General features: G+C 30.0%; 3 protein-coding genes and 1 non-coding gene across 6 annotated transcripts; 1 reads left to right on the top strand and 3 right to left on the bottom strand.

The window, feature by feature from the left end:
* Nucleotides 1–6,471: 6,471 nt before the first annotated feature.
* On the top strand, nt 6,472–12,768 carry LOC114182182 (tRNA (guanine(26)-N(2))-dimethyltransferase 2-like). Of its 3 annotated transcripts, none has more exons than XM_028068982.2 (13): nt 6,472–6,666; nt 6,749–6,852; nt 7,243–7,590; nt 7,759–7,846; nt 8,053–8,174; nt 8,262–8,401; nt 8,491–8,563; nt 9,795–9,883; nt 10,008–10,113; nt 10,931–11,143; nt 11,247–11,441; nt 11,674–11,751; nt 12,237–12,768. In XM_028068982.2, the coding sequence occupies exons 2-13, from the start codon at nt 6,757–6,759 to the stop codon at nt 12,468–12,470; spliced, it is 1,782 nt and encodes a 593-aa protein (XP_027924783.2). In that variant the 5' UTR covers nt 6,472–6,666; nt 6,749–6,756; the 3' UTR covers nt 12,471–12,768. The 3 variants fall into 3 exon arrangements, with proteins under 3 accessions (XP_027924783.2, XP_027924782.2, XP_027924781.2); XM_028068981.2 differs by having other exon boundaries at nt 6,483–6,852; nt 12,237–12,432; nt 12,570–12,768; XM_028068980.2 differs by lacking the exon at nt 6,472–6,666 and having other exon boundaries at nt 6,679–6,852.
* A 2,210-nt stretch (nt 12,769–14,978) lies between these two features.
* Nucleotides 14,979–17,814, bottom strand: LOC114180989 (UDP-arabinopyranose mutase 1-like). Its single transcript, XM_028067297.2, has 4 exons — nt 17,285–17,814; nt 16,397–16,647; nt 16,109–16,277; nt 14,979–15,663 (listed from the first exon to the last, which is right to left on the bottom strand). The coding sequence occupies exons 1-4, from the start codon at nt 17,612–17,614 to the stop codon at nt 15,334–15,336; spliced, it is 1,080 nt and encodes a 359-aa protein (XP_027923098.1). The 5' UTR covers nt 17,615–17,814; the 3' UTR covers nt 14,979–15,333.
* A 12,187-nt stretch (nt 17,815–30,001) lies between these two features.
* LOC114181354 (cytochrome P450 85A-like) lies at nt 30,002–37,180 on the bottom strand. The gene is made up of 10 exons (XM_028067780.2): nt 36,806–37,180; nt 33,556–33,817; nt 32,651–32,972; nt 32,412–32,561; nt 32,053–32,298; nt 31,715–31,801; nt 31,473–31,551; nt 30,901–31,007; nt 30,604–30,728; nt 30,002–30,210 (listed from the first exon to the last, which is right to left on the bottom strand). Exons 2-10 carry the CDS (start codon nt 33,741–33,743, stop codon nt 30,123–30,125), a joined length of 1,392 nt encoding a protein of 463 aa, XP_027923581.1. The 5' UTR covers nt 33,744–33,817; nt 36,806–37,180; the 3' UTR covers nt 30,002–30,122.
* An 8,567-nt stretch (nt 37,181–45,747) lies between these two features.
* On the bottom strand, nt 45,748–45,820 carry TRNAK-UUU (transfer RNA lysine (anticodon UUU)). Its single transcript has one exon. It is a non-coding gene; the product is annotated as a tRNA-Lys (tRNA).
* Nucleotides 45,821–72,089: the final 26,269 nt, after the last annotated feature.

Below are 72,089 nucleotides of genomic sequence, written 5' to 3' on the forward strand. Positions count from 1 at the left end.
AAAAGTGCAAGTAATTGAGATATGATCCCGTAGGAAATAAATGTAAAATGTATGTTTAACTATAATAAAATAATAATAATAATAATAATAATAATAACAATAATAATAATAATAATAATAACACTAAAATAATATCTCGTAGTGATAAAAAAAATACTACTACTAATAATAATAATAATAATAATAATAATACAACTACATATATAAAGAGATAAACAACTTTGGTCTCCTCTTTTGTTTTTTCAATTTTATCCTCTTAATTGTTATATTTTAAACTTAAATAATTATTTAAAATAAAAAAATTATTTTTCAGTTTTATTATTTCACTAATTTTAGTAACTATTTTTTTGAATTGAAATAATTATTCAAATGTAAAGATGAATAAACAACAAAACAAATAAAAGGATAAAGTAATTGAAACATGATTCATAGATAGTAAGTAAAAGTAAAATGTGTATGTAACCATAATAATAAAAACAATAATAATAACTATTATAATAATGATAGTTCTAATTAATAATAATAGTAGTAATAATAACAATAATAGTAATATAATAATAGAAATAATTATAGTTAATAATGATAATAATAATATTTATAGTTGGTAGTAATATTGGTCATAATAATTATAGTTAATAACAACATTTATAGTTAACAATAATAATAATTATTATTATTATAATTAGAGCTAATAATAATAATAATAATAATAATAATAATAATAATAATAATAATAACAATAATAACAATAATAATAATAATAACAATAATAACAATAATAATAATAATAATAATAATAATAATAATAATAATAAACAAATGATAATAATAATAATTTTTATGCAATGTCAATGCAAATACCAAGGCTAATGTTGACATACTAATAATCTATAATTATATATAAAAATATACATAAGCAACAAAACAATTAAGGTGGACAACTAATTATAATATGATCTCATAGTAAATAAAATTAAGATGTGTGTGTAATTATAATAATAATAATAATATCTCGTAGTGATAATAATACCATTATAATAATATCCCATAGTGATAATAATAATAATAGTAATAATAATAATAATTCACTAACTAAATATATAGAGTTACACATTTTTTATATCCTTTTTTTGTTTTTACAATTTTATCCTCTTAATTATTATTTATTAAATTTAAATAATTATTCATAATAAAAAATTATTTTTCACTTTTATCATTCTACTAATTTTAGTAACTATTTTTTTCAATTCAAGAAATACCAAGATATAGAGATAAAATGAATAACAAAACAAATACAAAAAATAAGTAATTAAAATATGATCCCGTAGTAAATAAAAGTAAAATATGTGTCTAGTTATAATAATAATAATAATATCGTGTAGTGATAAAAAAAATAATACTAATACTACTACTACTAATAATAATATTAATATTAATACAATTAATATATAAAGAGATAAACATCTTTGATGTCTTTTTTATTTTATCAATTTTATCCTCTTAATTATTAAATTTTAAATTTAAATAATTATTTATAATAAAAGAATTATTTTTCAATTTTATTATTTTACTAATTTTAGTATCAATTTTTTTTTAAATTGAAATAATTGTTCAAATTGAAAGATAAAGGAACAACAAAACAAATAAAAATGACAAGTAAACGAAACATGATTCCTACATAATAAGTAAAAGTAAGATGTGTATCTAACAATAATAATAAAAACAACAATAATAATAATAATAACTATTATAATAATTATAGTTCTTATTAATAATAATAATAATAGTAATATAATAATAAAAATAATTATAATTAATAATAATGATAATAATATTTATAGTTGATAGTAATAATGATTATTAATTATAGTTAATAATAATAACCCGTGACGGATCTTGACCAATAATTTTGGAGGAGCCAAAATAATTTATAGTAAAAAATTTTGAACTCATCAATAATTTTTTCAGAATAAAATTCTCCATTTATTCCTTTTTGAATGTAAATAACCATATTGTGTTCAAGAAATTCATCTTTCATCTTATTCCAAATTTTGTTTTGATAATCTTCGTTGTAGAAAATGAAACATTAAGAGTTAAATAAAATGAATTAGACAATCAATCAAGTAAAATATCTTTAATTTGTTTGTTTTTATCAAAGATTGACATAATTCAATAATGGTGGACAAATCCTTCAAATTTGAATGGGTATGAACATCAACAATGACATTAAACTAATCATATATTTATCAATATACCTTTTTTTTTTAAGTTTAAGACAAAAAAATAATTTATCATAACCTAATAAAAATTGAGACGTAATTACTAACAAAAATATATAATAATAATAATATTATATATTACAAATAAGAGTAATAACTTTACCACTAATAATGTTAATAATACTAATAGTAATAATATATAATAGTGAAATATAATAATAATAACAATTATTATTATAATAATAATATTAATATTTGTTATAATTTACTACTATCACTATAAATAATATTTATAATAATAATATTATTAATAATTAGAAATACTAATACTTATAAAAATATTACAAATAATAATATTATTTATAATTAATATTATAGCTGAAATCATAAATAAATGAAAAAATAAAAACAAATTAACTTTTGTAGGATTTGAACCCGGTCCTTTTGTACCAGAGTTTTAAAATGACGAAAAAACTGATTTTTTTGACACGTGTCAATAAAAGAAAATGAGTAATGTAGTAATTTTTGTGGTATCTTCTTTTCTTAATATGTAATAGATTTGTTATAATTTACTACTATCACTATAAATAATATTTATAGTAATAATATTATTAATAATTAGAAATACTAATACTTATAAAAATATTACAAATAATAATATTATTTATAATTTGTTATGAATTAATGATTGTCCATTGATTTGATACACTTACTCATATGATTTCATATGATTGATACTCATATGATTCATTACTCTTTATGTAAATATTTGTATTAACTTGGTTGATTTGTTTCCTTTATGGATTACATGTTGTATCTATAAATATGACTCTTCCTATCAATAATAATACACACATGAGTTGCTCTCTATTCTATCATTCTCTATTCTCTCTTGTTTCTTCTCTTCTCTATTATTTGTCGTCATTCTCTATGTTATTCGCTTTATTTCATAACATAATTAATATTATAGCTGAAATCATAAATAAATGAAAAAATAAAAACAAATTGACTTTTGTAGGATTTGAACCCGGGTCCTTTTGTACCAGAGTTTTAAAATGACGAAAAAACTAATTTTTTTGACATGTGTCAATAAAAACAAATGAGTAATGTAGTAATTTTTGTGGTATCTTCTTTTCTTAATATGTAATAGATGTAATAGACTATTACATGCACACACGTATGTTCACCTTTTTGTAACAAAAAATAATAAAATTCTAATTATAAAAACATATAACTAACTTTTACAATTTAACTATAAATATTTTTATTTGTTTTACAATTGATTTTTATTTATTTAGTAAATGAATTTTTATTTTTATTTATTTAATTTTAAAAAGTAGTTAAATTTAAAAAAAAAATACTTAAATTTAAAAAATTAGTTAAATTTAAATAAAACAGTAATTTAAAAAGTAAAAGTGAAAAAAATGACACCAAATTTTCTTTTATATATATATATATATATTACTATTTTATTATCTATAATCTATAATTATATATCTATAATCTATAATCATATATAAAGATGATTGTCTTTTTTTTGTTCACATTTCATAATTTCAATTTTACCCTTTTTATATAATTATTTATTAAATTTTAAAAATTGACAGTTATTTTTATATGTCTTCTATACAACTGTATTTTTACATGTCTTCTATACAACTGTCTATCTTCTTTCTCTTTTTTTTCCTATTCAACAATTATTTTTTTCATCTTTTTTTCATTCATTTCACTTTATTTTTAATAAATATAAATTTATTTTGTTGATAACTTACTAATATAATATGATTCATATTTAAAAATTGTGTACACTCGCACGTGTGTTTACGCTAGTAATTTATAAACATGATTCCATCTTTTGTATATATATTTCATAATTTCAATTTTATCCTTTACAACATAATTATTTTGTTAAATTTTTAAACATTAACCCATTACTCTTACATGTTCTTTATCAAATTGTCTATCTTATATCTTCTTTTTTTCTTATTCATCGACAATTATTTTTTCATCTTTTTTTCACTTTGTTTTAATAAATATAAATTTGGTTTATATATTAACTTAATATCATTAGAATATCATCATCTACTAATATAATATCATATATATTTAAAAAAAATGCATACACACCGATACGATAGCTCTTGTGCTTAGACTAGTTATATATAAAGAAGATTTTCTCTTTTTTGTACACATCTACTTATTCCTAATTTACAATAATTATTTATTTAAAGAAGAATAATTATTTTTACATGTTTTTTTTATAAAACTAGTTTAACCGTTATTTTCGTTCTCCTTCAATCATTAATAGTTATTTTATCTATTTTTACTCGTTTATTCCACTTGATTTTTAAGGGTTAAATATGTTTTTGGTTCCTCAAGTTTTAGTGAAATTTGGAATTAGTCTCTTTTCAAAATGTTTGATCAATTTAGTCCTTTAACTTTAAAAATGCGTGAATTTAATTCTTTTAATCAAATTTTGTTAAGTTTATATGACATTTCAACGCATTTAATGATAGTATTTGAATTTTTTACACCATGACACATTTTAGCTTCAATGTTAACTCAAATATTATCATAAAATGTGTTTAAAATGTCAAATAAACTTAACAAAATTTTGTAAGAATGACTAAATTCACGCATTTCTAAAGATGAAGGACTAAATTAATATAAAATTTTGAAGAAGAACTAATTCAAAAATTTACTTAAACTTAAGAGACCAAAAACATATTTAACCCTATTTTTAATACATATAAATTTACTTTATATATATATATATATATATATATATATATATTAATTTATTAATATTATAATATCATCACTTAATATATCATATATACTTAAAAAGTGACTACACACATATGCGGTAGTGATTAGGGATGTCAACGAGGTGGGTAAGGTACAGGTAGTAACTCTCCCGTACCCTACCAGCTAGATAAATATATGCCCCGTACCCGTATCCATATCCGTCGGGTATCCATTATGCGGGTATCTGCCTATTTTTTTCATATCCGCAGGCATCCACGGGTACCCGCGGGTATTTACAAAATTATTTAAAAAACAAATATTTAATCATAAATTCAAATAAAATAAAATAAAATAAAATATATCAATGTCATAAATTTTAAATAAAGTTCAAATAAACTCAAGTTCACACAAGTACAAATAATTATAAAAGTAAATATAAAATGACATTCAACACAATTAAAATTCTTTAATTAGTGTCTTGATCAAAAAGTCCATCAAAATAAACAAATAATAAACCTCAATTGCCACGTGTCAAGTATTCTTATTTTGATTTCATCATCTGACAACAAGCATACCATAAACGTCATTATTTATCTAGGATTTGATGTATATGCCCAATTTCAAATATCAAATAAAGGAAAGAGAAGAATGTCAATGCGTGTACTTGGAAGAAGATAAAGTACCAATACTTGAAATTTGAAGAATAAAGACAGAAGATAAGATGTGCAACTTAGAAAAAATTTGACTAAAATGTTTTTTACTAATATATATATATATATATATATATATATATGAGGGTACTTTTTGTGAATTAAAGTTTAGCGGGTACGAGGATCCACGGGTACGGATACTATGATATCCGTACCCACCCGTTAACATACGGGTATCAAAAATACCTATACCCACGGATAACGGGTATCCATTTTTAATATCCATGTCCTACTCGTTACGGGTTTTATCCGCGGATACCCGCGGGTACAGACTTTTTTGACATTCCTAGTAGTGATCGTGATTATGCTAATATAAATAAAAAAGATATTCCTTTTGAGTATCTTTTTTCTACTTTTTAATTTTATCATTTTAAATTCAAATAAAAGAAATATATTTTTTTATCTTTTTTACTTTTCCAATCTTATCATTTTAATAACTACTTTTTTAAATTTAAATAATTACATAATAAATCACTTTTATTATTTTGGTAATTATTTTTCAAATTTAGATAATTACTCATAATATTATTTACAATATTTTTTATTTTGATTAGTAAATTTTGTTTTATTTATAATTATATCTATATTATATATAACTATATATCCTTTATGCTTTTTTAATATTACTCTTTTAATTATTATTTTTAAATATTTAAAATATGCGTATAATAAAGATGTTACCGATAATTTATATTAGAATGTTATAATATTGACTCGCTTCTGTAATTTACGACTTTGGTAATTTTTTTGACTTTGACCCCACGAGGCATTTATTGGGATGCAGTTAGGGTTTAAGAAGAAAAAAAAAAACTGTTTCGCCTTTGGCTAAGAAAAATTGAAAATCTCGCAATAGGGTTTTCAGTTATTCCAATTGAAAGCCATGTATATAAACCCTTGCTATGTTGGTTACCCAGTCCCACGTTCTAAAACTGCAATTGAAGCTTGTTACAGCAACTAGAATCGGAACAAACCCACTTTCTCTTTTCAAGGTTTGGTCTTTTTTCTGCTCCAAAACCGTAGAACGAGCAGAGGAGAAAGAACACACCCTGAATTTGTTTTTGCATGATATAGGAACGACAATGTCTTCAGATCTCAATGATTACAAAATCATCAAGGAGGGAGAAGCTGAGATTCTCATGCACGCAAAAAATGAAGTCTTCTATAACAAAACTCAGGTGATGAAGCGTGCCTTTTTATTTATATAAATTTTTTTTTTTTTTGGGGTTTGGCTTTGAAATATTGCTTGTGCTGAAAACCCCACTTCAAATTTGTAGTTTCCCCTCTGTCATCAGATACATCTTTTGTATGTTTCATGATAGGCAAATGTTGAAAGTTGAAGAATTGGATGATGTTAGAACCTCTCCAATTTATTTGAGATGACGGTTATTGGTTAGGTTATTAAGATGGTTACTAGTATGATTTTATGAGCAAGTCATTATTCATTCTCTTTTGTTATGTTTACATGTGATTCCTCTGCTTATTAACCTTTTCTTCTAGGGGTGAACTGATGAATTCAATATTAGTTCAGTATAGACTGACCTTTCTTCCTTCTTTATAATTATTAGGTTAATAACAGGGATATATCAGTAGCTGTTTTGAGAACATTTATATCGAAAAGGAAGCAAGAGCACGAGGCACATTTGTACAAGAAAACAAAAGGGGCTCCAAAAGTACCTGAAAATAGTGAACCTTCTGAATTGGTTAAGGAGGAGGAACCTGACACAACTCCACCAGAAGATCATAAATCTAATGGGGAATGCAAAATAGAGGAAGAGATATCTCCAGAAGAACCTTGCAGCACTATGGAAGAAGATTCGGTGAAGGTCACTGAAGAATGTAGCACTACAGAAGGGCAAATCAATCCTTCAGAAGGAAAAGGACGGAGGGAACTGAAGCCCCCGAGAGTTCTTGAGGTTTTGTGTAGTTGCTAGATTTCATTTATATAGGAACTCTTTGACGTCATTTTGACACCATGATTATTGTCTATTCAATATTGATTTAATTTAAATATTTTTCACTGAAATTCAAATCCAGACCAAGTATCATGTGTATAATATAACTGTTCTCTTGCCGGCATACAGGCTTTGTCTGCATCTGGGCTAAGGTCTCTCAGATATGCCTGCGAAGTGGATGGAATTGGTCAGGTTGTTGCTGTGGACAACGATCAAGGTGCTTCATGATTTTTTAAGCTTATATTGTCCTTGAATTTTATTATATGGTTTTAGACATTGAAAGTTCTGCCTTTTTATGGTTTGTCTGCTCATTGGGTATTTACAATTGATATTATCTTTTTTGAGATTAGTGTGCACTTTGATTTTTCAGCTTAAGCAATGCTTACTAGAAGTTTTTTTTTTTTTTTCTTTTGCATTTGGCAGCTTCTGTTGATGCTTGTAGAAGAAACATCAAATTCAATGGTTCAGTTGCAGTTTCAAAAGTTGAGTCTCATCTTGCAGATGCTCGTGTATATATGCTAACCCACCCTAAAGAATTTGATGTTGTAAGTGGATGCTACGGTTATGTACTTGTGTTAACCTTTCTGAGGAAGTGTGCTTTTCATGACCTTTATGTGTGCTGTTTTTTTCAGGTTGATCTTGATCCTTATGGTTCACCTTCTGTGTTTCTGGATTCAGCAGTCCAATCTGTTGTTGATGGAGGTATGCTGATGTGTACTGCAACAGACATGGCTGTGCTCTGTGGGGGGAATGGGGAGGTCTGCTATTCAAAGTAATGTTATTACTCTTATTGGCTCTAAACTTTCTTTGGCATTTGTTTGATTGGTGGACTGAACATCTAACAATTGCTATTCACACTAGATATGGATCATACCCATTGAGAGGAAAATATTGCCATGAAATGGCTTTGAGGATTGTGCTGGCTTGCATTGAGGTATATATACTTTCAAGGACAATAGATATATGATTGTCTCATCAATATAAAATCGTACTATTATTTGGGGATTGTTTGGGTTAACTGTTTTTTAGTAGCTAGCTACTTGTACAGTCATCGAAAGGAAGTCATCTGGTAGCATTTGAGAAAATGTCAGAAATGGCGAGCATAGAAGCTCCTTTTCTATTTGTAATAAATGATGCTGTAACTGTTGTATTTTCTTTTTGGTTCTGATTTTCTGTTCTGGTACTTCATCTTACGAACCTTAGAAAAAAATTCCAGAAAATTACAACTAGCCTTTTTGTTAATATATTTATGACATTTTATCGACAAACCAAAACAAATGTCCCCAATAATCATTGTGTATGAATAGTAATATTTCGAGAAGATGTCATGATAAAATACAATTCAAACGGTTCATGTCTATAGTATGCTTTCTAATATGTAGTAACATATAGGAGAAATTTTTATGTTCTATACACTTTGCAGCTTTCTAGTTGTATAATTGTACCCCAAGATAGGTACGCATACAAAATGTGATACAGGTTTGGCATGACACTAGTACAGGGAATTGAAAATTCCTTAAAGAAACAGGTACAGTATGGGTAGGATACTTTAATAGGTAGAATAAAACCTATATATTGAATTGGTGCATCATATTTGAAAATTATTGTTTGCATGCATTAAAATTATTATATCCATTTGATTGAATCATAAACTATCTTATTCCTGAGGCCTATGTTAGATATGGGAATTATTAACTACGAATTTGCTTGATTGAGAGTATTTGTGCAGTCCCTTAGTCATGTTGGTGATGGAACTATGGATTTGCTCCACCAATAAGGCCAAGTAAATTAATCCAATAGAGGAATAACAACAGGGGATAAGGCTATATTCTTTAGCAATTTGATGGCCCGATGAAATGTAAATAAGAAAACTGGAAGCAATATTAATTTAAATCAGACAAACAATTATGCGAGTAGTTGGCTAAATATTTCTATGCAATGTAAAAGCAAGAGTCATTGACTTCCTGAATACATAATGATATACCCTAACATCTTGAGGGTTTGTTAATACTTAAATTTGTATCCTCCTGTTATTTGGATGCCTAGATTGATGTTAAATAGCCAATCAGTCATGAAAGACGAAAATATTGTGCTAAAGTTTGAATCAGTTTAGTAACTATCTATATTTTGAAAGTTTACGTGTGATGCTTTCTTACCAATTGCAGAGTCATGCTAATCGGTACAAGAGGTATATCGTTCCTGTGCTATCCGTGCAGATGGACTTTTATCTACGTGTTTTTGTTCGCATATATACGTAAGTTCTCTCCTTTTAATATCATGTCCTTCAGTAAATATTGTTAGTGTCTGCAAATTAATGATTGTGACATAAAATATAATTTTCTTTTACCATGACTGAAAGAGGAAATACTTGGTTGCAGTTCTGCCAGTGCTATGAAAAACACTCCCCTAAAGCTTTCATATGTTTATCAGTGCACTGGTTGTGATTCTTTCCACCTGCAGCCCATTGGAAGGACCATTTCCAAGGTGTGTACCCTGTTCTAGTCTGTTATTGTCATTATTTTGTCACATTAATACATTCTGATTCACTATTTTCTAACTTCTTTGTACATCTAGACCTGCTGTCATTTTAGTAAGCTGTTCTTGACATTTGTATGATTTGTTATGTACATGTAATTATTTTTTTAAAATATGCATCTAATTATAAATTTTATTTTTCTCATCAATGACCTGATATTATTTACATTACACTCTAAAGTGAGTTACTCACTCTGGTAAAGCAGGATTCATATGTTTTATTCGTCTGTCCATCTTTTGTGCTAGGGATGAACAAGAGTAACAAGATAAAAATTGTAAAAGTTAAAACTAGACTTTTAGGGGGCATTTAGCTCATCTCAATTTACATAACTTTTAATAGTTATTTGTAGTATAAAATGTAATATGGAGTTGTGGTGGATAATCAATTCTATTATGACGTCTGGAAGTGTTACTTTTACCATTCAGTTCGTATATTTAATGTCATATACTGAGTTTAGTGCTGGTGAAGTTTGCCTGGATTACAATGCGCAACAAAGAATTAAAACTACACTAAGGAACCAAATAGAGAAATACACAAGGTTAGCACTAATTACACCTTGCATATTTGGAAAATCATATTTAATCTATATAAAGTTCTTACAATTGGACACCCTTTTACTAAAGAAATTACACATAGACCAAAAGGGCAGTCATGTTATACTACTTGTTTCTTTCAAGGCTTTTTAAATCCATTGCCTTATTTCCATTTACTATAAAAATCATGACGTGTTGAGGGGAGGAACTTATTTTCATTTTACCTTTTCAGAACACCAGCGTTAGATATTTGCCTGGTTTTGGTCCTGTTGTTCCTCAAGAATGCACTGACTGTGGAAAAAAATTCAATATGGGTGGTCCTATATGGTCTGCTCCTATCCATGACCAAGAATGGGTGGCTGCTATTCTAGCAGATGTGAAATCTATGAAAGACAGATATCCAGCTTACGATCGCATTTCAGCTGTGTTGACTACAATATCAGAGGTGTGTTTCCATGTTCATTTAAGACACATGCACTGACATTTTACGTTACAATTAGATTGCCCAAATCTTGTAAACTCTAATATTAAGATTATATTCTTTGCAGGAATTGCCTGATGTTCCCCTCTTTTTGAGTCTGCACAACCTCTGCGCAACTCTCAAATGCACTTCTCCATCGGCAATTATCTTCCGTTCCGCAGTGATCAATGCAGGCTATCGTATATCTGGAACTCATGTTAATCCATTGGGGCTCAAATCAGATGCACCCATGGATGTTATTTGGGATATTATGCGTTGCTGGGTAAGTGATCACACATGCTTAAAACCTTTTCTTTTCATTTACATGTTGAGTCTGTTTTGCTGCAGAATCGAATTTTTCTGACATGTATATAAAACGCTCCAAAATAAACACATTGCCCCATTTAAAGACGCTACGAGTAGAACTTATTTATTTTGCCTGGGTTTGCTGGGAAAATTTATAAAGAAATGATTTGGATTTTTACTCATTGTTCATTGGTTATCTCTCCCTTCAGGTAAAAAATCATCCAGTGAAGCCTCAGCCAGCAGATCAACCAGGCAGCATCATACTTGCAAAGGAACCAGTTCTACAGGTATGTTAATCATTAAAGATTTGGTCTCGTGCAAGATGTAGGGTTATTACCCTTCTCCTTTTCCCAACATTTTTATTATGTGCTATTTGGTGGCTAATTCAAGCAAGTCATGGAGGAGGATTTTATCTAAACTAAGATGTGTGCACAGATTTGTGGTGGGTGAGTTAGAGGTTGTAGAAAGCTTATGTTTTTACAAAACTTTGTTTGGCCAAACTTAGTATTATGAAGCACTAAGCACCACAAACATCTTCCAATAAGTTACTAAACATATTTTAGTCAAAACCATGAGACTAGTAAGACATGGGAAATGTGTAATGTAACTTATATCGTTGTTATTTAATTATTGTATAGCAAGACTTTTGGGCCATGTGGTGAATTTCCATGAACTTAGACATTGGTCATGGTTCGTATTTGGCATATGGTTTGGTTGGACTATGATCAGGTGTAGTGTGGTGACTAAAACTTTTCTTGTCTGTCCTTTTCAGGCCAATTTTTCTCGTGCTGTATCATCTCTCAGCAAGGCTCAAGCTAAGAAAGTTGCACGCTTTCTTCCAAATCCTGAAAGACACTGGGGTCCAAAACTGAGGGCAGGTCGTCAAATTACTAGCAAGCATGTCTCTCTTTTGGGTCCTGAAGCTATCAATGGAGCTCTCAATCAGGAAGACAACGAAGAACCAAAAAGTAAGAAGCCAAGGACTGAAGATACTGTCACATCTTAGCTCAAAAAGTTTTGAAATTATTTTCATCAATCTAGAGGTCATGGAGTTCTAAATTTATGGTTACTAAAGAAATCCATTTGTCTTCACTAAATTTTGCAGAGGTAAAAGAGTAAAAGTAGATAATGTGCCTTGTTTCTCAATTAACAAGTATGCAAAATGCTGAGGGAAGATTAAGGCACCTTGCATCAAATTAGATGTTAGAATTTGTCATTTTTTTTTTTTGCTTTTGGGATTATTATGGAAATTGTACTGTGTGGATTATTTATTCCTAGTGACTATGTATTTGTTGTTTCTTATAGTTGAAGTTTCAATCTTTGAGCAAAAAGCAAAATAAAAAAGGAAATTAAAAAATTGCCTTTCGTGTTTAGATCTACTTATTCTCTGTCTTCACCTCTTGTATAAAAGCTGTTGAAGTCCTCTAGATATTTCTGTGTCCTTCATGTGTAAAAGTAATGACACTTAATGTATGCAGGTTCTTGAAGGATGTTCAAAATGTTTGGTAGTTATTATAATATTTTTTTAAATATAATAGTCACTGAATAGGTGCAATCCATGTGCATTGAGCCGATTTTATTTATTATATAGTTTTTTTCAAGAATTAATTATTGGTATCTAAGATTGTTGAGATTCATGAAGTGTGATGTAAATGTACAATCTTCATATTGAAGTTTTATTAAGAATGGTTGGTTTTAAATGGTGGGGATTGTACTGCTATTTTAATTGAGGACCATATAGGGTTTCAATTGTCAACATTTTGATTTGAGTCTACAAAACATTGTTACCTGAAAAATTATCGGTGTTAAGTTAAAATGTTCTGTAATTAATATTCTCTTTAAAATGGATGTGAAAAATTAAAAATATTTTCCTGTAATGCTCATAAATATATTTGAAAATAGCTAAACATTAGTATTGTTAAAATCAAATTAGTTTATAATGGAATTGATGTTGAATTGATAACAGCAAAATGTATATTTTTTAATGTTATATTAAAAAATAAATTAGCATATCATTATTTAAAGTTAGGTGAAAATTTAAATCAACAAAAAAACTTATTTTTTTGGCAAATAGAAAAACTTATATTCCATTTCTTATAAGATTATAAATATTTACATAATTAAATAACATTTATTATACATAAATTTATGGTTTTTTTTATTTCTTTTATAAATCTTGGAGCAAGAAAGATTTAAAAAAAAAATAGAAGGAATCTTGTCTTATTCTTAATTAATTTTACAAGGTTTGATTCACAACAACTTTAGCAACAGTAGCTCAAACATTGTTAAAATAATTCTTTAAAAGTGTCACAATTCTGAAAAGTTCACCCTCAAATACTTAGTTTGACAGAAGTGATTAACTTCCTGAATCATGCTGCTCAAATCCAATTTCTAATAAAATAAATCTTCAATAAAACTTTATCTATCTTTCCATGAAATCATATTTGTTTAAAATAATTTTTTTAGGAACACTGATTTATGTTTTTTTCTTTAAAAGATTCACCATCAGTGTCGGTGAGAGTAAAACAACAGTAGCTAAGAACAGAACAGTGGCATATTCTTAAGTACTAAATAAAATCCCAAAAGCTATGGACAACAACTATACGGATTCACCACATAACAGACACCTAAGGTCACATATCCCAATGTCACAATAAATTGCCAGTGCTAACTCTGTCACAAAGCTTAGTACATGACACAGTTTTATTACAAACTTTCAATGATGTCAATCCAGTGGAACCAAAATACAGCTAGCCACTGCTCCTGCAGAACAATTTTTCACATTAAACCAACGTCACAACCTTCCACATCACATAAAAGACTTGCTAACGTGTCCATTGCAGCTACACTACAATAAATGTTTACGTAATCTTTTAATGTGAATGCAAAGTTAATGAAATTTTCATCATCAATTTTAGTGTTACTGTAGTTTTGTTTTATTAGTGCAATAGAAGAAATACCAAAGTTCAGTGCCAGAAATCAAACTACCATAATATCAACAACAAAAGTTTTCTCTTGCAGTAATAAGAAAACTAGTAACAAAAAAAAAGTTGACACTGAAAAGTTTATTCTACCAAAATACCGGGTTTCTTGTCTTGTTCTATAACTAGTATTTCCAAATTCTTTATACCAGCAACTATTTCTATCTGCATTAATAGTTGGTTTGACAAGCTGTGGAAGTTATTTCTAGTTTTTCATATAACTGGTTGAATAAATAGTCTACATACAGACATTGCAAAGAGCTTTTACATTTTTATCCAATCACAATTTGATAGCATAATGAATCTTATGATAATTAACTTAGTAATGATTTTTGTTGACTGATGCAATGAAGTTTTTTACATTGTCTACGTATGGAAGTTAAACTCTAATTGGATTGTTTCATCTTCTCATGAGAGGGAAATCATTGTTACAACTTTTTTTATGTTTATAAATTCAAGCTATAGCATTTGATGAAAAGGAGATGATTTGAGTGGCAGAAAAATTGCAGAAGAAAAATCAAACTTCCTGAACATATCAGTGTGAAAACTCGATCACTGTTGATTTGGTAATGAGAGTCATACATTGATATTCTTCCTATAACACTTGCTTCACTTGAACTTCAGAACTACCTTCAGAACTAGCAAGTGATAAGGTCCTGCAGTGATGTCTGTCTACTAAGGGTAAAAAAATCAGAAGAAAACAACTAGACCATTGTACTTTATTCTTTATAATCTCAAAGCATGAAGTGAAAAAAAAAAATTACAGCTAACAATGCTGCAAACTTAAGGGACATTAATTGTAAATCAAAAAGAAATACTTAAAAAAAGTACAGCAGAAAAACAGTGCCACTTCTAGTCCAGTTTTAATGGTTGCTAACCAAGATTTGTTTATGCTTTGCCATTGGCCTTAGATGCTCCAGTAGGGTTAAGATCATCCCAAGCCTCAATCCAAGTAACCATGGCATCTGCAAGCTTGTCAAAGTAAGGATCAATCTTTGAAAGCTTTTCCTTGACTTGCTTGGAGAGCTCAATGTAGCACTTCTGCACAGTGGTGCATTCTTTTGGAAGCACAGCATTCTGGAAGAATGGAATAATGTCTTCCTGCCAGAATATGCCTTTGTACTCTTTCCTCAGGTTAACAAATGGGTTACTCGCCTTGCTGTGATAGATGTATGGAAGACCAGTCTTGATTCCTAGCCCCAGATGATCACAGATAACCTGAATCACCATCATCAAAGTATCTCATTTGTCTTTTTTCTATAATATTCATATACCTTTTTAAATGTATGAATGTAAGGAATCTATCTACCGAGCTTATCTATAACATAAACATTTCTGCTTGGATGAGTACCGAAATAACAAGTACTGATTCAGTGTGTGATTAGTTCATGTTATCAGAAGAAATAACTGCTTAATTTTACCAACTTTCTAAAGGGAATTTGGTTAAGAAGTAGACTTTAAGTCTAATTCAACCTCAAAAAACCAGTTTGTAAAGTGAGATTTGTATCCACTTATATATTATAAACTTGTCTTATCTCGAGTCGACCTGAAATTTCCAGCAACTTTTGGAGAAACGATTGTATATTTAGATTTAAGCATCACTAAATATGCATTTAACTGTTCCTATAAAAATTTTATGGTGAAAATAAGCAATGAAACTGACCTTGCAGCACCAACCAGCCCACATATCATCGTAGCGTCCAATTGGTTGACCATCTCCCATAAGACCAAAGTACATTGCAGGTCCAATGAGATCACGATCAAATGCCAAGTTCATTCCACACATTGGGAATAAAGTGCCCTTTGGAATGGTCATGACAGCATCCACATACCTTGTACACAATGACAAGAGTCACAATCAAAATTGTATGTGCTAAGGTAACACTTTGTAGTTTTAGTTAGGTAGAAGGTTCAAAATATGATTATTGCTATGTTATATAGTACTATGTACCTAGTGTTTCTCTCAAGAGGCTTCACAAGTTGTGTAGGAGCATCATAGTCTGGGATGTTGAGCCAAAGACCATGAGAAACTGCAGTTGGTGCACCTTCACGAAGACTAAAAGGGTATCCACGAACATAATCTGCTCCTTCTCTGAAGGGATCATAAAGGGTATTGAAGAAGTATGGTGTGGATGGACACAGAAGGTTTTTAATATGCTGCTCAAGTGCATTAATCTTTTTTCCAGATGGCTCAGTGGCAACCTGTGCCAAAAAGCAATAAACTAGTGAATAATTTAATTTAATTAAAAAAGGTAACAGCAGAAAAAGTTAGATATTAATCATCATATAAAAGTATAGACAAATGATTATAAAATCAATTGATAAAATCCAAGGTCCACAGAAGATATGGCACTGCTGACATGTGAATTAAACAGATAAAAGACAAAGTTAACACTATGGAATATAGACCAATGTAGTTTTTTGCAGTAAAAACTACACCCTAGCAGATGGAGTTGTAAGAAGAAAGGCAATTTTCAAAGACAATGCTTAAAACTTCCAAAATTCATAGAACAAATGAGCAGAATAATATTTCACTACCTTGAAGAGGAAGTTCATCATCACAGACCAGAAAACATGGATCTAACTCATGCAATGACCAAAAAGTAAAAAAAGAAAACAGCAGCAGCAGCAGTTGCACATTGAAAAAACATTTGGAGAATAACAATGATACAGAGCAGAATGACAGAATCCGTAATCTAGAGGGCACAGAATAACAGAATAACATCGAACAAAAGAGCAAACAAAAGCAGAACTTTGATGTGGTTTTTTCCATGCGTGTAGATTTTGTCCATTAACAAAATTGAGACCCCCAGAAAGGTAAAAGGAAAGAAAAACTCACAAAGCAGTCATCATCAATGGTGAAGATGTACTTCTTCTTAGACACCATGTAGCCAAAGCAGCGGCAAGCAGAGTCCTTGAAGGAGATGCAAGAGGCCCTTGGACCCAGAATCTTGTTGATGTCATTGCGGTTGTAGAGTTCATAGTCAAAACCAGGAGGAACCTTAATGGTTTTGGTGGGGTCACCGTCCTGCACAATGATCAAATGGTAAGGCTCAAAGAATGGCCTCCACATCTCAAGAAAGTCAAGGTTCCTTATGGTGGGGATAACGATGTCAAGCTCGTTTTTCAGTGGAGGTGGCGATGCCGCATAGGAAGCTCCAGATGCCATTGCCGCAAGAAGGTTAAGGTCACAGAAAAAGTTGCAGAGAGAAGGAGAAAGAGAAAGAGAAAGGGTGAAGAGAAGGGAGAAAAAGAGTGAGCTTTTGAAGGGAAAGAGAGGGAGGTTGTAGGAGTATTAAGGGGAAAAGAGAAGGGTGTAACACGTGCAATGCCTAAGTTATCGGCACTAGTATGGGGTGTGAACATTAAAGGTTGATGTCTCTGAATGTTTAAGGTAACAATGACTTCTTCAAGAGGTATTGCCCGCAAGATGTGGTAACTTTTGTGGATGGGAGAGAGAAAGAGACAGAGAGACAAAGAACAAGATTTCGTTTGAGATTTGTGTTTTACTGTTATGTCTAAGGAGTTATCATTTGTACGTGTTCATAAAATGAGGGTAATGTAATAATGTGTATTGTTGTTCATACATGAGTCATTCCATTGTGACTAAAAATTACATTTTTATGTCTTTTGATTCGAAGCTGTCGGGGGTTGGGAAAAGCTTGAAATCAAATGATTGTAAATTTGCTTGATTTAATTTAGAAGCGTGTGGGCTGATTTTTAGGAGAAAAAAAAAACTGATGGTTGAAGTGTTTTATGAATCTTTAAGGAGGAAAAATATTTTTTTTTTTTATCATTTTACGATTTTCAAAATTCAGTTTTAGATTAAAAAATGTTATTGCTTTTCTATTTATATCTTTAATTTTGTAATGTAACACTTTTAATTTCCGAGTGATGTAGACTACTTCGTATTAAATAGTGTTTGACAGATTAACAATGATGTATTTTAGACAGAAAATAAATGAATAATTTGTTTTAGAAATTGTACTCCGAAAATTTTAGAGAATTACAATATAATTTATGGAATTTTTATTTATATGGATTTTAAGCACAAACAATTAAAAAATGTGAACAATATTCAAACGAGAGTGAAAGAAAGATAAAATTGAAAAGAAAAAGAATAAAATAGTTAGGAAACAAATATGAGTAAAGATTAATACTTGACTTATGTTAGAACTATCACATGATATTTTAATTTATATTATTTAAACTATTGATATTTAATCAATGAGTTCTATTCTAATACTCAATATCATAAGAAAATGAAGTTAAAATATAATTTCAGGTATTTGTCATCTCTTACCCAAATAAATCACCTATTTCAATTTATACTTATTCATTGCATTCACAAATTTCTCACCAAAATAGATATATTACAATCACCCATTCATATAATCTCAAAATAGTACACTAAACACTTAAGTATAAGCTTATCAAATAATAGAGAGATATTGCTTGAGCGAGACATTTTTTTTTATAAACATTTTTCCAAAGGAAATAATTAACATTAATTCTCTATTACTCATGTTGTGAGCTAATGTTTGAATAATTAAATATATCACTTAAGTATTATTCTAATGATTAAGAGGTATTCTTTTGGACGAAAGAGAATAAAAATTGACTTTTTCTTTCTCAAATACACATGCTAGAGCTTAAGCAACCACATTCTCTTAGGAGAGAAAATTGTCTCAGTTACCAAATAGAAGTTTGAGGGATAATGCTCTGTAATAACATTAAATGTCACTTCTTCATTTCCAATTAAAATGAGACAAATTTCCTCTATGTTTCAAAACAATCTTCATTGATGCAAATTAAAATACTTATGTCTAGGGATGTCAATGGGGCGGGTAAGGTACTTAATGAGCTGATAATTGGGAGCTTACTGCACTTAATGAGCTTTTCAAGACTTGACATTGCTTATGCAGTAGGTAGACTGAGTAGATACACTCAATGTCCTAATCAAGAACATTGGGATGCACTAGCAAGACTTATGAGATACTTAAGAGGTTCAATGGATTATGCCATTGAATATAATGGATTTCCCGCTGTACTAGAAGGGTACAATGATGCTAATTGGATCTCTAATTCAGATGAGACAAAGTCCACTAGTGGTTATGTATTCACACTTGGGGGTGGTGCGATTACATGAAGATCAACCAGGTAAACAATTATGGCAAGATCAACAATGAAATCTGAGTTTGTTGCTCTCGTAATGGCTGGTAGTGAGGTTGAGTGGTTGAAAAACTTCTTAGCAAACATTCCTCTAGAAATGAAACCAACCCCATCTGTACCAATACATTGTGATTGCCAATCGGCAATAGCAAAAGCTAAAAACAAAAACTACAATGGAAATAATAGACATATACAATTGAGACATAATCTGGTTAAACAGTTGCTAAAAAGTGGAACTATTTTTATTGATTATGTGAAGTCAGAACGAAATCTAGCAGATCCCCTGACAAAACCCTTAGGAAGGAATATGATTTTAGAAACATCGAGGGGAATGAGACTTAAGCCACTTGCAAACAAACAAGTGATGGTAACCCAACCTTTGTGATTGGATATCCCATGAACCTTAAAAACAAGTCACTTGTTAGTTCTGATAGCACTAAATTGATTTTAAATCAATTATGTCCATTCCTATGGTGTGCATGAAAGTGCTAAAGGCTGCATTATTGAGAAGTTAAACTTTGTAAATTAAAATTATATGTGGTGTAAGAATTTTAGTTTAAACAAAGTTTTAGTGATTTTCATATCCCTTACGGGTGGTGTATGATTTGCAACATACACTTAATGAAATCACCTATATGAGTGTCAAGTGGGGTCGCTTGTATGAGATCTTGGCATGATCCTCAGAGCACTCATGAATATCGGGCACGAGCATGGCCTAGTAAGCGTAACACAGCATTAACAACAATGATTGTGGGGTGTATTGTGATTGATAAACCACTAACACACATCAAACGTCTTTGGTTCATATAGCTTGCTATACCAACTACATTGTGTGTTAAGTTTATCTGTCTAGGACTGGTTCATATAGCTTTGCTATACCAACTCTGATACATTTATGTCTTATGAGACCCATAATTTTCTTTTTTCAATCTTTCTTTTCTTATCTTTTTCAATATGTGGGGGATTGTTATAAAATAATCATTTTTATTGAAAAAGATTATAAATGTTACAGGCCATAATTATCACTGCTACAGTTTCAATTTTTGTATGTTGTAAGGAAATTGTTTTTACTATTGCCATGCATTGATTTTTCTCCATAAGTGCTATGGATTTCAGCCCTTCACCATTCATCACTCACACCTATAAATAGGTGGTTTTGGTGCTCTCCAAAACACACCATCTATCAATCTTCTCCTTCATTCTTCAAGCTCTTTTATCTCTCATATTTCTTTCTTCTACTATCTGGGTTAAATACTCTTTCAAGAGTACTTTCTTGCTAGTTCTGAGATCTTCAAAAGATCTGAGAAGTTTCTGTTGTATCTTGGGGGGCTTGCGCAACACACTACGAATAAGTCCTTAAGGGTAGTGAATTTACACGTCTCAGGAAGTACCCTTTTTTTGTTTGTGATTTGTCAGTTTTTTACAACACTTTTCAACTTGAAAAGACAAAATCGAGATCCAATACACCTAGGTGAAATTGGACTTGCTCACTCCAGTAAAGGAAATTCAACTCATTAAATATTATTGGAACAAGCGTAGCGAGTGAATGTAAAAATATCATAACAGAGATTACAATTATCGCATGCCTAACATTAATGTTTTGAGTCATAAAACTAAACATAAATACAAATTCACACATAAATAATCATTCAATGTATACTAATGTTCTAATACAAAAACATGATGATGTTAATCATCTTATATAACATTAATGATAATTAGAATATGCATAAACTAGAATCATTTACCTTTGGGTATATAAATAAAACTAGTGAATCATACAAAATTATCTACAATCATGCTCACTTATTATAATAAAAATTAATTAACCTTTGGGTGATCTTGAAATGTCTTATAATAATAAACTTCAATTAACTCATAAATCAATTATTCATAATTTAATATCCATACTATGGGTAATTGAAATAAAATTATTAATAATTTGAAACCAAATAACTTTAAAATTTTGGTCACTTTGGTGACTAACAAAATTTATCATGTTGATTTCAAATAATTAAATATCTTTAATTGTTATAAATCATACTAACATTCTTATTAATTTTAATTTAACAATAACAAAACTTACAAATCATTTCAAATTATAAATACATTATTCATATAATAAAATAAATCAACATTAATTTTTACTGATATGTAAACCACTGACTTGAATTTAAATCATTCACGATTTTGTAGGTTACATTTTCCAATCAAACCATTCAATTTACAATTCACTTTAATTATGATTGGAATTGACTCACATAACAATGACAAGTAATTTCACTCAATGACAATTATAATTCAATTCACGTAAAATTCTTAATCAATTAACCAGGTGTAAATTAATATTACATGTTCTAATATTACATGTAAATTAATTTGTAGTTTTTTCATATGATCAACTCATTATAGAAAACTATTTTAAGATTTTAAGATTTTGATTCTCATACATTCACATACATAAATCATAATAGAATACTAATCTTGATTCATAAGAAATTAAATGAAAATGTGTTCTTCAATCTCTGTTCTTCAACCTTCTTTTTCAAATTTATCTCTTTGCCTTTCTTTCTCCTGTCACATTTTCTTTCTTGATGGCTTATTGTGAAAGAAGCTTATGGCCAAAGACAAAATTCTAATCTCTTTTATAAACCAACGTCCATAAAGTTAAGCTGAACTTTATTTTATCTTATTATAATTTTCCATAATAACCAATAGGTTCTTATATTTTATTAAATTACATTTGGACTCATCATAATATTTCAAATGAGTCACATACAGAATTAATTTGTCAATTAATTCTAACACAATGACCAATATTAATCTCATGTTTTTCATGTTTATGTCCCAATGTGTTAGAACTTTATACTCCTTGTGTCCATTTTTGATTAATTGAGCCAAAACAACTTGAATCGGCCCGTGTTTACCACCATTTGGGGATTTCTTTCTGCACCTCCAAACACTTTTCAAATTCTAAAAAGGCCCTTTCACCATTTAATCGAGTAACATATCTCACTCCCAAAATTGCTTCTGGATGTCGACTTCCGGTGAAGGATGTTTCCAAATGTTGACATCCGGTGAAGGTTGTGAACTTCCGAACGTCAAAAAACATATATATTTATATATTACCAGATGTTGACTTTCAAATATATATATATCTATCTATATATATATATATATATATATATATATATATATATATATATATATATATATATATATATATATATATATATGGGTCAAGTATGTTCCTGAACTTTGATCAAATATTGAAATTCGTTCTTGTCTGAAACTTTGATACATTATGGTCCCTAAACTTTAAAAATGAAGAAATATAGTCCTTTTAACCCAATTATGTTAACTTTTTTTTACGTATAGAACGTTTTTTATATCAGTAATGGAGTTGTTTACACTGTTGGACACATTCATGGTTCAATATCTGTTGGGAAATGCATTCAAAACCTAAAAATAAGTTAACATAATTGGGTTGAAAAAGAGTACATTCATTCATTTTTAAAATTCGGTACCAAAATGTATCGAAATTTTGGACATGAACAAATTCCAATTTTGAATCAAAATTCAAAGAGTAAAAACATACTTAACCATATATATATATATATATATATATATATATATATATATATATATATATAATATCTTATTTTACATTAAAAATATTAAACTTTAAATAAAAATATAAAAAGTAAAAATGAGAATAAATATTTTTTTTTTAAATTTAAAGAAGTTTAATTATTTTTTAAATTAATTTATTTCCTAACTTTATTTATTTTTAAAGCATATATACAATTAATATATATATATATATATATATATATATATTATTTTTTATCTTTGTTTTAAAGTTTAATTTTTTTAATTTTAATTCTTTTTTCTTTTATTTATATTTTAATATATATTTTTAAAATAAAATAAAATATTAATATATATATATATATATATATATATATATATATATATATAATTTCGCTTCTCTATAATATATTAAATAAATAAGTAAAATTTAAAAATAAAAAATTTGAAAAATTAAAAAATTAAAAACTATTTAAAACTTAAATTAAAAAAAATAAAAACCAATACATTATATATATATATATATATATATATATATATATATATATATTTATCAATATCCGAAAGTCCACAACCTTTACCAGATGCATACTTCACTAGAAATAGACATCTAGAAGTAATTTTTAGTTGAAATCAACGTTATTTTGGTCAAATAGTCAAAAAGTATTTGGTTTAATTACTCGTATAGTACTCAATTTGGGGCTGGTGTGTCAAATAGGTACTCGGTTTTAAAAAAGTGTCAATTGCATCTCAACTTTTGAAAATTGCTCCAATTAGGTCCCTTTCAGACAGAGTTGACTAACAGCGTTAGTCAACGTGCCACGTGTCAATATGTGGTTTTTTTTTTGTTTTTTTTAAAGTTTTTTTTTAATTTTTTTAATTTTTTAAAAATTTTTTTAAATAAATAAATAAAAATGCCACGTGTCAAGTCCCTATGTGTGCCACGTGACATTGTTAGTGCCACGTGGCATTGTAATGCCACATGTCAGTGTCATTATCAGATGTCATTGTGTTGATTTCGATTTAGTCTCCATTTATGTTTTTTCGTTTCAATTTAGTACCAACTTATGTGTATTTGATTCAATTTTGACCTAATATTTTTTAATAATTAAAATATTTTTTATAAAATTAAAAGTAATTAAGTATAAAAGTTTTACAAAAATTAAGTATTTGATATTTATATTAAAATTTAGTGGTAAAAGTCATTTTATTAAGTTATTTTTAATAAAAAAAAAATTAGTCTAACATTCATACCAATAGAAATTTTGATTTGAAATTAGTAAGAGACAATATTGTTCTATTTAAAAAAAGAAATTAATAAAACATGAGTACTTAATAAAAAAGTAATTAATAAAGTAATATGTTAAGAAGTCGTTTTTAATAAAAAATATTAGTATAACATTTATACAAATAATAAATTTGGTCTGAAATTGAGAGAAACATTATAAATATTAGTACTTAATTTTGTAAAAATATTTATACTTAATTATTTTTAATCTTATAAAAAATGGATTACAAAAATATTTTAATTATTAAAAAAAAATTGGGACAAAATTGAATCAGATACACATACTTAGGTACTAAATTGAAACAAAAAGACATATATGAGACTAAATCGAAATCAACACAATGACATCTGATAGTAACACTGACACGTGGCATTACAAATGCCACGTGGCACTGACAATGCCACGTGTCACACACAGGGACTTGACACGTGACATTTTTAATTTTTTTTAAAAAAAATTAAAAAATTAAAAAAAATAATATTTTTTTAAAAAAATCAAAAAAACCACAGATTGACACGTGGCACGTTGACTAACGACGTTAGTCAACTCTGTCCGAAGGGGACCTAATTGAAGCAATTTTCAAAAATTGGGATGCAATTGACACTTTTTTAAAACCGGATGCCTATTTGACACATTAACCCCAAACTGGGTACTATACGAGTAATTATACCAAAGTATTTCTAGAATTTAAAATTTTTTTGGAAGTGCGGAAGAATATGGGAGGTGCAGAAAGAAATCCCCCGTCATTTTCATTTGTTCATTTATCTTAACCCATTTGAAAAGTCTAATATAAAGAAAAAGAGAAAACACTAGAAGGGTTTAGGGTTGCATCGCATATCCAAGATGAGACGAATAAATGAGCTAAATAAAAGTAGGAAAGTTATCAATCCTTGTTGTGTAAAAACATTGATAAAAAGAGACTCTAAAAAAACACTTGGTTTAGGAGGAACGATGCATTTTGACCCAAGATAATGTGACCAACACTATCAATCCTATTATTATCGACATGAATATTATTATCAAGATGTAAACTTTTCTTTTCTCAAATTGCACAAATTAAATGAGATTGACAAATTTAATTATAACTAATAATCCATTACAAACTTTAATTTAAATACTTTTACAAACTTATATCTTAACTTTTTTGAAACCTTTTTTTCTTTCCTCTATAATTTCTCTACCAAACAAAACATGGGAGATCGAGATCATAAAATTTGTATTGTGTTTTTAGCTTTTTTCTTTTCGTCTATTATCATATGCTACCAAAGAACACATTAATTTTCATAAAATGCGCATCATTTTTATTTAATTTATTTATTTATGAATAACTCACGAAACCAAACTTTACAATATCAAGATCTTTTATTTTATAATTTTCTCACAAGCACAGTGAGCCAATGAAGGATCGTGGCATCATTAAGTGGTTCTTTCATTGAAAATTTGATTTCTGAGAAATGCAATATGAGAAGGGAATGTGAAAATTAAGTAAAGTCTAATAGTTGGCACTCTTAAAGACTTTAACTTCATTTGAAGATACTTAAGTCAAACAAAAAAAAAACAACTATTTTAAATATTACTCTAATATTTAATTTCAATTTCTCAAAATAGTACTATTGCTTACCATTAATAAAGCAGCATTGCCTGAATTTATTTTCTGGTTATAATAAAATTGAGGGGAAATTTGTGTACAAGAGGAAAAAATTATAATTTAAAATATTGATTCTAATTTATATATAAAATTTATTGTAATTTATATATAGAGAGATTGCTGAAAATGTTTAACAATCAAATTTATACCGCAAAGATTGGTTGAAAATGCATACAAATTAAAATTGTACATTTTTTTTTACACCAATTGAATTTATACCTTCTTTTCAAAGTAATTAAATTTATACCTACTGAAAGTAACTTCAAGATTTGGTGACATTAATTACACATTAGGAATTCAGCAAAAGAATGTTTAATAAAACACACATGACCAAACCTTGGAATTTGAATGACTTTTTATATGTGTTGAAGATTGTGAATGAAGCTTCAAAGAGAAGAAATTGAAGTGATAAAATATTGTGGGCTAACTGGTGTAGTAGCCATGGCTATGCCTAAGTGCCATTTTTTTATGTCAAAAAACAGTTTAAATTAGAAGATCAATTAATGTTACAGAAGTTCATCAAGTTGACCATGTTATGTTTTGATAGTTATTTTAAGAAAAAAAAAAAACTAAAGCAATTAATCATTGAAATTGGTGTTACAAATATATTTAAGCTTGGGTTTTTCATGGCTCGATCCCATATTATAATCAAATATTGGTGTTTCTTATAATTGTTTTTCTGTTGGAAACTTCCTTGTCACTCTCAAAATTATTTTTTTTTTCTTAGGAAAATTATGGTTGGATTTTGGTGAAAAATAACTTTTTTTTGGGACAACTTGATAAATTATTGTTAGTTAAATTTATCTTTTCAACTATGTTTTTTTTTATAATATTTAAATTTAAGACGTTAAAAGGAAAACTAAAGCACAAACACTACTATAGATCATGAGATTTAACCATAATTCCAAAAGCTAAATGAACTTATGTATAAACTAATTTATAAATTTTTTTGCATATAGTTATTTTAAAATTTACGGTTTAATTTAAGACTAATTTTAGCTTATAAAAAAAATCATTCTGACTTTTTTTTTTCTCTCCTAGAATTTGTGGATAAGTTCTACTAGGGAAGTGAAGGAGGCAGGTATGGTACAGATAGTAGTAGATTCTTCATACCCTATCCACTGGATAAATATTCGTCATGTACCCGTACTTATATCCGTACGGGTATCTGTTATGTGGGTACTCAAATATTTGTTAATATCCACAGATATTCATGGGTACTTACAGATATTTACAAATAGAAAATTTTAATATTTAATAACATATTTTAACCATAAATTCAAATAAAAGTACAATGCATAACATTTATAAATTTCAAAACTCATTTAAATACAAAGAAATGATTTTTTTTAAACTAATTGATAAAAATAACCCATTCAAAATTAATGTATTAATGTTTTAATCATTTTTTTAAAATTTAAATTAGAATATAGCGGGTATAGATACTATGATACCCGTAGCTGTCCCGTTAACATGCGGGTATAAAATCGTACCCGTTACCCGCGGATATTCATTTACAATATTCATTTCATACCCGTTACGGGTTTTATCTGCGAATAGCTGTGGGTACGGATTTTTTTTTTTTTACATCCCTATATATGTGCATAATAACGTGTTTAGCTTTTTTTAGTAAAGAAAAGTTTGATTATCTTTTGTAAACAAGAGGTTAGACTTCAAAGATTAATACAATTAACGATAATTTAGAAGAAGAAAAAAGTGAGTGCATAAGTAAAAAGTGGAGTATAAATATTAATTCAAATTGAAATTTATCTAATTGCAAATTTCATGAACTATACTAACACGGGCCTCGAAAGAACAGCCCAAAATCGTTGGCCTGCGGGGCTTATATTATATGGGGCCTATTATATCTAGATCGAGGCACACGTATTTAACATTTATGTCTTTCTTCCTACACCTCCAAACATTTTTTCTGCACCTCCAACATTTTTTTAAATTCCCAAAATTTTTTTTGACCATTTAAGGAAACCCACGAACATCACATCTCCAAAATTATTTTCGAAAGTCAAAATATATCACCGGAAGTCAACTTCCGGAAGTCAAAATAATCAACGAAAGTTAACTTCCAGAAGTCAAAATATATCACCGGAAGTCGACTTCCGGAAGTTAAAATGTATACCGGAAGTCGACTTTCAGAAATCAAAAATTATTACCGGAAGTTGACTTCCGGAAGTCAAAAAACATAACCGGAAGTCGACTTCCGGAAATCCAAAAATTAATTCTATTTTTAATATTTTTAATTCTTTTTAAAATTTATCTTTTCTAACATTTATTTTATTTTATTTTTTAAAGCACATATTAAAAATATTAAAAATTATAAAATATATAAATTTAAAAGAAAAATTACTTTAGATTTTTTTTCTGTTTTTAGTTAAACTTTTACGATTTTAAAATATTTAAAATATATATATATATATATATATATATATATATATATATGTGTGTGTGTAAATAATGAAATTTTAAATTTTAAAAAAACGAAAATATATTTAGATATATATTTTCTTTTTTTTTAATTTAAATTTTTATTATTTTAAAATCAATTTAAATATTAAATAAAATTTAATGAAGTAGAATATTTTTTTTTAATTTTTTTTATTTAAAGTTAATATTATTTTAATTTTACTTATTTTTATATTTGTATTTATTTTTCAGTATATTAAATAAAAATAAAATTATATATATAAATATTAATATTTTTTATTTTTAAAATATGTATTAAGAAATATGAAAACATAACAAATAAATAAAATAATAAATAATAAACTAAAAAACAATTAAAAGTTAGAAAACATAAATTTTAAAAAGAATTATAAATATTTAAAATAGAATTAATTTTTTGACTTTCGGAAGTTGACTTCCGGTGATAATTTTTGACTTTTAGAAGATGACTGCCAGTGATAATTTTTGACTTCCGGAAGTCGACTTCCGATAATACATTTTGATATCCGGAAGTCGACTTCCGGTGAACATTTTGACTTCCGGTGATACATTTTGACTTCCGAATGTCGACTTCCGATGATATATTTTGACTTTCAAAAGTCGACATCCAAAAATAATTTTGGAGATGTGGTGTCTGTGGGTTTCTTAAATGGTTAAAGGATTTTTTAAAAATTTAAAAAAAATTTAGAGGTGTAGAGGAAATTTTGGAGGTGCAGGAAGAAAGACCCTTAACATTTTAGTAAGATAAGTTTTGAATGGTTAAATATAATTAAAATGAGCGGGTAGAAATCAATTATTCACTAGTTTTACATTACATTATTCTTTTGTAAGTAAAAGGACACAACTTAGATTACATTGAATTGCAACCATGGTTCATAATGGGTTGGACTTGTCGGTAGTCTTAATTTTTTTTAAATAATTTATTATTTTAACAAAGTCATAATTGCATTTTTAATTCTTGTAGAATAAAATTTTAGTCTCTCAAATATACTATTTAAAACTAAATAAGTTACGAAAACAATATTATAGTTCCTCATTAAGAACTAAAAACGTATTTTTAATGTGAATAACTAAAATATTTAAAAAACTCAAAAAGCCAAAACTATAGTTAATTCAAATTTTAACAAAATATAATTAATTCCTTTTAACAAATTTATCTATTGAATGAGGATGAAGTGTAGGTTTGAATTTAGCCAATGTAAAAAATGGGCTAATAAAATTCGTAGTCCAATGAGAGGTCCACTTGACTCATGACCCAATAATGAATTAGGCCATGTTAAACGAAGACAATAAGACCCGTCTATTTTTTGATAATGGAAAATAGAGGATAAGTGGAATCACCCAAAAAGATAAAAACTTTTCTAATAAAAAAAATTGGAAAACAAAGAATGAGATATATGAAGAAGAAAATTTAATTTTCTTGCATTTTGTATTATTTGTTAGATCATTTCCATCCACATACCCTACATCTGCAACTACATCTCATCTCATTACTGTACAATACAGTCACTGCCTATTTAGTAAGATGTCACCCTTATGTGCAGTCCATTAGGTGCTTGAACTCTAGGAAATTTCATTAGTTTATCCCCTCCCACTTCTTCCCACCTGCAATCAACATTAAATATTCAACATCAGGTTAGAAAAATACCTTAAGACTAGTTTAAAATTTCAAACCAGACAAATCAATGCTCTATGATAAATAATAATATTTTGCCTAGATGTATGTGAGGCTAGGTAAATCAATACTTCTTTTCAAATTTTTACTAATTCCTTGTGCCCACAAAATGTTTTATTGAATAAAGTACTATTAAGGAACTTTATATTGTTATATTATACAGTCACAATATGCATTGCAAGATTTTGATACTATTATTTAGTAACTATCATGATTGATGAATAATGTAAATTGATCTCAGTGGACCATAATGACTTTTGGTTGATTCAGAATGTAAATTTTTTTACACTGAAAGTAAATAACTGAATAGGTAAATCAATCACCTGTATTTGGTTACAAAGTAGTGTAAAAAAGTGGAAATTTCTGTTATTCCCAACTCTTTTCCTGGACAAAGTCTGGTGCCTCCTCCAAATATCAAGAAGTAGTTTTTTGATTCTAGACTCTTATCCTGCATTTGGCAATTGAAGGTTATTATCATCAAGAGGGTGATGAGCATATATACTAATTTTGATTTTTATGCGAAAAACTTATAGGACAATAACAATATCTAATATAGTAGACCAAGAAAAACTTGTGACATAAGAAAAAGTAAAGGAAAAAGGTTGTTTTGTTAGACTAACCAGCCATCTCCATGGGTTGAAAGTGAGAGGATCAGGATATAGAAAAGGGTCATAGTTGATCTCTCTTGTGTACACATATATTCTCCATCCTTTGGGAATCAAATAGCCTGAAAACAACAATGTGGATTAGTGACATTGTTAACTACAACAAGGTGTTACTGTCATTTATGGTGAATAATGAAATACTTGTGTTGGTGCAAAACTCATTAAGGACACCCTACCCTTTCATTCATTCTTACTTCTCTTATCCTTTACTTTTTCTAACACATTTAATTTAGTGCTAAAAGGTAAAAGAAAGTTGGGAGGAAAAGTACATCCTTATTTGGAAAACTTGTTTTGTAGTGGAATTGTCTATGTGGTTGTTGAATTGATGGCCAATTTGCCAAGTGTGTGTGTGTATTATTACTTATCTTGGATAAATTTCTCTTTGGAAGTTACAACTTTACGTATTTTATATTTATTCTGAATCATTGATGTTGTAAAAGTGACCGAAAAAAGAAGCTCTTAAAGTCAAAAAACAGTTTCTTGAACACAAAACACAGCAAAAGGCTATAACACCTAAAGAAACTCACCGTTTAGTTCCATGTCTTGAGTGGTTTTCCTTAGGACTCCATTAACTATTGTGGCCAGTCTAGAGGTCTCAAAAATCACCTGCAAAATGTACAAAAGCTTGATAAAATTTTCTTGGCAATCATTTGAAAAGCTACCACTTTGTTTTTTCTCTGACGTGTGGTTCAAAACACTATCAGACACTAACTGTGGTTACTTAGAAAAACAACCACATAGTGTGACAGAAATGGCACACAGTTCTTACCGCACGAGTAAAACTCATTGACTTGAGGTCATTCCAATCAATTGGCTCATCATGCTTTTTCCTTTCTCTTATGGCCAAATGCTCTTTCTGCAACAAATATTCCACACCCAACATAGTCAACACATAAACATAAGAAATTAAAGTGTTTTATGTTGACACTCAAATTTTTTACACACATTTAACATGGCTTTTCACTTTCCTTTTTTCTCTACAAATACAAAAGTTTACAATTTTACTATGATATTTTACCCTTATGTGAGTTGTTAAATGATTGACAAATAGTGTGAAACAATTTTTTCCTTTATGAAACCTAAAGACTAATAGTGTTTTGCACTTACTCTCAGTTCTTCAAGAGCTTTGGGATGGTCATGGAGGTACTTCACTGCCATCATTGATGTTGTTGAAACAGTTTCATAGCCAGAATATATCAACGTTATCACCAGATCAATGATTTCTTCATTACTTAGTTTGTATCTGTTTTCCTCTCTTGCCATCAAGCAACCAAGCATGTCATGGTAGGTTTCATTGGATGCTCTTCTTTCCTCTAGTAACTTATTTAGAACGTTGACCATAGTCTTCCTTGCCTGCAAGAAGAATTGAATCAAACAAAGTCTTGTTGTGATGAAGAGAAAACTAAGATGTGAAATAAATCATGCAAACTAAGATGTGAAAAAAAGATGAATGATGAGACCGAGACCTGGAATCCACGATGGTAATTTGTCCCAGGAATGTTAATAGGGAGAGAAATGGTTCCAAGAACAAGCTTGAAGAACTCTGTCATGAATGAGTCAGATAATGAGATAGTTTCTGTGCCAGCAATCTGCTTCAGAGATGAGAGGAAGGCCATCTGCATCATCAAATGTTTGAGAATTTGAAAGAAAGTTGAAGGAGTTTAGTTTAGTTTTTGTTTTTAGTTGATGAATTAGCAACACAAACCTCCTTGGTTTTCTCCTGAATGTTGATGACTTTGTTATCCCAGTTGCTAAGGTGGGCTCTGATGAACTCATCAATTTTTGGTAAAAGCTGATCTCTGATCGAGGTGGGGCTAATGATGGAAAGTAGTGCTCCTCTCATGTACTTGTGGGTGGAGCCATGAACAGCTGCAATGTTACATTTGCCTAAGATATCTAACATGGATTGAGGATATCCAGGAACAAGACCTTTTGCCTCATTCATTAGGATGTATCTATTAAGCTCTGCATCCATGGACACAATGGTAGGACAACCAAGTATGTGAGATTTGAAAAAACTGCCATACCTGCAATTTTCACAAAAGGTTAAATAAAAGTTAACAATCATTACTAATGAGTTCAAAGTACATGCATGAACAATCTTACCTCTAACCAGCATTAAATAATTTAAGAAACCACCATTAAGTAAAAAAAGAAAAAACAAGAAAAGATGTCAATTAGCCACCATCATGATGACGTGTGCAAGCCATAAATTATTCTTTAGGGACACCAAAAGTACCATTAAACCAAACTCTATTAGCTAGCTTAGTTCATTCCCTTTTATCTTCCATATCCAATTCCCTCTTTTTGTCCACCCCAAACACAAGTTTTCATTGGTTTTATGCTCAAAAACCCTTGAATCAATGTGCTAGGTCGAGTACCTACCCAACAAGTTAAACACATCAAAAGTTTAACTTTTAAACATGGAACTTTGAAACAATATGAAACTAACAATAGAAGTAGCAAAGGCTGTAAAATGTGTTGCAAAAGCAACCTTATTTCCCACTTATGCAAGTGAACATGATGCACACATACTCATACAACAATATGAGGAAAAAAAAGCATGTGATGATGACGACGATGCAGTTAGTTACTATAGTTGTTAGTTACCTTGCTCTTTGGTTTTTCATGAAGTTTGGACCCTGCTTGAGAAACTCTGTTGTCTCTCCAAAAACTGGCCAACCCATTGTGCCAGGAGGCAAACCTTTTTTCCTGTACCTTACTTCATTCCACCTCAAGAGTGCAGAGCAAAAACAGAGCACCACCACTACACCCACAATTGCCATCAAAACCCCCATTGCTGCTCCCACTCTGAACCCAAAAGAGACTTAAAAAAGAAGGTACAACCTCTTCAGTTGACGTCACCACAAGACTGCACATAAATACACATATTTATTAGCCCTTCACCTTGTGCTTTCATTTCATATCAGAATAAGAATTAACCATAAAGACAAAAAAAAAAACTCACACCTACATGTTTGTAGGATCTCCTATTCCAATAATAACCATAACACATTAATATGAAAAATTAAGTAGCATATGCACTTTTTGGACTAAACTATCACGTAATTTTGTTATAAATTATATCATATGCACTAATAACATGGTTAACTTTCAAAATAATCATGAAAAAAAAAACAAATTTTATTGACAATATCTATTTTTACAAAGGATAAATGCCTTAACATCAAATTTGAATTAGAAACTTACATAAAAAAAGAGTGGGGATGGCTTTTACAAAGGATTTTAGGCCTTCGAGATTTTAAGCCATAAATGTTTGTTTTGTGAGGTTTATAATTGATTATAGTTAATTGAGGAAAAGGAAACTTTAAGGAATTTAAATTCAAATGTGTAACAAATGATTGATAAATAATCTCATCTCAAGTTTCTTAAGCATATGGTTAAACTATAGTACAGAAATGTATTAAAAAGAGTATTTGCAAAAGTTAATCAATGAACAATAAACAATGTGATAAAGTTACAAATAATGGAATAGAAAAGTGTCACAACTGAAATTGCAACGGGACGACGAACCAAAAAAGAAACGAATTTAAAAAAGAGACTTGGAGTCGCCACCATAGTTGTTTCTGGAAAATTTGTGGAAATAAAACAAGTATGCGAAAAATCAAATTTTTGGGTTCGGGAGTCGATTACGCGTAGAGAAGGTGTTAGCACCCTATAACGCTTGCTTGAGGCTGGTACCTTTACTTAAACATGCAAAGTTGACGTGGTTTTCAATATGTTGATCTTTCCCAAAAAATAATAAGACAATAATACTAGAAAGAAACAAAAATATTTTTTGGTTTTTTGAGTCCAACAAAGATTTACCTTGGTCCTATGTATTCTCATTCAAAATGAGAAATCAGAGTTACATAGTTATTTAAAAGATATCTAGAAAACTATTTAAAAAATGATTTGACTTTTGGGAAGTGAAACTGACCTTGCTTGCAATAGAGAATCAAGGATCGCGTAGTTCTTAGAAAAACGGTTTGTTTGAAAATGTTGACATTTTATATTTTTGAAGTTTTTTATATTTTTTGACATTTTTCATTGTTAAATTTTTTCTAATTTTTGTAATTTTCAAATATTTTTGTTTTTTCTTTTCTTTTTAGAAAGAAAATTAAAAAGGCAAAATTTAATTAAAAATGGTAAAAGTGAAAAAACAAAAATATGAGAAGACATGAGAAATATATGAGGTGCATGAAACAAATGACTAGTTTTTAGTAGAGATGGGAGTGCAACGAGTAAAATCAAAAAAATAAGACCAAAATAAGTAAAACACAAATGGGTCATGCAGTCCGTAAAAATAGTGGTGTGTGTGATAAATGTGGAGGTGTGGTAAGTAACACAGAAATATATTCACAGTACAAACAAAAACAAGAGGAGGTGCGAGGTTAACGAAGATTGGGGTGCACAAAATAAATCATCACTCAGTAACAAACAAGACTTGGGGTGCATAGAATAAAGATGGAGGTGCAATGAGTAGAAGTGGGCAAGTGGGCTGAGCCCAACTCTTTAAACATTAGGGTTCCCTCTCCAAACCCCAAGAGTTCTTCTTCCCCAACGCACAACCATGTGTTCACAGAACCAGCCACTGCATCTTTCGAAGCACCTCTGACAGCCAACCAACTTTGCCGCCATCACCTCCGATCCATACCGGAGCCGTCGCCGTTGGCTCCAGTCACCGCCGGATTAAACTCATCTTCGATCTTTTCTTCGCGAGACGCTTACCTCGCTCGCGAATGCCGCTGGCGCAGCCAAAGCCACCTCCGGCGATGCCGATCGTCGCCGGCGTCCACGTGTCTTCTCCTTCCTCTTCTTTCGATTTCTCCTTCCAAGAGCCCCTGCGACTCGCCACCACGCACCAGCCACCGCGACTGGGTCCGCAACCGTCACGCCACCACGCTCCATCGTTCGAAGCTCCGACTGGCCGCCGGCGATGCGGCCGGCGATTTTCTTTCTTCTCCTGGTTTCTCCGTTTCTGATTGGATGTATGTGATTGGGGAAGATGAAACGTGAGAGTTTGGTACTGTTTGGTATCTGTTCTTTGATTTTACGCAGGTGAATGATAAAGATGAGAAAAAAAAAAGGTTAACTGATGATGGGAGAGTGCGCGACAGTGATGATGATTTTTGTATTCCGGTGTATGCGTGAATGTTGTATAACTGTTGGAACAGCGGCTCGAGGATGATGAATGATGGTGTAGGTAGAAGGGTGGGTTTGGAGTGTTGTATTGTTTTGTTTGCGAAATTCGGGTGAATTGGAGACGAGTGTGGGCGCATGAATCTGATGGTGATGGATGAATTTTATGTGTTGGGCTGGAAAACGTTGTGGTGAGACGAGGACAAGTAATCCCGTGAGTGCCTCGGAGGTGTATAGAATACGAAGAGTGTGTGGGTTTTTTGCGTGGATGTTTCCCCTGCGGGAATGTGAGTACAATGAAGGTTCTGAATGAATGGAGAGAATGGTGGAGATAGGGATGAAACAACAATTAAACATGAAGGAAGAACATCGTGCTTTGAAGTGTGTGTCGGTTCTGTTATGGAATGAAGATGATGAATGGTGTTGATTGTGGAGAGTTTTAGTCTCTGGTTCTGTCATGGAACGAAGATGATGAATGGTGTTGATTGTGGAGGGTTTTAGTCTCTGGTTGTTTCTATCTTTGCAGGGGAGATGATCTTGAGATTAGAAGATGAGGGAAGGAATGGAAACTAGCGAAATCAGAGCGTGTGATACATTTGAATCACGGGTCCAACAGATAAAATGCAGCAAACACAATATTATCATGTTCCTTCATGGCATTCAAGGATTAGATATGAAACATATCACACATCATGCTCACTCAAGTATCGGTGCTTACCTCTCGGAGCTTTGTGCTGGCGGTCTCAAGTCTTTGTCCCCGATGGATTCTTTTTGCTGCCCCTGATGGCTGAGAGCTAAGAAACTGTGTCCGTTTTTTCCTTTCAGATGGTTATGAAGTTTTTTCCTTTTTCTTTTCAAATGGCTATGCTGTTATTATCATACCAGTTTCCTCTTGCATTCACTTTTGTCAATGATCAAAAGCATGAGGCAGGTTACCTTCCAGCCACCTATTAGCGTTGCTGCTACCTCTGCTGCTAAGACTGTTATGGATGTGTTTTTATGCTGAGAGGCAGAGATGGATGGGGTAAAATATGAAAATTTGAACATTTTTCTTGCATGATGGAGGAAAGGGATAGCAGGACCAGTTGCCGTGGACTCTAACTTCCTCTTTTTCATTTTTTTTTTATTTTGAAAAAGGAATAAAATAAAATAAATATGATAAAAAATAAAAGATAAAATAAAATTAAAGGCAAAATAAAATGAGAGTAAAAGCATGAATATATTCATATCCAAACTTTTTTATATATTTTTTCTTTTCTTTCTAATTATTTTTTTAAGTTTAAATTTTTTATTTTTTACCTGAAAGAAATTAAGTGTTGACAAAAAAAATTGTACAGTTTATCTTGAAGGGAGAAGGGGAAAAAGTGGAAATAGTTAATGGAAAAGGCACATGCATAGCACCCCATTGGACCTAAAGGAAAAGGTGGTCATAGCAAGCCCCAGTTCTTCACATGTCTGTGAATAAGATCTGGTCATGGAAATACACAATCCCACTACAAGACACTCTCCTTGCGTTACCATGTGAATATGTGAGGAGAGAAGTTTTGCTTCTCTTCAAACTTCAACTTTCCATCTAAAAACTCATTATTAATCGGTTACTACTAATTCATTGGAAGAGATTATTCAAATCTCACTTTATAGTCTAATTCAAAATATCGAAGTATTAAATTTATGAATTTTTCTCTTGTATTTATTTTTTGTTGGTGTTTTAATTTAAACTATTAGAGTACTTTTTTTGTTTAAATTTACTTCATTTTATAGTTTAATTTGATGAATTCTTTTATACATATATAGTAATGGTCTACAAAATTATGAAGTTTAATTTGTATTTTTAGGCGATATTTGATGTAAAACATTTATATGGTTGTACACATTATAAAATACTATTGTCTATTATGAAACTTTACAACAACAAAACAAAAGATAAAAAAAAAATATTATTTTGATATTTTATATATACCGTCACTCATTTATGATAATAGTGTAGTTCCATACCTTTATTTATTAGCCTTTGTCCTCTAATATTTATTAGAGAACTAGGTACCACTTTTTAGTGTAATTTACTTTCTCAATCACATTTCTCCATGCTTAAGACTCTAACTTAAATTTATGCTTAAATGTTTATAGGGTTTAATATAACTTATGAACACTTATATTTTTTAAGTATAATGTTTTGCTAAACTAACTTAAAATTTAGATATAACCATTAATAAAAGAAACAAAACTAATACTATTTAATTATTTTCGCTTATAGATAATTATATTTCATTATCTCATTTTTGAAGCTATATTATGATCACTAAGAAATTTCGCTACATCATAATTATTCTTTATTCGTGATATTCATTTTAACGAAAAATTGTATCATATAACATTTCATTCACCCCCTCAACAAAATATTAAAAATAATGTATTAAATAAACTTATTTTTTGTCTTAATAAAAAGAAGAATTACATTTTTGTAAAGCTTTTAGTATTGTTATATACTTTTACGTTGCTCAATAAATAAATAACATAAAATATGGGAACGAAACCAAATCCATAGGATAAAACTAAAACTAAAACAAAATTCCTAAAATTCTATACAAATATAAACATGAAAAGTTGAAACTATAAAAAAAAAATCTAGATTTATGATAAAAAATCAAGACTTACATTATATTTTAAGAGATTGATATTGAAAAACTCTTAATTTCGATTTCTTATGTAAGTTAAGCTCATATTATATTTATATTATCTCGAACTCTATAGAAAAAAAAAAATTTCTATAAAAGTATGAGAATTTTTCAGATAGCGTGAGCTCAATACTATACAGAAACTTTCTTCAATTTTAAGTCAAAATTATTTCATTACAACATGGTAGATATATCACATGACCAACTTGTCATTAAAATATGTTTTTTCTCAAATTATACCAAAATTAAAAAATTTGACATCCTACGTCAAAATATATCTATTTCAGTTCAATTTCATTTTCCAATACTGCACATTTGTCGACAAGAACTTATCAAGACACAAATAGATAATGAAATATTTATTCTTCATTTATACGAAATTCCCCTTATTATGCTTATTATAATACATTTCCTTACACCTAATTAATAACGGATTAGTATAAAATAAACACAAAATATTACCCTTTTCTATTTTTTGAAGATGTTTTACCAAATTGGCTGGCTTTTTATTTTCGTTATACAAAATTGTTAGAATCAGAGAAGCAAAGAGAAAATAACAAGTGAATTGTGAGAGTTGAAGTTTTGGAGTTTTATGAGATAATAAGATAAAGGACAGTGGAAAGTATGTTTCTTACCAATTTTATATTAATAAGGTACGTGTCAATTTAACACGAAAAAGATAAGTTTTAATCACATCACTGGAATTAATGCAATTCATTCTTTGGATTTTTGCGCTTTGAATTTTTACAACATTCATCATCTTTCTTCAAATTTCTTGTATTGCGAATTCAGAAAATCGTGTTACATTCATGTCAAGAGATCATTTCAAAACCAAATTACCTTTCTCTGTTTTTCTTTGTCCCCAGTCTTTTTAATTAAATAGTCTCAGAAAGAAAATAATAATAAAAAGTATCTTTTTATTCACTTATTAAGGAATATTTTTTTGGAACCACGTGGAATAAATATATTGTTCAGAGATCAAGAAGCATAAGAATAATTTAAGATAGGTTTTTAAATACAAAATCGTAAAGAAGTTGTAAGTTTTAAATAAAATTGGTCAGGATAAACTCTATTGTTTAAGGAGAACGACGTTTTATTTTTGATTCCAAGTCCGATGATATAATTGCTGTCAATTGATATGGTTAGGATAAACTCTATCTTTTAAGAAGAACGAAGTTTTATTTTCGATTCCAAGTTCGATGATATAATTGCTGTTAATCGACATACATACGAAGTATTGTCTGCGTTGGAGTCTATCCATTTCAGTTTTGTCTTTACAAGATGTTTAAGAAGATAAAAGAAAAAAGAAATATTTAAACCATTTAAAACCTCAACTTTTAAACTTTAAATGATGTAAAACTATTTGGTACGATAAAAAGTATACATATATTTTAAATTTATACTTATCTTTAGTAGATATAAGATTTTCAACCAAATGTAATAGTTATGTGAACAAAAAATGTTGATTTTAAGTTTTATAAAATGTAAAAGATTATACAACTAACATAGATATTCTTTATCATGAAGGATTAGAACTAAAAATATATTTAGTACTATTTTTCATGTAAATTAGATTTATGTATATTACCCACTATACTATATTCTTCCTAATAGTTTCTGAAATTAATCTGGACACTCTAGAATTGTTTTCAATTATTTATAATTACCTATAGGAAACTGTTATGTTTTACAACGGATGCACCATCTGATAACTCAATTTTAAAAATATTTTGATCATTAAAAAAATTAATTTTTACATTTGTAAAGAAAAAGAAAGATTAAAGGGTAAAATAGTAAATGTAAATATGTAAAAATTTGTTAGATGACAAAATAACAGTAACCTTGACTTGATTAAAAACAAAATTAAGCAACTTAATTCAAAGCAGCAACACTCTTAAAAGAAAAGGTTGTATAAAAAAGTGTTTTTGCTAATAATCCATGAAAGTTTAGATTGAAAGCAAGATTTGTTGAAACAAGCGTACGAGTTTCTCTTTCAGACAGTCCTTTATTATTAATAATATCCTAAAAATTAGAAACATTACCCTAAAAGATTAAGCCAATTAAGGATATTCATATCTCTGCAGTGTGCATGAACGTACGATTGGACACTAACCTTACAAAAGGGTGGTGGCCAATCACACTCATTCGATCTAGATGAGATCAATGCCCTTACCCTGCCATACTGTTATCTTCAAAACTGTCATTTTCATCCTAACATAATCATTTTCTTAATTAATCTCTTAAAAATCAATTATATTATTATTAAAAGAAATTTTAAGTCTAATTCAAATTTTACAAAATTAATATGTAAATATTCAAGCGTGAGTTCTTTCATATTTTATAAGTTACGAGCATTTCTTAATTATATTGTCGTTCATCTTAATGAAATATGCTTATCTTTGTTTATTAAAAAATGTTTGATTTTTTTTTATCAGCAATAAAAAATATAAATTAAAAATAAGGATAATAGGGTTGTCCCAACTCTTATAAAAAAAAAGAAAAGGAAAAAAATATGCTAATAAATACACCAACAGACAGAACAAAGGATAAAGATTCACACTCAACAATAAATTAACAACTGCAAACCCAACCAGAACGAACTTTCCGACATAATAACAAGGACTTTTACATCAAAGCTTCCACAATATCAACTTTCGAGACTAAAACTTTAAGAACATGATTGTTGACATTTGCGTCCTAAACGTTAATATATTTAGGGACGCTAGTTGATCATCACACGAATCTTCATCCGACCACTTTCAATCAAAATATTAAGACAATAGATTTGCATATCTTTATATGATGTTCAACTTTCTTATTTTTACTTGATATAAAATTTAGACTTATAATTAAATTTTTAACAACTATATAAATTAACTTTATATTTGATCTAGTATAGATTTTCAACATGATTTAGCACATAACAAGTTCAGTCGCAATCAGGTAAAGATAATTCGGTAGAATCCACCACTGTAGAACCAGAAAAGCTTTATTATAAATGTTTTAAAATTTTGTGTTGATATGTATATGTTTGTTTGTTTGGTGTGTATTGTTGTGAAGGTGGAGATTATTGAGTGATGAAGAAGATCCTGTGGGTAAAGTTTATTGTTTGTGAAGTATGAAGAGAGTTGAAATGCACCACAGAAATGAGTAATGAAGGGCCAGGACCGTACAGTTTTCTGGGTTGGTGATGATCATAAGTCTCATCAGCATGTTTTATGATTTTAATGAGACATGAGTTTTGAGTGTGACTGATTTCTGTATGTTATCTTCTCTTCCTTCATTTTGTTTTTTGACTTTGCTTCTTCGAGGGTGAGGACTTGTCATCAAGTGGCACAAAAGGTAGATCGGATGGTGACAAAGAAAAAAAGTGTGGATCCACACACAGATCCGTCGATAGAGATTTGACATCATCCAACAAAATACAGCCCTTCTTTTCAACTAAACTTACCATTCTATAATCTTCTAATTTACCATACTCTTTTTTAAGAGTTCAAATACTCTTTATTCTTACTTCTACGTTTTTAAAATCCATGATAGTTTAAATGCATTTTTGTCTTTCAATTCTTGGAATACCTTTTAAAAGTAAATACATAAAGCAGTTTTAGAGTTCAAAACACATCATACATCATAGGAGGTGATTAGCTTTAACATATATTATTTTAACATATTTGAGATTATAACAATTCTTTTACTGGTAGAAGATTTAAAAATTCAAGATATAATATATTTATAACCGCGTTGTTTAAGAACAAAACTATAAAAAAAAAAATTTAAGCTTCTATTGATGTATGATAATAGACTCTAACAATGGAATCTATCTTAACAGATTTGAGATTGCAACACTCTTATTTCTTTCTAGCCGTGTGAGACTTGAAACTTTGACACTATAAGAAAATACTTCATTAACGATCAATTTTAGTGAACAAAAGTTGTAAGTTACTATAATGGACAATTTAGATACTAATTTAAAAAATAATTTTTTTTTAATTATTAAAATGTTTATTATTATGAATAAAAAGTTATAATTGATCGATAAATTAGTCACTAATTCATTAGAGACTAATTTAGAAACCAATTCTTCCAGTAGTAAAAACTTTAGTAACTAATATTTAGTGATCAATTTCATTTAGTAAATTTTAAAAATTAATTTAAAGACAAATTATAATTTTTTAATCACTAAAAATTATTGTTAACGAAAATTTTTTTATTTTCTTGTATAGTGTGAGTTATAATATGATCATAAATGTGAAAGAACAAAAGGATGAGAAAAGAAAGAGAGATCGATGGAGCTTAGCAAGTGGAATGTTAAAAAAATATTACTTTTAATAATAAGACAATCAACTTAGGATGAAAACCTAATTAGCTTGTTTTTCTTTTAGCAAGATTACTGACATGATTTATGAAAATTAATTTAATTTAAAGTCGTATGAAACTATTATTCTGGACAAATTATTCCCTTAGTAACCTAAACATAATTGGTAAACTAAAAAGATTTTTTCGGGTAAAACTGTAGGAGTGTGCAGACATCACATTGATATCCAATTAATTGGAAATGGGTCAGGACCACTCTACACAATAATTTTTTCAAATAAATTTTGAAGTCAGCAAGAAAAAACTAGCAACTCCTAATTAATTTGATAGAAAGTCTCCTAAATAATTTTACTACTCCTAATGATAATCTTCCTATAATACTAAGTTAAAAAAATTTGTTAAATCATTATATTATATATTATGTTTTTGTTGAATATACACGAAGAGGATTATCAATTGAAGGCACATTGATTGTGATCTATTTATGATTGGAAGTTTTTTTTCAGACCATTTTCACAGTTTTTCACAGGACAAAGTTCTTACTCTGAACGTTAAGTTTTTTATTGTTTCCAAATCTGAAATGAACAATGCAATAAACCGATGGATTTAGGGATCTGATAGCAAACTTGAGGACAGGGGGTGAAGAGACAAATGGCATAACAGGGACCATTTTCTGGATCACATTAATTAAAGATCAAATAATTGAGTTGGGTACTGTCGGACCAATCATGGTAAACAAACCCTAAAAGAAAATGAAAGTAAAACAAGGAGTGAAATAAACAAATAAATTTATGAAAAAAGAAAGAAAGATATGAATATATATTATATCTATATGTGCATATGATATAGGAATTCATCGGTGGATCATGAAAATGATTCACGGAACTACAGATAGGATTCATAGACGCACGTTAGGGTTTGAAGAAAAAGTGTGTAATAATTGGTTTGGAGAGAGAAAAAGAGTGTCACATATATAATAACAATGGATGCAAAAGAGAGAAGAATGTCTCTACCCACACGCACGCATGTAGCATATATATATATATATACCATTTTTTTTTTCATTTTGCTTATTCTCTTCTCATTTATTTATATGATTAAACCAAAATTTTGTGATGTGCATTGAGACATGAACTTTGCACGAGGGCCTCTATTTTGTTCTCTAGTGCTTTTGTTTTTCCTCCCAGAAATTGAGTACCTTTTTCCTTCTACCTTCTCCCTTCCACCATCAAATTATTATTTTTCTTTAATAATGGCAATTGGGCATCTCTGTCTCTATCTCTCTATATCTATCTATTTCTCTCTCTAAAATGCATGTACTTGCACATGTGCACACGTGAGTGGGTATCCACGTAAACAAAAATTATTGAAATTGAAAGAGAATTTGGGGTCCAAGTAGGAGTTGAGGAAGAGTCAACATATTTACCCTAGCTATAAGCCCCCCCTTAGGGTTTAACAAAAGCTTTTTAGGGTTTAAGCCCTAGGTAGCTATTTTCTTGTTTTAGGAATGAGATTTTGTCGTTGGACCCTTTTGGTCAATTCTCGTGGGGTTGTCCTCTACTTCTCAACATTGTTTGGCTGCTTATTTTGAACTTTCCCAATCATAGCTGGCTTGTCCTTCATGCATACTAAATGCTCTATATCCCATCTTTCAACACATTAATGGTATTTTAGCCACAAACATTCATTCATCACTTTGGCTCAATAAAGCCAATGCATACCATTTTTGTTACGCCTCCGTTTTTGGCTCATTCTATTCAATACACCTTCTCTTCCACCTTCAATATCATTTTTTTTTCATTATTTTATATTAATAATATGAATGATTGCAACTTTGTTTTCACTCGGTCGTTCATGAATCACAGTTCTTGTCATCACAAACTCACTTCGAGCTCTGCTATTTAGGATGTGTTTGGAAACATGTTTACTCCATGGTAGAACAAAAGTTTTGCACTCTTGAACATAAACCTAGATTTGGTGGAACCCTACTAATATCTAAAAGTTATTATCAATCGTTTGAAAAATCATCTTCTAAGCTATAAGCTATAGATTCAATTCTTTTACTGTTTAATTACAAATAATGTATGAATCTCCACAGAACTTTTAAGGTGTGGCATGAGTGATTAGTGTTTTCCATGTACGTAAAATGTTGTATAAGACAATTACATGCAATCTCTGTGTTTCCACTGCTTCTGAATGTAGCCTCTTCGTTCGACTCTATTTTGTGACAGCATCAAAACAGTACACTCTATATAATTGACCTAATAATGACATTCGGTAACGATAAGATAAAGCTGAAGTTGTTACCCCTCTCTTATTTACTCTCTATGAATGTCATCTTGTGAACATTGAAAAGGACATTACTAGGTAGCACAAAACGGATGTTCCAGCTTATGTAGGATCCTTTGAAAAAACTTATAGTGATCTAAACCTAATTTGGTGTCAATAGTCTCAACTCTTCTTGTTTGTTGGGGCCATTCCAATTGGGTTGCTATTATGATGGGATCGACATCTCTTGCAACCTTTGACTTTTCTCCAATAACTTTCATAAATCAATTACATTTACAATAATTAATTCATAAAAGAAAGATTAAATTTATTTTTAGTTGATAAACTTAAATGTAATTCTCTTTAAGACAAAGAACTTTGTTAAAATTATTTTAAGATAAAGCGCCGTCTGTGGGAATCGAACCCACGACCACATGGTTAAAAGCCATGCGCTCTACCAGCTGAGCTAAGACAGCTATACATGTATATAAACATATCGACATATCAGATATTGTCATATCCGATACACGTATCGTATCCGTGCATCATAGCTTGTAATCTTTGACTTTTCTTCAATAACTTTCATAAATCAATTACATTTACAATAATTAATTCATTAATTCATAAAAGAAAGATTAAATTTATTTTTTGTTTATAAAATTTAATGTAAAATTTGAATGTAATTCTCTTAGAAGCATGGCTAGAAGCCACACCCTCTACCAGCTGAGCTAAGATGGCTATGTATGTATATAACATTTAATCAATTTTAGTGTTACATTAATATTTAATAATTAAGCTACTTCATCTTCTTATCATACTAACAATATAATAATTATGTTACCCATTTAAATTTAAATTTTTATTTTACTGAATAAAAATATTTTCTCGGGTCTTACATTCTTCCAAAAACACAATTGTCAATCTTAAAAATTGCACTTTTACCGTAAAGCACTTTCACTAATCCAATGTTCTTCCCTCTATGCTGCTTAATATGAAAATTCAATATCCTTACTGACTTAGCTTCTAAAGATGAGTCATCTCTAATTTGTACGTTAACCACTTTTAATACATGGTAGACATCTAGAACATACTTCCTCAATTGAGACATGTGAAACATGTTATGCAATTTAGCTAATTGAGGAGGCAAAACAACCTCATAAGCAACGCGACCAATCTAAGTACCTGATAAGGTCTAATAAACTTATTTATAAATTGTGTTGTAGTCAGTTGTAACAATTCCATACTTAATGTACTAATTATTCGTCCTGATACCAATAGGAGAAGTTCTACAATTTCTTTCATATAAAGCTTCATATGGAACCATTGTGACGTTGGCATGACAACTATTATTGTAAATGAACTCTATTAGCATTAGATGCTGGAAAACCCCATTAGACGAGCCTGAATGTAAGTAGGTTTTGATGATAACAAAATCTATAATGAAACAAAAAAGATAAGTTAGGATAGTTATGTTCCAGGATAGCTAATATGTTCTTGGATAAGCATTGGACATAGGAAATGCTAGCTAAGGTAATACCTCCTTAGATGCTTATAAATAACCATTAGACGACCATGTAACTTACTATGAAAATATATATATATATATATATATATATATATATATATATATATATATATATATATATATATATATATATATATATATATATATATATATTTGTTTTATGGTCTTCTATTGAATAAAAGCAAAGTGTACAAAAGCAAGAGTAACACTAAGAAAGATGAAGCTTGAGGTATAAAGCAAACACGAAAGGAAGTGAAGCTTATATGAGCTCATTTAGAAGTACTGAATGAATGAGAGACAAGCTCAAATAGACAACTCAAGGTGCTAGACGACCCAAAAGTACCAAGGTGTTAGATGACTAAGGTCATCAGACGACTCCATCATTGTAGACTCAGTGAACTCAATTGATAAGAACATTTATTAGATGAGTTAACTTAATGAGGCAAATGATTAGACTCCTACAAATAGATGAGTCAAAGCAAAGTGTTAGACGAGTGAACGCGAGCACACAAAGGCACTAAATGAGTATCAATGCTAGACATGTCAAAGTCAACTCACTAAGTTGAATGTTGAATATCCTTACTAGATAATTACTTCCATTAGATGACTCCAATGAAAGAATGACTAAATGAAAGCATGCATCAGAAAATTCAAGTTCATATAGTGCGAACGAGAAATATTAAGTCACAAGGTGATGCAAAGATAAAGTTTGAATTGATCAAAGAAATCTTAAAGTTGAAATTGACGATCAAATTAATCAAGAGATTATTGGATTATCAAGTTATGAAGATTGTGTAGCAAGGGTCAACATTTTTAGAAGATATTTTGATTGAAGAAAATATTCACATTTCTTGAATATTTGATTGAATTGATACAAAAGGAAATATTCTCTCCTTGAAGATTACTAATGTTGTCATATATTTATCAACCAATCACGATAAAGAAAAAAACTTTGCAGATCAAAGACTGCAAGAGAATCTCCAAATGATTGAAGCCACAATGCATTATATTTGAATTTCAAATTGTTGAATGGTTGAAAAGGAAAGAAGTGATAATTCATATATGAAAGAAATATCAAGAACTTTCGGATAAAGAAAGGAGAAGGTATTGAAGATATGCTAAATTGAATATGCATCAATGGTTAAATAGTAAATGATGAACAAAAGAAGAAAAAAAAAAAGAAAATACAAAAGTGGTGAAACATTGCCAAATCAATTCTTGATAAGAAAAGAAAAGAGAGAATACCCTTTTAGCATTAGAGTCGCATTCATTTCTTTATAGAGTGATATTGGGTTAAGTGATAAACATTGTAATATCCTTCACATAGTGAAAAATATCCAGTGAGCGTGATTGTACTCTCTCACGTGAAAGATTATATTGTTCATTGTAAATGTGAGTTCTTTTTTTAGGGGAAGATTGAGAAAGATACTTGGGGAGGTTAAGCTTGCTATAACATGGGCATGTTTATATTTGTGTTTCCTAGAGAGGGTTAAACTCGTGATACCTGTAAAGGTTTATACTCATTGTAACCTGGAGAGGTTTGATACTTGTGCTAGTCATGGGATTTGGTTAGTGAATTTATTAAGGAGGTTGCTTAAGGGATGTAGCCTCAAGTGAAGGTGAACCAGTATAAATCTTTGTGTTCATTCTTCTCTACCTTATTCTCTAATTATCTATTCTCTTATGTCTGTGCAAAACGATTATAAAATGTCTACAAGCTCTATTCATCCCCCCTTTCTAGAGCCACCTTGCACCAACAAACTCCACCAAAGGTAAGATTCAGCCCAACCTCCTAGTTGATCTGGCATACAAGCCCTTAATACATCCTCCAAAGACTGGATAGTCCTTTTAGACTACCCTTGGGTTTGAGGATGATATGTCGCGCACATCCTTAATCAATTTCCCAAAGCTTCTTACAATCTCTACCAAAATCTAGACGTAAACCTCACATCTAAATAAAAAATAATATTGATCGACACCCTATGTAATCATACTATCTCTTTGATATACAATTGAGTCATCTTGTTCATAGATATTCTTTGATTAATTAGCAAATAATGCACTCATTTTACTAGTTGATAAACAATCACCCGCATTGTATCATGTCCTTATACCGATCTTGGTAAACGAGTGACAAAGTCCATAGAAATATTGTCTCATTACCATTGAAGAATGTCCAACTACTGCAACATACTTTTAGGTCTCTGTTGTTCAATCTTTGCATTTGTTGATTTAAGATAAAGATGGGTATCCAACATTAAATCACACAAAGAGGAAATTTTAATGATGATGAATTATGAAGAAAGTGATTAGAGTTCTGAAGAATACTTGGAATGCCAAAGGCATTTTGAAGTCTTGTAGAAAATTGTGTTGGAGTCTTGCAAATATGATTCATGTATTAAATAAGTGTAAGAAAGAGTTTAAATAATGAGTGGAAGACACATGGAACGCACCTACCTCATTAATATTCTGATGACTTTTGAAATTCTCTAAAAAAATGTCCTCACACTAGAATAACCAATAGTCAAGAGAGGTTATTTATCACATTGTGTGAATTTTTGGTGAGAAAGTGTGTTTTTATCTTGGCTATGATTTTGCGTGCTTCACTTGTTATTATTGGTTTTAATATCAAATTCAAGATAGTAATTAGATGTAGTACTTGTTTTAATATGACTCAATATAAAATTTTTCAGTGTGACTTTCTCTTTATTCCGCTGCTTTTGAGAATGACTTTTTTAACACTTTTTAGAAGATTAATACTTTGATATTTATTACTACAACGTGATATAAACTTAAGATTCATTAAAAACAACTTTTGAATAGCTAATAAGTCTTAAAAGTTGAAACTATAACTTCAAACCAATTCACCCCCTCTTGGTTTCGTTCAACCTCCTATTTTATTCTAACATTTGGCATCAGAGTTGGATTTTGATAGTTTTTCAAAATTAGATCTCAAAATGGTTGCAGAAAAGGAAACCTTTTGTGAGGGTGCTTGTACTAATTGGCGACCTTTGTTTGCTGGTGAAAATTATCCCTTTCGGAAAGTGAAAGTGCAAATTTTTCTTGAGTCTATAGATAGAGGTGTTTGAGATGTTGTTGTTTGTGGTCCATATATTCCTACGATAAATGTTAACAATGTACATGAACCTAAACCTTTTTCACAATGGACAATTGAAGAAAATCAAAGGGCTCAATATCGTGTAAGAACTAGAAATATTATTTCTTTTGCTTTCACCCATGCTGAGTTTTACATGATATTTTTCTGTAAAAGAGCGAAAGAAACGTGGGATGTACTTGAAGTTACTCATGAAGGCATAAACAATGTAAAAAAAGTTAGGAAAAATACTTTAATTCAAGAGTATGAGATGTTTTAGATGCTTCGGATAGAAAACATATATAATGCGTAAAAGCGATTCACTCACATCGTCAACTATCTCGTAGGTTAAGGTAAAACATTTGATATTGTTGAGTTAAATATATAATTTTTGAAATCCTGAAACATGCAACAAAAAGGTCACTTCCATAATAGAGTCATGAAACCTCACTAACATGTCCATGGCTACTCTATTTGGGAAGCTAAGAGAACACAAGTTGGAGTTGGGAAGACTCATTGAGGAAGAAGAAAAAAGGAAAAATAAATATTCAACCTTTAAATATGAAATTTCAAAAGGTAAGAGCCGTGAAAAGGGAGATGACTCAAATTGTTAAAACATGAACCTCATGATGAGGAAATTTACAAAGTTCATGAAGAATAAGAATAGAGGACGTCACAAAAGGTATACAAATGTTAACCAAAACCCTTTTTCAAATTACAAATGCCATGGATATGGTGAAACGGGCCATGTTAAAGCTGATTGTCCTAAGAAAAATGAAGAAAATAAAGGTAAGTTTTTTTTTTAAAGAAGAAAAAAGCCTACATAGCTTGAGAAGAAAATGATTCAAGTTCTTCTTCTAGCTTAAGTGATTTAGGTGAAGAAGCAAAAATTTGCTTAATGGCAAACAATGAATCCATGAGTAGCAAGGTTAGTAATTTCAATGACCCAAATCAATATTATGAATTGCATACTACTTTTCAACAACTTTATACTGAATCTGAAAAGTAGTCAACCTTACATAATAAATTAAAATTGAATATAAAGTTCTTGAACAAAAACTTGAACAATCTCAGCAAAAGGAAGATATGATGAGAAGAAAATTATCTAGTTTTAAAGAAGGTCAAACAATAATTTGTTAGTGTGAAAATTGCAAGATTTGTGAAAATAAAAGTATTGCTCTTGAAAAATCTCCTACAAAATTTTCTCTAGATCAAATTAATACTTTGAAAAATTAAAGACATTTTCTTTTCAATAGAAATGGATAAGTGTTTCGAAGCTATAATAAGAAGTTTTATAAAATAACTTTTGAAAAAGGAGAATCCTCTCTTAGACCAAAAAGTCTAACATTTTTTTACTACATAAAAGAGGTACACTCTTCAAATAAATGTTGGATTAAACATTTTGGTGTTTCAAATGAAAATATATACATGGATTCTCAAATATAAGTAATTTTGTTTCTAACCCTAAAGGACCAAAACAAGTTTTTAGGACCTGAGTTACTTTTCAGTTCTTTTGTAGGATGTCTTAAAACCACGGAAGTTTTTGTGGTATCTTGATAGTGGATGCCCAAGACATATAGTTCGAGGCTATGTAACTTATGTAGACAACAACGGATGGAAAATTCTTGGAAGTGGAGATATTGGTGGTGTTAAAACATTGAACATTCAAGACGTGCTTCTTGTTGAAGGATTAAAGCATAATTTGTTGATCATTAGTCAAATTTGTCATAAAGGCTTAAAAGTAACGTTTGAAAGTGACTATTGCAGCATTCATCATAAAGACTCAAATGAAGTTGTCCTTATTGGTAAGAGACACAATCATATCTATCTCGTTGACATTGATCATCCATCATCCAATATTATTACATGTTTAGTTGTAAAGGAAGAAGATCCATGGTTGTAGCATAAAAGAGTTGCTTATATTTATATGAAAAATTTAAGTAAACTAATATCAAAAGATTTAATAGTTGGTCTTCTAAACCTAAAATTTCAAAAAGACAAGATTTGTGAAGCTTGTCAAAAAAGAAAACAAGTGAAATATTCTTTTAAATCTAAAAATGTTATTTCTACTTCAAAACATTTAGAACTTTTGTACATGGATTTATATGGTCTTTCAAGGACAAAGAGTTTTTGAGGAAACTACTATGCTCTTGTGATTGTTGATGATTACTCTAGGTACACTTGGATTTTTTTTTCTTACATTGAAAAGTGAAACTTTAAAAGCATTTAAGAAATTTTCCAAAGTGATTCAAAATGAAAAATATTTGAAAATAAAAGTTTTAAGAAGTGATCATGGAAGTGAATTTCAAAATAAATCGTTTGAAACTTTTAGTGAAGAAAATAGGATCTCTCATGATTTCTCAACTCTTAGAACACCTCAACAAAATGGGGTTGTTGAAAGAAAAAATAAATCTTTAAAAGAACTAGGTAGAACCAAGTTAAATGAGAGTGATGTTCCACAATATTTTTGGGTTGATGTTGTAAGTGCGTCTTGCTATGTTTTAAATAGACTGCTAAAGATTTATTTTAAAAGTCATCCCTTACAAACTTTTTAAAAGAAGAAAATTAAATATTTCTCCTTTAAGAATCTTTGGAAGCAAACATTTTATCTTAAATAATGGAAAAGAAAATATTGGCAAATTTGATTCTAAAGCTAATTTCAAGATATATTATTAGGTTACTCATTATCCAGTAAAGCATATGGAGTCTTCAAAAGAAGAACATTGCATATAGAAGAATCCATGCATGTTGTTTCTGATGAATTTGGACCTTGAGGAAACCCCTCTTGAGTCAAACAAACCATCTGTAGATGATGTAGAAGATCCTCAAAAGAATTAAGGTACGAAAACTCTTAGGGGATCATCATTAGAAAATGTTATTGAAGATGTTTCAAAAGGAGTTACTACAAGAAGAAGCATGAACAATTTTTGTATGAATGTTGCCTTTATGTCACAAATTGAACCAATAAACATTGAGGTAGCATTACAAGATGATAAATGGTGTTATATGCAAGACAAATTGAATAAATTCTAAAGAAATGAGGTATAAGATTTAATTCCAAAAGAAGATACATATCAAGTCATTGGCACTAAATGGGTGTTTAGAAATAAGCTTGATGAAGATGGAAATATCACAAAAAAACAAGCCAAAGTTTTTTGCTAAATGATATTGTCAAGAATAAGGTATAAATTATGAAGAAACTTATGCTCTAGTTACGTGGTTAGAGGTTATAGTTTACTTCTTACATATGCTTCTACTATGGGTTTTAAACTTTTTTGAATAGATGTAAAAAGTGCATTTTTAAATGGCTATATCAAGGAGGAAGTTTCTATGTAGAGCAACCTCCTAGATTGAAAGATTTTGAAAATCATAACCATGTTTATAAATTAAAGGAAAAACTATATGGTCTCAAACTAGCCCTATTATTGTTGTATATAAGTTTAAGTAACTTTTTGATTGACAAAAACTTCTGAAGAGGTAAAGTTGATTCTACTCTTTTCATTAAAACTCTGACAATCATATCTTAATTGTTCAAGTATATGTTGATATTATTTTTGGATCAACTAACAAAGTTCTTTGTCAAGAGTTTTCTAGCCTAATGTAAATGTAGGGGGAGTTCAAAATGTCTATGATGGGAGAACTAACCTATTTTTTGGATTGAAATAAAACAAGTAAATATTGGGAGCTTCATTTATCAATAAAAATATTTCAATGAAGTTTTAAAGAAATTTAAAATTCATACATCAAAGGAAGTTGCAACTTTTATGGCCGATCACCTTGTGCTATTTAGATAAGGATGAATTTGGTAAACAACTGGATTAAACTATGTACAAAGGTATAATTGGTTTACTATTGTAACTTATTGTTAGTAGTAGACCAAATATAATGCAAAAATGTATGTGTTTACACTAGATTTCAATCAAATCCCAAAGAATGTCATCTTACAACTGTCAAAAGAATGCTAAAGTACTACCTTAAAGGAACAAAATTTTTTGGACTATGGTACTCTTTTAGTCACATAGCTTAATTGGGTATTATGATTCAGATCTAAGGGGAGGTAAAATAGATAGAAAAAGTACTAGTGGAACCTATCACATCTTAGAACGTTCTTTAGGTTCTTGGCACTCCAAGAAGCAAGCTTGTGTGGCTCTTTCTACCACTAAAGCTAAATACATAACAGATGGAAATTATTGTACACAAATCTTATGGATGACACAATAATTAGAAAATTTTGATATATTCTTAGCCATAAACACTAGCACAAAAATGACCTATAATGTCACCCATTCAATGTTTGCCCACGAAATACCCAACGTTAAAAATGATTGATGAAATTTTTGTAATTAAAACGCCAAAATTAACGTTGGCTAGCTCTCTTCCCGACATTAAGTACAAAATTAACATCGACCAATTGCAGTTGGATGTCAAATGACGTCGGCCTTCGAATATCAGACATCGAATGACATCGGCTCTACTTTCTCCGACGTTGAATAAGGTAGGTGCCCCAAAAATCTGACATTTAAGAACGTCGGGGCCCCAATTACCCAATGTCAATCCACTTTCATCAGTTAAAAAAATGTGAACCCGTTTTTGTTCCATTGTTCCTTCGTGGTCCTTCTTCCAAAGGCAAACAACGATTGTGACAAGGTGATTTTTACTTCATTTAACTCAAATGGAAGTTGATTGGCTACCTTGGTACACATTTTATAGCGTTTTCACCAATTGTTTTGTCTAGGTTTTCATGTGGCAGTAGCAACGACGTTCTGAAGCTCCTTTGGCGACGTCCAGTAGTTGTAGTGACACGATTTAGAGTGTCTAGGTGGCGCAATGCTGTATTCTCCCCTCACTCCAGCGAAAACATTGCAATCTTTTGGCCACTCTCTAAGGTTATTTTGTTGGTTTTCATATACATTGTAATGTCTTGATTGGTTAGGATGTGATTTTGATTATGATGTGATTTTGGTTATATTTCCTTATTATTACGTAAATAATTTTACAAATTTGAGCAACTTTTTTTGAAGAAAGTTATTTTGATGAACTTTTTTAAATTGCATTTTTACTTTCTATTAGATATTTGACTAATTTTAATTTTACTAGATATTTGATTGGTTTACTAGATAAACTTTAGCTTTGTTTTTTTAATTTAATTTTAGATTGATTAACATTTGTCATAATTTTAGTTAAATACGGAGCGAAGGTTAGTTCCCGTTTGAGATTTAGTACAAATGATTAAATTTTTAATCGTTTGTATTAAATTTTAAATTGTCCAATCGGACAATTTGAAAAAATTATTTTTCATAATTGGCCATAATGAGTAAATTGAGTTTTATGCATAAATTTGATAAAATTTTGATTGAGACAATCTTTTGTTGTTCTTTGGATGAATACTTGGTTGTGATCATGAGTGATCACTTTTATTTCGTGTACTTTAGAGACCCATGCGAAATGTCAAAATTTTGTCAAATTTATGATGTTTGAATTCTTCCTATACGTGTCAGTAAATTATAAAAATACTTTTTTCGGATGGGTAGGGCCTCACCTTGGGAAAGTTAAGAGTTTGAGATTGATGCAGTTTTTTACAAACATAGTATGAATTGAGTTGTATAAATGAGCATCACATCAGTGAAGAATATGAAAAATGGGTTTATGAGTTTTTTCAATATGCTCACGAAGACGCAATCTTTGTTAACGAAACATATTTTTGTCCTTTGTTCGTTGTCTTAATCAATATGTTAGGACTTGGGCACAATGTGTGGTGATCTATTCATGTTCGATATAGTCAAGAGTTATACACTTTGAACTTGGCATGGAGAAGTATTAGACAAGCCTACGATGTCACAAGGAACAAATTATGTAGACGAATGGATGAGTCATCATTTATATGATTCTCTTAAGTCCGATTTAGATGAAGAGTTATACCCAAGATGCACTAACTTTACGATTGTCAATAACTTTGAAATTGTTTAGTTTAAAAGCAAGGAATAGATGGACTGGTAAAGGTTTCACTGAATTATTGGAGTTGTTGAAGGAGATGCTTCCAAAAAATAACACGTTACCTATTCGTAATTACAAGGCAAATAAAATTCTATGTCCAATGGAATTGGAATATCAAAAGATACATGCATGCCCCAATGATTGTGTATTGTACAAAAATGAGTTTTCTTTACTGAAGGTGTCTCCAATATGTGGTTTATCGCGGTTTAAAAAGAAAATTGATGGAAATAGTGGCGATGAAGACAAAGATGGTTCACCTGCTAAGGTGACGTGGTACTTACCTATAAGACCTAGGTTCAAATGACTGTTTTCCATTAACGAAGATGTAAAGAATCTGAAATGGCACGTTGATGGATGAAAATGTGATAATCTTCTTCAACACCCAACTGATTCTCCAATATGGAAGGAGATTGATGAACCATTTCCAAGATTTGGTGTAAAGCCAAGAAACTTAAGATTTGCACTTGCTACAAAAGGTATGAATCCTTATGGGAACTTAAGTAGCAAACATAATTCATGGCCAATTTTGTTGATGATTTACAATCTATCTCCTTTATTGCGCATGAAGAGAAAATATATGATGTTGTCTATGATGATATCCAGTCTTAGACAACCTGGAAATGACATTGATGTGTACCTAAAGCCGTTGATCGATGATTTGAAACTGTTATGGGAAGAACGCGTCAATGTGTACGATTCATAGTGTCAAGAAACTTTTTGTTTGCATGCAATGTTGTTTTGTACCATAAATGATTGTCCAGCATATGAAAATTTGAGGGGTTACAATGTTAAAGGTCATTTAACATGTCCCATTTGAGAAGAAAACACGAATTATAATCAATTGAAGCACATTCTGAAAATTGTGTATAAAAAACATCGAAAATTCCTTCCTCGAAATCATCCTTATCATAGAATGAAAAAAACATTTAATGGAAGTTCTAAGGAGACATCCTTTGATATTTGGCAGAGCAACACCAGACATCAAAATTTGCTATTTTTAAGTTACAATTGGCGCCAATTAGACGTCGGCCCCATTTATAATACGATGTGAAGGGACGTCAACTCCATTTAAAACCGAAGTTAAGGGACGTTGAATGTCACCTCTAACGTCAATTTTGACGTCACCTAATACAACGTCAGGGTTTGGGTAGACATCAAAGCCTAAAAATAACGGACGTTAAAAGCCTTTTTTGTGTTAGTGATACCACTAAAGTGTGATAGTACAAGTTCCATAAACCTTACTAGAAATCCCATCATGTATTCTAAGGCTAAACACATTTAATTAGAGATCATATAGTCAAAGGATATTGTATAATAGAGTATGTAGATACTAAGAATCAACTTGTAGATATCTTTACAAAACCTTTGCCAAGAGATAGATTTTATGAGCATAGAAGAGATTTTGGTATTGTAAATGGTGATTCTTTGAGTTAAAGATAAGCTTAAGCGTAAAATTTCGTATTTCTATCTTTTACTATGTAACAAACAATTACAACTGATCACAACTAATTATTAAATGTTGGGAAAAATTGATGAACAAATAATTGATTACTATAAGTCATAATAGATTATCATCTGAGATAGGGCACAAGTTTTCAATTTTTTTTACCGTTTGGGTGATTTTTCAAAAACTTTGATCATTAGCGACAATTAGATGCTTTATAAATGCAAATTAAAATGTTGAAGCTATTTTTTTTCATAAATGCTTCATAAATGTAACATTTCCATATTTAATAAACCCTTGTTTTGTTTAATCCTTAGAGTCAATCTTAGATGAAGGGGGAGTACTGTTCTAGGATAAGTTGTTTTATAACAACAAGGGGGAGTTTTTTTATTCTTCACTATTATTTTTTATTATGATAAAAAAGAGGGAGAAAATGGAAGTCTTAAGGGGAGAAAACAATGACTTGATAATGATAACATCTTGAGGCTTAGGATTAATTACTTGTGATTTAAAACCTATTAATTACTTGTGCTTAACACTTTCTTTTGAATGTTAAAGAACTCTAAGTGTAGGAAATCATAAAAGACTTCAAGATATTTTTATCATCGTTAAAAATAAAGAGATTGTTCTTTTAAGATAAAGATGGGTATCCAACATTAAATCACATGAAAGAGAAGTTTTTATTATGATGAATTATGAAGAAATAATTAAAGTTCTGAAGAATACATGAACGATTAAAAGCATCTCGAAGTCTGGTAGAAAATTATGTTGGAGTCTTGGAAATATGATTTTTATATTAAATAAGTGTAACATAGAGTTTAAATAATGATTGGAACACAACTACATCACACTTACCTCATTGATACCCTCATGACTCTTGAAATTCTCGTAAAAAATGTTGTCACACTAGAATAAATGATTATCCCTGTCACAGAGGATAATTGTTTTATGAACCTTAAACTTTCTAGAATAATCGATTATTATAAGTGATAATCATTATGCTGACCTAATTTTGAAATGGACCTTTTTTTTCTGAAATAGTCCAAAACGTGTTTTCCTTCTATAAATTGAATAGAGCCTATTTTTTTGGAAATTAACTTTGTGATAAGATTTGGTTAACCTAGCTTTAAAAGAGTGACCTTTAAGTTTCATCAAGAGTGTTCTTGAGTTATAAGGTGTTGTTGTTGCTAGGGTTTTGAAGTTTGTTTAATCCCTTCAGGTTTTGTAAAGGAAAGTATTCTTCATCTCTTATGGTTTCATTCCTTGTGGTATTTCAAGGAAGGTGTTTTCATCCCTTGTTATTATTCATGGGATGTGTGTTTTATCTCTTTTGGTTTCATGAGTGATAAGTTATCATTCTTTATGAGTTTTTGCAGACAATGTGTATTTTTATTTTGACTATGATTTTGCACGTTTCATTTGTGATTAGTGGTTGTAATATCAAATTCAAGATATTAATAAGTGATCACTTTGTTTGAAGTGAGTACAAGTGGATGTAGGATCTATTTTGATATGAACCAATATAAAACTTATGAGTTTGACTTTCTCTATCCCTTGTTCTCTTTATTCAGTTGATTTAGCAAAATATTAATTTTTGCACACTTTCTAGAAGATTAATACTCTGATATTTATTACTATAACTTAGTACAAACTTAGGGTTCATTGAAACCAAGTTTTGAATATTTGAAAAGTCTTAAAAGATGAAACTATAGCTTCATACCAATTCACCCCCCTTAGTTTTGTTCAACCTCATATTTTATTCTAACAACATTCTAACACACTAGACATGAGGCAACAAACTCAACAAATTTTCTCTTCATACCAATCGACCAAAAGAATTCCTTCATATATTTATACATCTTAGTCATATTAGGATGTATATTAAGATGAATCCAGGGTCTCCCTTTAAGGATCATCTGCTTGAATTCTGATTTTGACGGCACATAAACTTTGTCCCTGAGTTAGAGGATACCAATAGCCCCTAGGACAAAATCTTTGGTCTACTCAGTACCCTAATGGATCTACAGTACACTTCAAACTAGAATCTACCAACCGCTCTTCCTTAATCATGTTATGAAAATCATTGGTTATAGTCAGTTGACTACAACTAATGTAGTCCTTTCTACTCCCAAATTCAGGTATTTGAATTTCTCAATTAGCTTCAGCTCCTTCTCCACCATTGAAAATAGTTATACTTTATTTCTACTCAAGGCATTTGCCACCATAATGGCTTTACGTGGATAGTATTGAAGTTCAAAATCATAATCCTTGAGAACCTCCATTCATATCATTTGTCTCACGTTTAGCTCATTCTGCCACACTAAAGACTTTTTTGTTATCAGCCATGCACAAGTTATGAAAATTTTCCTTCAATAAACAACCGATTCAAGATGTCATTTGCCTAATATAAAGTTTATCCCAAAGTTCCTTTGTCCTCAACATCTTTTACACATTTGCAAGAACATTCTTAGCCAAACATAAGCGAATTACAGTAGCAACTATCAAATCTAGCTCCTTTTGTTCCTCTTTCTTCATGGTAGAAGTTCTTCTTTCAAAACCTTGTGTAGTCTAGATTTATCAACACATCTTTGGCTTGAGTTTGCCACAAGCCAAAATTCATCCTTCCATCAAATTTCTGTCACATTTGACAACACTTGCAAATGTCATTGCAACCTCAACAACTAATGATGATTCTCCAACAACAAAGAATTAATCTTTTCTAATATGGAAGATTAAACTAAGTTGCAACCATAGAGCATACTAAGAAAAATCCTACTGAACCATAAGCTCTTTATATCACCTTGATGAAAAAGCTATGTCATCATGAAGAACATTATCGTCTTCTCCCCGAGAATCACCCTACCAATAGAGAAATAAGATCAATACAAAAATATTATGTGGAAACTCCAAAGTTGTTGAAAAAAATCATAATTGTTTTTTAATGACAACTAGAGAATAACACTATGTGAAAATTTGTTCAATACATAGACAATTCTCCCATGCCATTTAACCCTAAGTGCACTTAGATTCTTCCAAACAAGAATTTAACCCAAACCTCACAACATTCTACTACATGATTATAAGAAAAATCAAATACAAACTTAAAGTATCTTTGAATTTGAGCAATTGGAACTATGAACTTAGAATCCATGATATAATCATTAAAACACACTCGCTTACTTATCCTAGATGATGTGGAACCTTCCAAAATGTTTCTTTTCATTAACTCAAACACTTCGTTTGTCATATAGTAAAATAAGATCAAAATAGTTTTCTGTTTTATAAAAATATATGATTAGAAATATATTTAAATTAAATCGCACTAACATCGTGTTCTTTTGCACATATTAAATGTGTAAAAGGATTAGGAGGTAATTTTCATGTTCTTTTGTGGGTGAGGGAGGGAAATGGAGAGTGGTGATTACCAAGATCCCTTCCAAAAGTCATCCCCCTACCTAGGGTGAGATTAGAGGGTGATGAAGTGAAATTTACTAAATTATTCTCGTCACATTTACATCTCACTAAATTATTCATTTATGTTTATTATGAAAACAAATTAATAAAAATTAATAACGTAAATAATGATTAATAACTTTCATTATTTTGGTTATAATAATAATTTATTACTTTTAAATTTACTATTAAAAAGAAAAACAAATCTCAATGTAAATAAATTATTTCCCACCTAAACATTCAATACATAAATGTTAAATTTTGTTTTCACACCAAATATTTTGTATTATTCATTTTTTATAAATATTTATTTTAATTTCAATCATTCAATAAAATTTATAAAATTAATTCTAAATCATTTATATATAATTTTATATTACCTTTAACATCAAAGACAACTTCATAATCTAACTTTTTTATCCATTAAAACTTTTTTAATATGTCACATCAGTCAATTAAGCCATAAATTTCTACAAACTTCATTCCTTAATCCACTCCAAAATTACCTCCAAATTCCTTAAAATAAACAACACCCTCTAATTATCCCAATTTCTTCCCCCCCTCTCTCTCTCATGTGTGTACTTCTTAATATTATGTATTTTTTGAGTTGACTTTTTTTAATGATGTGATTACAAATGTTTAATTTTTTTTAATAAAGAAAAAATTAACATAATTAACTTTTTACATAAGATATATTATTATATTTATTTTTTCAATTAATAAATATTATTAATAATTTTATTCATCTAAAAAACTTTCAAAATTAATTACAATTTATCTAAATGTAATTTTATATTACTTTTAATACCAAAAACAATTTAATAATTATATTTTTTATTTATTAAATTTTATTTTTTATTAATCACATCCATCACAATTACTTATAAATTCCTTCGAAAAATAATGAGATTCATTTTCAAATTGCCCCAAATCAATCTTATGAATTTTTTCAAATCATTCGTCCCAAAACAAAACAACATAACCTCTAAATAAGTAGAGTGCAATATTTTTTATTTAAGACTTCATGCATTTAAGAAGGCCAATAAAAAAAATAAAAACAATGGATTTCCCAATGTGGTGGTGCTTATTTCTTGAGACTCCCAATCTCAGTTGTCATCTTCCAAAGGAATAAATATACAAGGGAAGAGAGTTAATGCGTTTTTGTGCAAATCGAGCATTACCTTCCATTAATGCTTCCTTCTACTTTTTCTTATTCACGTTTTCACCTTCACTTTGACCATGGAGAAGTTTCCCTAAAGTACTAATGTAATAACGAAAACATAAACTAAAATTTATCTGAATAAAAAGGAGGTAAGTCTTGAATTAATTTTAACTTATAAAAGTATTTTTTTTTATATTTTTTATGGAACTTATACTTTTTTTAAAAACATATTTTTCTTTATCTATATTAATTAGAGAATTCTTTTTACACATATAAAAAAATAAGCTAAGACATTATTTCTAATTTAAATTTTCAATGCAATAAGTACGTGAATCTTCCTTTTTATATATTTCCCTTCTATCTTTTATATAATATCTTTGACTTTTATTTGTATTGATGTTAAAATCTTAACAATGACATTATTTATATTAAGAAAGAAGAATGAAAAAAACATTCTTATAATATGTTTTTTCTGCTATGTAATACTCTCTATAAATACAAACTATATAGGAAATGAGATGTAAGATATATATACAAACATAGTGCAAAATCCAAAAAATATATCTGTTTTCCTTGATCTGAGAATATAAACTATTGAATGTTTTAATGTTTAATCTTAAACTATTCTCTGAAACAAAAAAATATGTTAATTGAATAAATAATAAAAGTTGTGGAATTATATGTAATATATAAGTATTATGTAGGGTTGATGATTGAGTGCACGTGTGGTAGGTGATGTCCACGTGCAGCTGTTTGTATTCAGTGAATTGATGGATAGGTGGGGTCGTTTTGTTTGTTGTGAGTGCATGCATTGCATTTGTTTAGTTCTCTTTTCCCTTGTGTCCGTTAGCCACGATAACGTCACCCACCTTTTTATTCCAATTCTGATGACCACCCACCACCCACCCTGCGTGCGTGCATGCGTGTGGCATTTACTGCCACTGCGCTACCACCATCTTCTTCTTCTGCTGTGACAGTGTTAATTAATCACTTACGCGCCATGCGTGCACCCCCCCTCCTTTCTCTTCACACCAAACGAATGCTATCTGGACCCCACACTGCATCGTAAACCCAACCCCAACCACACAACATTACTCTCTCTCTCTTTTTCTCTTTATCTGCGTCACTGTCCTTTCTGGCAGAGGGAGGTTAACCACTATGGACCAAACACCCAAACTTTACACCTTCCACTGTAGTAACTCTGTCACACATTCCCAGACACACCTATTACTGTCTTCTCTCCTCCTTTCTCTTCACACTCTCATCAATTTTATCACCTATTTTTAAATTTTATAAAAACAAAAATCAATATTTTTTATGATAAGTTTTGTTTGTTTGGAAGAAAAACCCTATGACAGTGTTCTTCAGAAAATTTAGGTGTGAATCAAAGTTAAATATCATATAAAATTTATTAAGTATTATTTTTAAGTTTTGAATTAAAATAGTATCAAATATTTTATTGTGTGAACAATGTTATATATATATATATATATATATATATATAATTATTATCTTTCAAATATTATTTTTATTTGAAAAAATAAATTCTTACACATAACGTTTCATTTAATTAATAATCCAAATTAAAAGAAAACGTCACGTAGATATAGTAATGCAATTCTGTAATACTAATACGATTCCGTACAGTAACTAAGGCACATCACGATGTCAAAAGAAAATATAAAGGAAAACGACAAAGTTTTCAAAATAAAGCCCAAAGGCCAGACAGTACATGGGCCATTGCCCTAAAGAAAGAGTCCAAAATCTGTCACCTCCCTGTTGACCCCGGGTGTTCCTCGCATCTGCTCATTTAACAAGTTGATGATCATCGCAAAAGAGAGAACCACACATATGGAATACACAACAAACAAACAGAAGGGTAAGCTAGAGCCAAAAGTAATTTTATCATGCAATCAGATATACTTTCACAGTCAAATATACATACATCATCCAAGCATGTTATGACCTTCCAATCAATACACTAAGACTCGACTCGACTCATCTAGATATGTATAATTTAGTTGGATTCAACAGATGCTTGCACTTGTGGTGGATATCTCTGCTCACCCCCGAGCTAAGTATTACAAGTGTTACAATGTCTCAATTCCCCCACGCACAAGGTTAGCCCTTAATGAGTTTCGGGCCTCCTGCTACTCTTACCACAAGAGTCAGTCCGCTCTATGTGAGACTAACTGACTCCTTAGAGCATCAGGATGCAACCTTACCTTGAATCCTTACCAAATTATATAGATGAGGCACCACCATGAACTTCCACTAACAGGGTCATGGAATTACGTCCCGACCACTGAAGCACAACCCTGAAATCTCACCTAGAGATTTCAAGGAATTACGTACTGACCACAGACCAATCATATACAAACAACCAAGTAATATTTATTATGCATATAAACCTCAAGCCAATCCTTTATAACCAATCCTCATTCATATTTAATGTTGGATCCATACCAACTCATCCTTCCCAAACCATGAGTGTAGAATTGTATATCATATCAATACCATGCCACCTTAATTACCAACCATCTCATATAAAGTCACATGCCAAGATTTTACCACGCCTATCATTCATAACCCATGCATCATACCACTCATGCATATTCATTCATTTCATACTTAGACATAGCAATCCAACCAAACATGTATTAAACACCCAAAAACAAAGATGGAAACAGTACCCAAGCATCATATCGCCCAACTCTCGCTCAGGTCTAGAGGTCTCGCTTAGGCGAGGGAGTTCTCGCCTAGGCGAGCTCCTTTTGCCTAAGCGAGGGCTCGACAAGTTGGAACAATGGCCCTCTGCACTAGCTCGCTTAGGCGAGATCTCCTCGCTTGAGCGAGGCCTCCTCTCGTTCAAAATGAAGATAGCCCGCCTGAGCGACAGCTCACGCAAAAGGCTTGAGACAGTCTTTGCCAGTCTCGCTTAGGCAAGCCAAGCTCGCCTGGGCGAGAGTATCATATCTCGCCATTGTTCTCCCTATACAGCTACATTTTCATATCCAAATCATCCCACAAGGCATCCCACATGTTCAAAGCAACATACAATACATACAACCACACAGCAGATTCAAAAATAGACAAAAAATTATTCAAAACTCGAAACCCTATCCTCCCTTACTTGGAAAGGGGTTAGCAGAGGACTTCAACACCCGAACCGTGATGAACAATAGCTCAAGCAATAGCTTCAAGAGCTGGAAAACAGTGGAACGAGCTTAAAACGAGTACATTAAAACAAGCCCTAGTTGGAACTATGAAGAATGAATAGAACGAAGAATGAACAGAATGGAGCAAGAGCATGAGTTGGAAGCTGACTTACGAAGAGTAGAAAACTGGTCTGAGCTCACTTGATGAGAAACAATGGCTGAACCCTAGCAGAGCTTCGAAGCTCAAAGAGGGAGTAAGGGAGAACTATTTTTCTAAAATGAAACGAATGGGTGGGTTAGGACAGGTTTGGGTCATTTAGCTCCTTATGAGCCAACCCTTAGGCCCATTAGATCTTGAGGCAGCCCTTAAAGATTGGGGCTAAAATAAGAGGACTTTACATAAATTAGCACATAAAGTAAAAGTGAATGTGTGGTTATGATTTTATTTTATTAAAGATGAGAAAAATTTATATTTATAGGAGTATTTTTTGGTATCAAATCTTATTTTAAAACCAATTATATAATATTGAGTTAAGTTTAAAGTCAAAATTATTTGAAATCAATGTTAACTATTATTGGTTGGATTTATCGTGTTATTGATTTTTAGATCGTTAGTCTCATATTTGACATGTATATATTTCATGAATAAATGATAATGGATGATGTTAGACTATCTACTGGTAGTTATCTTGAGTATGAAAAGTTTGACTATGTATATTAAATGAGCAAGATTCTACTATGAAGGATAAAATTGTTCTTGACATGTTGGTAATGGTAGAAGCTCCATGTTATAAAATCAATTGACAAAGAGGTTTTAGGTATAATATAACCTTAATATGTTTGAGTCTTGCTTTAGTTGTTAGGAAGATTTAATGAAAAATGCATTGCCAAAAGGTATAAAATGCCTAAAAATCTCTATCATGTAATTAAGTTAGTGTAACTACTTAGATTATGTTCATACAACGTACTGTATGATTTATTATCTTCCCCTTGATAGGAGTTTTTGTGAATGTAAATTTTATAAGGAAGATCATTACCAAACTATCATTGAAAAGGGTAAGGTGAGAGATATTCCTTTATAAAAGTTGTTTTTTTCGGTTATTCTAAGGTTTCAAAGATTTTATTCCTTAATGTAAACGACAAGTAAATAAGGTGATATCAAGAAATTGTGAAAGAGTCAAGAAAATTTTCTCACCCATATAATAAAAATGCTTAGAAGCATATGGTGAAAGATATGTTAGTATTAGACACTAAAAGACTGCATTAGACAAGCCTGACAATAAATAAGTTTCGATGATAATAAAATCTATAATTAAACAAGAGAGTTAAGTCGGTAAGATCACTGACAGGTCTTTATACGAATAGGGGAGCCATGGCTGCCCCATTTTTTTAAAATAATATATTGAAATTCTTAAAGTTTTTTGAAAATTTTAAATTATATGTAGAAGTGTTAAAAATTGATGAAAATTAAATTAGGTGTTATTTTATTTTATAAAGTACAATATTTAACGATATTTTTTTTATTTTCTTTTTCGGTGTTTTTTGAGTTTTTCTTACGTTGTATACTAATATTTCACTTTTAGCTATTTTTTGTTTTGTTTCTAAAAAAGAAATGAAGTTAGATACAAATTCACTATTTTTGCTCTCATTTCTCATATGTTCTCTTTCTCTTGAAAAAAAACTTCTCTTTTATCTCACTTGATGGTGACATATTAGTTTCGTTAATAGTTAACATATGTTCTTAGTAAGCCGAAGTAGTATCTTGTAGAGGCTTCTAAGCACTTTGAATCCTTTATTTCACTATGTCAATACTCAATTTCGTCCGGGTGAATAAATTTATTCTAAAAAAATAAAAATGTGAAACAAAATTTTCTTCAAAGATTTTTTTTCAAACTTTAATTTTAGGAAAAAAAAGAGATGAAAAAATGAAAAAAAAATGAAAAAAAAAAGAAGGAAGAGCCCAATTTGTTATTAATTATCACACTCCTTTTCATGAGCCCAACAACTCAAATATTTTATATCCTTTGTTCCTGATAGATAAATTAGTGATATTATTCTAATAATTAAAAACAATATCTCTCATATAATTAGAATCAAACACAAAAATATTAGAAAAGGAAGCAAGAAAAAAGGAAAGAGAAAAGGTGAGGAGATATTGCAAATTTTTTAAGGTATGTCACTATGTTCTTTCATCTTTTGATTTAGTTTTTCCAATTTTCATTTTTTTTAATCATAAAAAAATATGTTTCCCCTTTCTATAGTGTCTCTGCCTGGCCGCTCGCGTTGCATGACATCCAATTTAACTTTTGTTTTTTTCTAAAAAATATATATAGATGATCTAAAAATAAAAAAATAGTTTTCTTTGTTTACTTTTTGATATCTATCTTGTTGCTCACGACATCCACATCCACTTTTAAATAACTTAAAAAAAATATTAAAAATTTATAAATGATTAAAAAAATGAAAAAAAAATAAAAGATAAAAAAAAAGAATTTATTTTAAGTGTCTGTCCGGCCACTCGCGTCGTGTGACACCAATTTTAAAATAATTCAAAATACGAAAAATTTAAATAAAAAGGTTTTCAAAAATATCAAAAAATTTAAACAATTTTCCAAATAGTTTTTTTAAAAGAACTACGTAACCCTGATTCTCCATGGTAAATGGTGATATATATGAGCGAGGATTAATCCTTGTCGAGCCCAAAAAACTAAAAAAATATATTTTTGTTTCTTTTGTAAATTCATTTATTATTATTTTTGGGGAAAATAAATATTTTGAAAAAATCACATAATTGTTGCATATTTAATTAAAGGTATCGTCTTAGGACGGGCGTTGTGGGGTGCTAATACCTTCCCTATGCGTAACCGACTCCCGGACTCAAAATCTGGTTTTTCGCAGACCTTGTTTTATCTTCTTTAGTTTTTCCTTAGATTTCCAAAATAAGCTATGGTGGCGACTCCAAACTCTGTTTTTAAAAAAAATATTTTTTTTATTCGCCGTCCCGTCACGATTTCAGTTGCGACACCCTAGGTACTTGTCCTTCTTCAAGTACTCATCTCTTCTTCACCAAATGGGGACTATGTCTAATTACCTCCAATGCTCAAGTTATCTAATTACCTCAACAAGTAATCAATATAGTAATTAATGAAAAACGTAATTAATTTATCTCGAGATACGTGTTATTTATAATATTTACATGTCTTACCTGGATGGGCCTGAGCTAGGAGGCCCAATTGCCTTTGCATGGTTGAAATCTTCAATTGAATTAATGTTACTCTTTGTTTTTACGTCTTGAGGGTCGCGTTTATGTCGGCTTGGTGGTATGATAAGTACTTGGCCAACAGAAATAATTGTTAAGTCCTTGGAATTGGTCATAAGTTAGACTAAATGAATTGTTCTGTATTCGACCTTGAGACTCTGTCGATGCCGAGAATCAAGTTCGAGTCTAGACTAAATAATTTGATAAGTATTCGACCTAAAGGTTTTGTCAACGTCGGGTACAACTTAGCCTTGATCAGTACATCAATCCCCAAATCTTCTTTTTGTCAAATAATTGGTGATAATGTTAATGTTTACCATTATCTAAGTTACACATTTTTAGCAAAATCAACTCTTTCATGGCTTTTAACCTACTTAATCCTCAATGTTATCTTACTTTTGTAAATGAATACATTTTGGGCTACAATGATCTAAATATACCATTAATCCTCATTTTTTCTGTTTATGTATAGATTGGGTCACTTATTTGTTCTGAAAACTCAAACAAATGAGTGACCTGAAATAGACGGGTCGTCAGACTCATCTTGGTCATCGGGCTCGTCTGGTTCATCAGGCCTGTCCGGGTCACTATACCTAAGAACTGGTCATTGGGCTTGTCCGAATCTTCGAGCCCGTCCAAATCGTCAGGCCTGTCTGGGTCGTTGGGCCCATCTGGGTTGTCGTGCTGGTCTGGGTCGTTTTGCTTGTCTGGATCGTCAGGCTTGTTCTGGTTGTTGGGCTCGTTCGTGTCGTTGGACTCGTTCTGGTTGTTGGACCTGTCTAGGTCGTTGTGCTTGTCGGGATCGTCGATCAAGTCCGGGTTGTTGGGTCTGTTCAAGTCGTCGTGCTTGTCTGGGTCGTTGGGTCCGTCCGGATCGTCGAGCCCGTCCCATAGATAATATTATATTTTTCAGTTGAAGATGAAAGTCCATGAGTTGGCTATGACCCCTATGGCTTGTGTGGGGTTTTTGGCCCTGTGAACTTCTTTGATGGGAGTTTTTTTTCAATGTGGACTTTTTAGGCCCTAGCTCACATGGGCCAGGGTTAAGCCTTGTGGGCTGGACCAAATTGACACCTGTAATTTTTGTCATATATTTTAGATTAACAAACTTGATAAAAATGGAAAACCTTTTCAATAAAATTACCGTTGGCTCATCAATTTAATGGATATTGACTTTATCAAATTAGGTGGAGATTGTTAGCACAAATAACTTTGATGTATTGAGATTTGATAAAGATATTGCATAAAAACTTGATGAAATTATAATAGATCGATGAAAGTAAAGTAATGAAGATTTGAAGAGATGATGTATCGATAAAACCATATAGACTTGGCCAAAAGTAACCATATCGATACTAAATTCCATTTCCTAAGCGATCAAGATAGCAAAGGGGGTGTGTTAGAATGTGATTCAAGTGGTGGTTACGATTGGAGTTATAATTGTCGTGTGTAAATACTCTGCTTTCTTCTCTCTGATTTGTAATATATACCACAAGTACCTAGGCATTTTATATTTTTTACACTTTATACGAGGTTTATTTAAACTGTTGATGAGGTCATCGGTTATTCCACAAGTTAATGTGTAAGTTGTGTGCGTTAAGATTTTTGTCGTTGTTCTTTGTGTGACATGGACATGACATTAAGAAATTGTAGGCAAATGGCATAGGTGAAGGAGATTTATAAAGACTTGTGAGTAGTGCAGCGTTTGGCAGTGTCACTGTGACAGAGTGGGGTTAGGGTTTTCACGTGTGCTGGTCCAAACATTACGATATTCATTGGAGTTATGCATCTAACATAAATTTACTATTCAACTTTCCCTTTCACTTCAACCGATTAAAAATATTAAAGGTCTTTTATTTGAAAAAAATAAATAAAAAAAAGAAAATGGTGTAGGGAAAACCTTCTCCAAAATGATGCATGAATGCATATCAACCATATATATGCTGGTTTTGGAAGTATATGCACGTGTGATGCAACATTTGATCTTTTCATAGCTTTTCAAGAAACTGTGTGCATTGTTCTTGTCATTCCTTTCTGAAAGAAAAATAATGTATAAATGAGTTAAGATAATAATATCTTCTAATTAAAATAATTGTATATTCAAGAGGTTATCCCACTTTCTAAATCTCTATAATCGATTTGATGAAAAACAAACATAGAGAACTCAAGTTTTACATATTTTTAACTTTTAATGTAGCTTAATAACTCTTTTTTTTTTTTAATTTAACTATTATGATAGTATTATAACTTTTCTATTATTTTTAATATTCTCATTTAATTATCTTTTTTGAATAAATATGGTTAGAGCACTATCATTGTGATATATATTATTAGTTCCAATTTTTAGCCAAAAAATAATTGTGAACATAAGATATTGTTTACTATTTATATCACAATGTTAATGTTGCTATTATCATATAACAAACTATATTAACTTTTTTAAAAACAAAATAAAATAAAATTTGTGAAATAAAGTTGAAAAAGTTATTGTAATGATGGAGAAACAAATTAAACCATTGATTTAGATTTTCAATTAATCATAAAGATACTATTTTTTTTATTAAATAGTTAATAATTGGAGGGAATAAATTATTAGGCAACATATGTTATATATACACTCAAATGGGTAATGATTACCAACAAGGTGTGACATACACACTTGATAATAATTGAGTACACGGATTCGATTTTGTATTGTCTAATCTTATGATTATCAATTAAAAAAATATATACATTTAGTTTGTAAGAAAAACAAAATTATGTACACCTTTTAGCTGTACTTTGGACCCACCACAACTACAAATTCAATCCTCCAATAAAACAAAACACTTCACACAAAATAAGGTGCATAAACATGTAGCATCTCAACTACCAATCAATCTAAATAACTAAACCCCACAAATAAATGAAGAGTTAGTTATACATATGCAATGTTTAAAATTTTGTTTAACCCTAAGTTACATAAAAAGATAATACTTTTTTTTTATCATTAATTAGTTTCTCTTTGTTCCATCAAGTCAAAGGAATCAAATATGATTAATGGAATTCTTCTCATTTGCAAACCCTATACTCATAACACACTAATTAAAAACCTAACCAGATTGTGTTTCTCGGATTCTAGAACATGCACTAATTCAAATATTGAATTGAGTTTATTAATTATATGATTAATGTGTGGGGTTATGATAAGAAAGAGTGAAAGATACATAGAAATGTTGTAGTTTTTGGTGTGATGTGTACATATTTGTATGTAGGGTTTTCTCCTTCCCCATATCCATGTTTTTGCAAAAAGATTCTTAGCTTTATGGTGTGTGGCTCCACACCACAAGATGAAGCATCTCACCCCATGTGTACAAGGTCCCCATTTGGGTTTGTTTTATAATTTGGAGTGCTTTTGTCTTTGCTTTTATATCCTTCATTCCCACTCATGAAATTTTTTAGTTTTCATAAATAAATTAATTAAAGACCAGTTTCGATTTTGTAAAATGTTGTCACCTTTTTAATGTATTAACTTGTGAACAGGTACCAGGTAAAGATATTTTTGTTACAATTTTTTTTTCATTTTTAAAATCTAGATAAATAATTACAAACTCAACTCACTTTGAAATATGTATTACTTGTCCAATACCAATTTAGTTCTTACAATATATCCTCGA

Source organism: Vigna unguiculata, chromosome 4, assembly GCF_037176805.1.
Source record: "Vigna unguiculata cultivar grain cowpea cultivar isolate G323 ecotype 2 chromosome 4, ASM3717680v1, whole genome shotgun sequence".
In the NCBI taxonomy this organism is placed as follows: Eukaryota; Viridiplantae; Streptophyta; class Magnoliopsida; order Fabales; family Fabaceae; genus Vigna; species Vigna unguiculata.

Excerpts from the sequence above, each read along its gene's own strand:
- LOC114182182 (XM_028068981.2), top strand. The coding sequence starts at position 6,577 with ATGTTGGTTACCCAGTCCCACGTTCTAAAACTGCAATTGAAGCTTGTT. Across the intron at positions 8,175-8,261 it reads ACCCTAAAGAATTTGATGTT|GTTGATCTTGATCCTTATGG; the intron begins GTAAGTGGATGC and ends TGTTTTTTTCAG. Across the intron at positions 8,402-8,490 it reads GGGGAGGTCTGCTATTCAAA|ATATGGATCATACCCATTGA; the intron begins GTAATGTTATTA and ends TATTCACACTAG.
- LOC114181354 (XM_028067780.2), bottom strand. The coding sequence starts at position 33,743 with ATGGGGGTTTTGATGGCAATTGTGGGTGTAGTGGTGGTGCTCTGTTTT. Across the intron at positions 32,562-32,650 it reads TTCAGGAGAAAACCAAGGAG|ATGGCCTTCCTCTCATCTCT; the intron begins GTTTGTGTTGCT and ends TTGATGATGCAG. Across the intron at positions 31,552-31,714 it reads CAATGAGTTTTACTCGTGCG|GTGATTTTTGAGACCTCTAG; the intron begins GTAAGAACTGTG and ends TACATTTTGCAG.
- LOC114180989 (XM_028067297.2), bottom strand. The coding sequence starts at position 17,614 with ATGGCATCTGGAGCTTCCTATGCGGCATCGCCACCTCCACTGAAAAAC. Across the intron at positions 16,648-17,284 it reads CCATTGATGATGACTGCTTT|GTTGCCACTGAGCCATCTGG; the intron begins GTGAGTTTTTCT and ends TTTTTGGCACAG. Across the intron at positions 16,278-16,396 it reads CCTCTTGAGAGAAACACTAG|GTATGTGGATGCTGTCATGA; the intron begins GTACATAGTACT and ends ATTGTGTACAAG.